General features: G+C 44.0%; 1 protein-coding gene and 1 long non-coding RNA gene across 4 annotated transcripts; one reads left to right on the top strand and one right to left on the bottom strand.

The window, feature by feature from the left end:
- Positions 1-12,870: 12,870 nt before the first annotated feature.
- LOC131092386 (uncharacterized) lies at positions 12,871-15,843 on the bottom strand. Of its 2 annotated transcripts, XR_009115490.1 has the most exons (4): positions 15,176-15,843; positions 14,732-15,057; positions 14,274-14,391; positions 12,871-13,128 (listed from the first exon to the last, which is right to left on the bottom strand). It is a non-coding gene; the product is annotated as an uncharacterized LOC131092386 (long non-coding RNA). The 2 variants fall into 2 exon arrangements; XR_009115489.1 differs by having other exon boundaries at positions 14,274-15,057.
- Positions 15,844-39,159: 23,316 nt separating this feature from the next.
- On the top strand, positions 39,160-60,000 carry CSNK1D (casein kinase 1 delta). Of its 2 annotated transcripts, XM_058038646.1 has the most exons (10): positions 39,297-39,460; positions 42,340-42,450; positions 44,095-44,243; positions 44,722-44,950; positions 45,344-45,514; positions 46,951-47,099; positions 47,671-47,842; positions 48,143-48,282; positions 54,694-54,760; positions 56,593-60,000. In XM_058038646.1, the coding sequence occupies exons 1-9, from the start codon at positions 39,385-39,387 to the stop codon at positions 54,724-54,726; spliced, it is 1,230 nt and encodes a 409-aa protein (XP_057894629.1). In that variant the 5' UTR covers positions 39,297-39,384; the 3' UTR covers positions 54,727-54,760; positions 56,593-60,000. The 2 variants fall into 2 exon arrangements, with proteins under 2 accessions (XP_057894630.1, XP_057894629.1); XM_058038647.1 differs by lacking the exon at positions 54,694-54,760 and having other exon boundaries at positions 39,160-39,460.
- Positions 60,001-60,948: the final 948 nt, after the last annotated feature.

Raw genomic sequence — 60,948 nt, forward strand, 5'->3', positions numbered from 1 at the left:
ACCATCCAGGTGAGCACCTGATAACTGGATCCTCACCAGAGTTTGAACCCTTCAGGACACAGAAGGGTTTTCCCCAGAAATTTCACAAACTGAGTTTTGACAGAAGCACGCTCGCCGGATCCTCAGAAACGTCACCCATTCTCCAGGTGTCTGGAGAGAACTGCAAATGGCTCTCACGTAGTTGGAGCTGGTTCTATAAGGTCTCAGGGTGAATTTCACCAGATGCAACTGAATTGGGCAACTCCCAGTGAGACAGAAGGAACCCAAAGCTTGTTTTACCCAAACCTTGGGTAAGCACAGCTCCAGCAAATACTGAGGAAACAGACATAACAGGGTAAAAATAATAAAACTATTGCTTTTTCTTTAATCTTGCCTTTTTTTTTTTTATTCAGATGAGCAAAACAATGAAGGAGAAGGTGAAAAACTCACCATTACTGAACATTTCATCATCTGTAAGCTGAGCATCCTTAGCATAGAGGACTCTAGAGTTAAAATTCACTGATCCCTGGGAAATAAAACCAAATATATGACAAACAGTCAAACAGAAGGCGTAAAAATTTGTTTCCTCTACGGACTTTCAAGTACGTATCTTTGTATATATCCTACACATTACAACATACACTTTATACCATCTCCTAATATATAATAATTTACCTTTAAACTTTGATAGTATAGTGTGGAGAAATGGCTCCATGACAGAGGTCACGCAGACATTCGCTCGTTAGCCGACCAGGAGCTGGGAAAGTACCGAACACAGGTATTTTTGAGTTTTGCACCTGCAAGATAGCGTGTGCCTGGGCCTAGCTGGGTAGGATAACAAGTAGACAGAGAGACGTGGGAAATAGGGAATGTAGGCCCAAAGGAATGAGGAAGAGTTGATGGTATAGTTTAACCAATAGATCGCTTGGCTTACAGAATATTCATAAGCTTATTATGTGCTATATAAGTGTCTGATACTCTCTGCAATAAACATAGCTTGCTGATCTCATATTGAGTGTCCGAGTCTTCCCTCACCCAAGAGTACAGCATAAAATTATTAACTAAAATTGGTGATCTATTATTATTAAGTTGTGCTTAAAGTTATTTTTGCTGTCATGTTCAAAACAATTTTTTTTTTTTTACTGTAATGAATGAGCAATTGATTTCAAAGTCATCACAAGCCCATCAAAAAAACAAAGCTCTATTCACCGGGCAGGTCTGTGAGCTAGAGGGTAGTTAGGCTTGTACTTACCTCTTGCTCTTCATGAACCAATAAATCCTGTCAACAAAACCAGGATCTTTAGCCCACTCCTATTAAAGATTCTACAAGGATGATGGTTTGATTTGTGTTTAGAAGTTTAGATTTAAAATGGCCAGTCCAATGGATAAATAAAGACAGTTGAAGTAGTATTACTTTACTCTTATTATTATTATTGTTGGTATTAGTATTATCAGCTACTGGAAGAAACAAACCAGTAGTATCTATACTTAATTACTTCTATTTCCGGAAAACAATAAAGAAAAAGAACCAAACCAAAAAAAGTCACTTCCTACCTTTTGTATCTCAGGATGATGAATTTCTCTTGGGCACTTCTCCAATTTATCAAGACTCATAGCACTGAAAGGCAAACAAAACAGTGCTTTATAGAAGGCCAAGTGCACGTTTCAAGGCTGAACCACCAACTGATTGCAGTGACAGCAGTTACAACATGAATCAGTCCAAGGGCCTCTCTTAAATGGAATGGAATGTTTTGTGGAACTGCCATTTCTTTCCCAAAATACTAACTTCCAACACTTCCTAAACTTATTTTGCATTTTAAAAACAGAAATTAGTAAGACTCTGTGTGGACATCAGGTTTATTTCCTTCTAATGCACAGAGCTCTGTTCCATCATCCTTCACTTTGGCTCTACACAGAATCATGGTGAGCTTTTTAGGAGTGCTCAATAATCAATTCTATTTCTTTTCCTAGTTCTCTCTCTTCTTCAATAATTAAAGGCAAGTCAAATGAAAAATGACAAGTTCAGCATCAGAGTCACACTTTTCCCCTTTGTCTGCTCAAGAACAGGCTTTAAATCCACTTATTGCTGCCTTCAACGATTCAGACTTGCAAAACCATTCTTACATGTTTTACAGGTTTATCATAAAACCCACAGAACACAAGCTCTGAATTACAGGAAAAGGTACACAGGCAAATATCTAAACTGATTACTTATTTGAAAACACATACCTTAATTCAGATTTCACCCAGAATGTTTCTGTGGGACACTAAGGGAGACATATTTTGTGAGTACCCTGTAAACGAGAAAAAGCTAGCATAGATTACAGGACATACCCACTTTTTCTGCATATTCAAATAGAATTATTAATAAAAACAATTAAGTTTAAAAAGAAGGAAGATAACCAAGGTAATTTTACTCAGCTATATTTACTCCCGATTTAGAGAAAAAAAAAAAAGGCCCGGGTGCTGCAAAGAAAAAAAAAGTGAACCACAAACGCTTACAGTAGAATTTTAAAACAATCGCTTGGATAAAAGAATCTTATGGAACGTGAAGTAGAAAAAAAGTGAAACCACTATCAGACCTGCCTATTTTCTCACCAGTGTACAAGAAAATCCTAAAAGCAGTATGAAGTCACTGCCTAAAACCGGTCATGGGATGTAACCAAGAACAATTTAGACATTTGCTAATCTAGACAGAAACCTTTTCTGGATGCTAGTGTCAAATCACAAGTTTTGTCTCTCAGAAGCTCGACAATGCTGGAAAGCATTTTCCCCGGGGCTCGGGAGGGCAGGGGCGGAAGGGGGGGTGACTTTGCAGCTCGCACCTGTGCCATCCGAAGCACACAGCCCGGCCGCTCCCTGCGCTGGGCATTCTCCCGGCCATCTCTGGCTTTACCGCCCAGCGCCGCTCCATCCGCTGTCACGGCACAAAGAGCCACGAGCACTAACGCAGGCAGCAGCCCCGTCATGCCGGCGATACCGCAGCGCTCCCTGCTCGCAGCGCCCAACACGGGCGGAGCCGCCTCCGCCCGCAGCACCGGCAGCAGCCCGAGGGAGACGGCTGCAGCTCGGGGGCTCCTCCGGCGCCTCCGCCAGCCCGAGGGCGGCCGCCCCACCGGGACCGCGGGAGCGCCCGGCGCCGCTCGCCCGGGGCGGCTCCTGCAGCTCCCGGCCCGCGGCAGCAAAGCACCGCCTCGCCCTCCGCCATCGGCGGGCGGCAGCGCCCCCGCCCCCGGCACCGCTGAGGGAGGCCGAGGAACCGGGCGGACGCTCATTCCGCGCTGCTCAGCACCGGGCGGGCGGCCAGACGGAGGCTGCGCCCCTCCAGCGTCGCCGTCCCGCGCGGGAGAGGCGCCGGCAGCTGCCCGCGCACAGCCCCGCGCCGCCGCCTGGCACGCCAGCCACTCATGTGCCGCGTCGGCCGTTGCGTCACACGCCGCGCCAGCAGCAGGGCCTGCCGGGAGTTGTAGTCTCGGGCTGGCAGCCACGGCTCCGTCCCCCGCCACCGGCAGCTGCAGTCCCTCCTGGGCATCAAACGGGTCCTTCGCCCCAGGGCGGGGAAGCACCTGAGGCAGCACCGCTCCTCCCGGATGCCCTCTCTTTTTCCCTCCAACTCTTTTTACTTTTTTCACTCTGTTTTTCACCACTTCCCTTCCCTCTTCCTCTCCTGCTTCCATTCCTTTCCTTTCCCTTTCCTTCCCTTCGCCTTTCTTGTATTTCTAATCTTGGTTTACCTTTCCACCTTTAGAATAAAAAAGCAGCAGTAGAAACTTTCAGGCTACCCGGGAGTAAAAAAAAAAAAATCCAAAACGAAAATGATTTAAAGAAAACTATTTATTCCCTGGGAGCCTGAAATTTTCTACTGCTGCACGTGACACAGAGCTTTTATTCCTTCTTATAGATTGTTGATATTTTATATATATTTATAGTTTATATTGATGCATTATATTAATAACTATATTTAATATGCACCTTATTCAAAAATATACGGGAATTATTTTTTAAATTATTTACCATATCTACTGCTACAACTTATTTTTCCTTATATTTCTAAATTTTATATAAATCTTTAATGTGTTTATGATATATTTCTATACTTATATTTCTACCTTTATATTATTTGTATTTGTAATTTTTACACTAAAACCCCTGCTTTGGCAAAAAAAACCCAAAACCATCCATTATTTTAAACTACCTAATTTTTTTTATATTTATATTTATCATAATATACAACAAATGATAGATATAAATAGATAGGTATATCACATCCGTATTTATATCTATTTTATATCCATTTCCTCTAATATTTTTCATAAAATATATGCAGTATTACGTGTATTATATATTGTATCAATTTATGTTATTTTACATTTACAATTTATTATTAATTTTTTATAGATCTCCATATAGTTGCAATACATTTATATATTTGTATTTTTTTGGGTTGTATTTACATTTATATTCTCTATTCATATATCTATAAACATACACAATACTCTATTAAAATTAGAGTAACTTATTGTAACATATAATGACTTATGTTACATGTTAAATTTTAAAAATTGACCGAATATATAAAAATAAAATTGGCTCATTCCCATTGCTACACATCTATTTCTTTCGTTACAATATAGTTAGAGTCATAATTGCATATTTAAAATCCAATTCCTAAATGAAATGACAGAACAAACAGCATCAAATTCCCCCCAATATCTTCCAAAAACATCAAGATACCTCCAACACCCAAACAAGTGTCAGCGAAAAAACAAAGAACACTCTTTTCAATAACAATTCTCATCACGACAGAAAAATGGAACCAAAATAAAAGAAAATCCTCTAGAAACACACACAGCAAATTACAAAAAGTACTAAAAAAATGTCAAACCAATCTACTAAACTCAAGCCAGTGCCACTCACCCTGAACGACGTTACTAAAAACAAACAAAAAAAAAAACCAAAATTCTACTTCTACACTAACTCAAAGAATAAACAATCCTCTGTAAAAATAACTTTAAAACCTGAACTAATTAACAAAATGGGAAAACATCTCAACCACTAAAAACTAAGAAATTACCTACCCAAATAAATAAATACCTTAAAAACCCACCATATAAATACCCATGTTCCCAAAAAAAACCCTGATAAACAATACTCAAATACATTAAAAGACAACAACAACAACAAAAAAGGAAAATAAAGAAACCAACAACAAGAATAATACCAAAAACCAGATAAATCTGCAACAAAAAAATTATTCCCCACTGAATAAACCCATAGTGCCTCAAGCTATCAAAATAAAAATACCACCTAGAAACAAACACAAAGACTAAAGACAAACGTAACCATAAACAATGTCCCCCAAATTACCCGTAACCATAAAACATACACTACAATCAAACAAACCAAACAAATAAAAGCCCTGGAAGACGATAAACACACATGCAATTATCGAGATTAAAAACCCGCTGCTATGAACGACAGGACGCTTCCCCAAGCCGCCCAAAACAAACACTACACACTCACGCTAATAAAAGCCACCGCAACAGAATTAAAATGCAAACCGCTGCTTCGCACTACGACCCGTAAAAACCATTGTGCGCCCTTCTAAACATAACACCCCGCCAAAAAAATATATATCCGACTACAAAACCCAATCCGAAACGAACCTTTATCATCCCTACCGGCACCGAGAACCGTGCCGCTCAGGAAGAACCCCATATCCCTTAGCGGACAGCCGCTGCAAACCGAACCCAGCGATGCCATCAACGCCTCCAAAGCGCCTCCGAGCCACGGCACCGCCGAACTTGGAGCGGCCGAACCCCGCGCTCGCTGCCGGCCCCGGACGGAGCGCGGCTCCCGGCAGGAAAGCGGCTCCTGCGGCGGCTGCTCCGGCACGCGGGGCCGGCGCCGTCCCGGGGAGCCCCGCCCGCTGCCCCTGCCCGGCGGGGCCGGCACCGGGCCCGGGACTACCGGCGGCGCCCGAGCCCCGCGCCCGGAGCGGACGGAGCGGCCGGCACCGCCCGGGCCGGCGCAGCAGCGCCCGCGCCGCCTCTGCCGCCCTTGGCCGGCCCGGCCCGGCTCCGCTCGGCTCCGCACGGCTCGCACCGGCGCGGCTCCGCCACTGCCGCCCTCGGCCGGCCCGGCCGCGCCGAATCCCCCGTGCGCCCCGGCAGCTGCCCGGGCCGTGCCAGCAGCGCTCCCGAGCGGGAACGTTCCGGGCCGGGCCGCGGGCACGGGCAGCGCCCTCCAATGCAGCGGCACAGCCCCATTGCAGCCCTGCAAACGCTGCCGGAGCTGCGGCTTCCCGCAAGCCAGCCCCGAAACCGCAGACGGGGCGCACCTCACTTCAACAAGGGCAAAGAAATGCCTTCTCCCCTCCAATTTCACCCCCTAGGAGAGCAGAAAAGAAGGGGCGCTCCCCAAATGAAAGCCTTCGACTGATGGGAAAGGGCGATTTCGACCTCCATGCAAACCCTTGAAAAGGAGGGACACCAGGGCTGCCCCCTCCATTTAAACCCGAGGGTGGTGCAAATGGGGTGGCTGCCTTCAAATCAAACCCATAATACCACAAGAATACTTTTCCCATTCCCCTTAGAATAGAACGCAGGGATTCCCTGTCACCCCCGGGATACCCCTAACAGCCTGGAAAAGGCAGCTTTTCCTGCAATCAACACCCTTAAAACCACAAGTCAAGAGGGATCCCCTCAGGTCAAACGCAGACAATAAAAGAAGAGGAGCTGCTTCCTTCTCCTTAATCCCTTTTGTCCTCACAAGCTCCATTTTTGTTCCTGGGGACCCGGGGAGGGACTGGCAAGATGAAATTGCAAAGGGGAAGGAGAAAATTCCCCGCTCCAAACCCACACGGGCTCACCTGTTCGGCTGCTGCTCCCGGGCACAAAGATTCGTCCCTCGGCGCCTCCTTTAAGCGATGCTCCACGTACCCAAGCGCGGATCCAGGTGTCCCCCCGACCCTGTGGGAAGCTCCCGCAGTCCTTCCATGAGACAGCGCCGGGAGCGCCCCATAAACCCCTCCACTCAGCAGCTCCATGCAAAAGGGAGCTGAGGCAAAGCCTCCCCCTAAAACAGCCTCGCCCCGGCAGGAGCCGGCCCCTCATCATCCTCACACTCACACCTGGGCTGCTCCAAGCCCTCATCATCCTCACAGCTCACACCTGGTGCTGATCTGAGCCCTCATCATCCTCACACTCACACCTGGGCTGCTCCGAGCCCCCATCACCGTCACACTCACACCTGGGGTGCTCCGAGCCCCCATCATATATTTTTCATATTTATAGTCGCATGTATATTTAGAATTTATATTACTGTATAATAAAAATTATATTATATATTGCATCTCTTCATGTTACTTACATAGGTTTCTATTTCTATTCATTTTTTGGTATTATATCTTTATATCTCTATATATTTATTATATATTTCTGTATGTCGATTTACATTTCTATAGTGCTTATATTATTTAAAATAAAACCTCTGCCTCTAACGAAATAAAAAGCAAAGACAACCCTTTCTTTAAAACACATTTAAAATTTTAAAAATAATTTTGTTTGTCATAATTTTATTCACATCTATATTTGTAATTTTCATTTGTTATCTTTATAGATATTATATATATTGGAGAGAATACCTTTTTATATAATAATAGATATATTCTTTTGACACAATAGATTTCTTTTACTTATATTTATATGTATTAAATATTTATTGATATTGACATATATATATGATATATTTGGGTTTCTAGTTTTATATTTTTTATGAAATCTCCAGCCTATACCCCAATAAAAGCCAAACTATCCCCAATTTATTTAAACTATATTTAAACATAAATCGTGTCACAGCTGCATTGCACAGCAGTGCCCCAAGCTAATCTGACACTTGTTCATCTCCTGGACCTGAATCTGAACCCGCTCACCTTGATCGCACCTGGCAGAACCATTTTCGTACCTTTTTCTGGCATGTCTTGTTTTTGTTTTTTTTTGTCTTGAGTTTTTGTGGCCTTTATTGCCTCTCTTTCTTGCCTTGTTTTTTGGGGCTTTTACTCCCTTTTTCCTTGATTTTTTTCTGGCACTTCTTGGGGTTTTTTCTTCGTTTCTTCTTGCCCATCTTGTTGGGTTTTTTTGGTTTTTCCTTGCCCCCCTTGGGGTTTTTTTTTCAGGTGTTTTGTTTTTGTTTTTGTTTTTTTCCTTGGATTTTCTTGGCCTTCTTTTTTTTCTTTTCTGGATTTTTTCTTCCCCATCTTGGTTTTTAGTTCTGATTTTATTTCTTGCCCATTTTGGGGTTTTTCTCTGGTCTGTTTTCAGGGATTTTTCTTGCCCATCTTGGGTACTTTTCTGTTTTGTTTTGTTTTTTTTTTTTTTTTTTTCTCTGCCTTTCTTACGGTTTTTTCTGGTTTATTTTTTTTTCTGGGATTTTTCTCGCCCATCTTGGGGGTTTATTCTGGGCTTTTTCATGCCCATCTTGGGGTTTTCTTCTGCGTTTTTTTCTTGCCCATCTTGTTCTTGTTTTTCGTTTTTTTTTTCTTTTTTTTTTTTTTTTTTTTTTTTTGTCTTTATTTTGTTTTATTCCTGTTTTTATTTCTGTGGTATTTCTGGGATTTTTCTTGCTCATCTTGGATTTTTCGTGGAGGGGGGTTTCTCACCCATCCCGAGGTTTTTTTTTTTTTTTATGTGGGTTTGTTTTTTTGTTGGTGTTTTTTTTTTTTTTTTTTTGGTTGGTTTTTTTTTTTCCCGTAGGTTTCTCCTTGCCCTCCTGGTTTTTGGGTTTTTTGTCTGTCTTCCTTCCTTCCTTCCTGTCCTTCCTTCTTTCTTCCTTTCATTTCCTTTCCTTATTTTCTTTTTTTCTTTTTCTTTCTTTCTTTCCCTGCATTTCTAATCTTGGTTTTCCTTTCTAGCTTTAGAATAAAAAAGCAGCAGTAGTAACTTTCAGGCTACCTGGGAGTAAAAAAAACTCCAAAACGAAAATGATTTAAAGAAAACGATTTATTCCCTGGGAGCCTGAAATTTTCTACTGCTGCACATGACATAGAGCTTTTATTCCCTCTTATAGATAGTCGATATTTTATACTTTATACAGCGCCCCCTGCCGTCTGCACAGGCGCACTGCATGCAGAGCGCTGCGGCGTCGTTCGGTTCTGTTTAATGAAACTCGGCTGAATTCGGCTTGCTTCGGCTCTTGGTCTAAACTCGTTTCAGTTCGGCTCTTCGGCTAAACTCGGTCGTATTCGGCACGTTGTCTAAATGCGGCTCAAGTCGGCTACACTCGGCTATCGGTTCCAGTCGGCTATCATCGGCTCTTGGTGTAAACTCGGCTGTTTTCGGCCGCACTGGGCTCTTCGGTTCAAGTCGGCTGTTTTCGGCCGCAGTCGGCTCTTCGGGGAAACTCGGCTGTTCCCGGCCGCAGTCGGCTCTTCGGGGAAACTCGGCTGTTTTCGGCCACACTCGGCTCTTCGGGGAAACTCGGCTGTTTTCGCCCACACTCGGCTCTTCGGCTCTTCGGAACTATTCGGCCCGGCTAGGCTCCCTCAGGGCGGGAAAGCGGCCGTGAGAGGACCCCGGCACAGCGAGGCGTTTACCCAGATGCCTCTCACAAACCCGCCGAAATACGCCCGCCCGCGGCGCCCCTGAGCCCACAGCATGTCTCGGGTACACATGAAACGCCACAGAAAAATCCGTCGGGGCCGCCATGACGTCGGTATTCCGTGCAGGCAGTGCAGTTTCACCCACCCGGTCCTCCACTTCCCCGCCCTTTTCGCCGCCATGCTGAGAAGGTCAACCAAAACTCCGCGACATCGGCCACGCGCCACTCCCAAGGTGGCGGCCTCTCGGTGCAGGGCTGCAGTACCGCGCTCTGCCCACAAGGCGGCAGCACTGCCGCCCGCCCCAGCCGGGGGCGCAGCGCGCCTCGGGGCTGCGGCAGCGAAGGCGGCAAAAAAGAACAGGGGCGACCCCCGCCGAAAACTGCTCTGAAATAAATGCCCCAAAACCGGGAAGAGGGGAAAAAAACTTCTGCCTCTAGCCTAATAGGATAAAAGACAAAACAAAACAAAACAAAACACAACACAAAAAAAAAAAAAAAACCAAAAAAAAACAAAGAAAAAAAAAAAAAACAACAATTTCTTTAAAAAAATATTTAAATATTTTAAAAATATTTTTTCATATTGATATTCACATTTCTATTTACAATGTATATTGATGTACACTGTCCATTTACACATTTCTTTTTATAAATACATTTCTATTCGATATTGCATATATCCCTACAACTTAAATTTATTTGTATATTTTTATAAATATTTTTACATAGTAAGTATATATTTCTGTTACGATTTTTACTTCTGTAACACTTGGATTATTTAAAATAAAACCTTTGCCTCCATCCACATTAAAGCCAAAAAGAACCACTTTCTTCAAAACTCTATTTAAATATTTTTTTAAATTCTATTTTTCAGGTTCATATTCACATTTACATTTAAAATGTATACTTATGTATACTGTTATTTGTATTCTTCATTACATCTCTTCCTATTATTTGTATTTATTTATATTTTGTGTTTATATATATATTTATATCTTGATTGTATATCTCAATATTTAGAAATATATAACAATAATATCTACATTCATATTATTTAAAATAAAAACCCTGCCTCTAACACAAGAAGAATAAAAAAAAACCCAACCCTTTGTTTTAAACAATATTTAAATAGATTTTATCCTCATGTTCAATTTTTATATTCATATTTGTATTTATAATGTATATTAATGTCTATTGCTTACTTATACATTTATCTTTACCAATGTCAAGTTATAAATAAATTTATATTCTATATTACATCCGATGCGAGTAGGTATTTATATTTTTTATTTATTTTTATTCATATTTTTTATATTGATTTAATATTTCTGCGTCAAGATTTTTACTTCTGGAACACTTATTCAAAATAAAAACCCTGCCTCTACTTAAATAAAAGCCAAAACATTCCCTTTCTCTTAAACTATATTTACATATTTTTATATTCATATTCCCATTTATAATTTATATTGCCATATAATGTTATTTATATTCTATACTACAACTCTTCATATTACTTACATATATTTATATTTAAATTTATAGTCATAGTTTAGCAATTTCTCTTTATATATTTACTATATATTTCTATCTTAAGATCCACATTTCTATATTACTTATATTATTTAAAATAAAACTCCTGCCTCTAACCAAATAAAAACCAAGGACACCCCTTTATTTGAACCAGATTTAAAATTTAGGAAGTAAATTTATTTTTCAAAATTATAATGATATTTATATGGATATTTTTATTTATTTTATTCATAGATATTATATATATTAGAGAGAATATCTTCTAATATAATCATAGATATATATTTTCCGTATTATATATATTTTTACTTCTATTTATTTAAATTAAATATGTATAGATATTTGTATTTCTATACATATTTGTATATCTGAATTTATATTTTTTTTCTATCCTTTATTTAAAATTCCCAGCCTATAACCTAAAAAAAAAACCCCAATTTACTTTAACTCTATTTAAATATTTTTATATCTACAATCTATATTTATTTATCTTTGTGTATATATATATATAAAATAGACTATCATTTATCTATATGATAATATGTTACAATTATATACTATGTATTTTAGTTTTATGTATGTATCTGTTATCTATATTTATGTTTACCACTCTAATGTTATATTTATTTTTAAATGTATATTTATTTCTGTTTTCATCTCTATATTAAACCATGTCAGTTCATTAACCCGACACACCAGAGCCACAACAATACTGTACCTTTGTCAGCACCGGCACGCAGCACACGCCCATCCCATCGCAGCACAGCAAAACAAAACCTATTTCTATTACTAACGGAACAAACATCCCACAACGTCATTGAACCCTAATAAAAACTCAAATAAACCTAACTGTAAATAAATTTTAAATCCCACTATAAAGTGGCCCAAAACCTCCGCACATGCTCATCATAAACTTCCTCCTAAAATGATATCTCAAAAACCCCAAAAAACTCAAACACACCTTGAAAATGACACAACTGCTAATATAAAGTAACACCCAATAAAAATTAAATCAAACCAACTCACTAGACTCAAAACTGCACAACTGACCCTAAACATTACTAAAAAAAGTCCCCAAAGCTCTACCTTTATGCTAATGCACAAATAATAACCTATGATCTATCAAAGTTATTTGAAAAAATTAAAAAAAATAATTAAAACCATGAAAATAAAAAACCTAAACTATTAAAATACTAAAAAATATCACTACCTAAATTAAAAAACATATTGCCTATAAAAACCCACCATATAAATGCTCCTGTCCCAAAAAATAAAAATAAAAAAAACTATCCAACCAGAAAGAAATCAGAACTTAGGAACACCAAAACCATAATGTCCAAAAGGTCACACCACATCCCTTATCATACACCAACTACAAACAAGATAAAACAATACAATGAATTCTTAAAAACCACCTTAAAACCACTACACTGAAAAACATTTCAAAAATTAAAAACTGCATCTAACAAAAGCCATCTAATAAATTCACACCCAAAACTCCAGCAGCCCAGCTGGCCCTACCAAAGCTCTAGGTTTATACATACAGTAAACAAAACCAAAATCCCAGTAATACCCATCAGAAATCTATGAAAGAACCCTACTGAAATTAATCCTGCCTCAAATACAAACCAACCCATCCAGAAAGTCAGCTTCACTCAAAAAACAATTTACACAGAGTTAATAATACCAAGAAATAAAAAAACACACCATATACCACCAATGCATATCATAGTGAAGGAAAAAAAAAACACACTACATTTTTTCCTTTTTGTTTTTTAAACTAACTTCTTTTATTAGCTAGAACAAAAGCTTTTGCCAGGACTGTAGCAACAACAACAACTTCTTTTTCTTCTTCTCCTTCTGAAATGTCCCTTCTCACTCCCAAATTCCTTTCAACTCCTGAGTTTACATCCAAGCAAAAAGCAAAATTCGTGCACTCGTGCGTTCGCTGCTCCTGTCAGATTCTCTCTTTCCCTCCGCATCTTCTTACACTTTCAGTCCTCACGCTGTCCCGCCGTGATGAGTCTGACAGAAGAATTGGCACATGTTAACAGAGCATTTCCCTCCCTCCCTGTGCTTTCCTCAGCGCATTTCAATCCATCCCAGGCCTGCAGTGATGCACGCTCACCCCAAAGCTCACAGCAAGCATGCAGCAGCTCAGGCTCACTCGGCTCCAGGGCCCAGAGCCTGCAGGCCCTGCAGCTGCCACACGGATGGACCTGGTTCCCTCCCCGGGTGCCCAGAGGGAAACCTGAGGGCAGGCGTCCACCCCGAGGGGGCACCCGCAGCCCCGGGCAGGCATGGAGTCGCCGGCTGCTCTCTGGGGACGACACCCTCCCTGCAGGCCACACTGCCTCGTCCTCTCCCTCCCTGGGGGACAGGCACCTCCAGGGTCTGTGACCAGCCCCCTTCCGTCAGCATCCAGGGGCTCTCTCAGAGCCAGAGGGCTCAATTCGTGGTGAGTACCGATGGCACACAAATGGCAGCCCGAGGAAATCGTGTTCTGGGCTCTAAGTGCTTGGGACAGGGTCTGATTTTTTGTTTTGTACTTGTATGATGATTAGTACAACAGGGCTCTGATGGATGACATGGCAACACAGAATTAAAAACTCCTCGACAGGATTACATCGACTTCTAGGAAAAGACAAAAGCTTAGGACCCTTCTGAAATCTACTTTTAATCCAAAGCACGGGGATTGTCAGCATGCTGCACCTTCCAGCTTTTCAAAGCAGCTTCCCTCTGAAGACCAGGAAACATTGATTTCTACAGAAACAATGGGCAACCCCCAGGCTAATCTCAGCACTACTGTTTAATAGGGGACCTGCCAGCGTGCCAGTCCAGCTTCAAGTGTGCTTTACTTCAGTCTAACATCCCCACACAATTCTTCTCACATCTTCCAACCCTGAAATCTTATTTTCCCCTAAAGCTTCTCTTCATTAGCAATTTCCAAGTAACATGGTATTTTTACAACATTCAAAAATGTCATGCTGGACTGTGCTAGAGAGTAATCTGCAAATATAAGCTTAGCAAAGTTTGAATTGACTTGTCCAGAGAAAAAACCTACAAGTGAACACCTACACCTGCCTACAAAGAGCTAACAAGCCCCTGGCAGCTGCCAGCATCAAAGCACAGCGGATGTCTCTAATACAGGGTAAGGATAACAATATCACCTTCTGTTCTCTCCAGCTTCTTTTCCCTGCAGTCATATTTTGCTTCTTATGATTTTTTTAGTCTCTGTATCTTCTTGGACAGCACCGAGCCCGACGACAAGGATACGAGAGTCTTTCCCTGCCGGACAGAGAGAACCAGGAAAACAGTTAAAATAAGAACAGGGCAGTTTGAAATTCGTACTTGCAACGAGAAGCAGCACCTAACCAACAGAACAAAAGTAAACAAAGCATGATACCTCCCTGGGGACAGAAGACTTATAAACTCTCCAGGATTCACAATTCTAGCGACCAACCCCTTCAGGACAGCAGCCAAGTGTCCCATGGGGTGGTGCTGCACCAAAGAACCATCTGAGAGGTTCCAAAGAGTGAAATGCACAATATTTTGCAAAGACAAAAAATCCTGCAAAATAACAAAAATACAATAGATGTAAACTACAGGGCAAGAGTACAAGTGTTACCTTTGGCAGCTGGAACCATCCAGGTGAGCACCTGATAACTGGATCCTCACCAGAGTTTGAACCCTTCAGGACACAGAAGGGTTTTCCCCAGAAATTTCACAGACTGAGTTTTGACAGAAGCACGCTCGCCGGATCCTCAGAAACGTCGCCCATTCTCCAGGCGTCTGGAGAGAACTGCAAATGGCTCTCACGTAGTTGGAGCTGGTTCTGTAAGGTCTCAGGGTGAATTTCACCAGATGCAACTGAATTGGGCAACTCCCAGTGAGACAGAGGGAACCCAAAGCTTGTTTTACCCAAACCTTGGGTAAGCACAGCTCCAGCAAATACTGAGGAAACAGACATAACAGGGTAAAAATAATAAAACTATTGCTTTTTCTTTAATCTTGCCTTTTTTTTTTTTTATTCAGATGAGCAAAACAATGAAGGAGAAGGTGAAAAACTCACCATTACTGAACATTTCATCATCTGTAAGCTGAGCATCCTTAGCATAGAGGACTCTAGAGTTAAAATTCACTGATCCCTGGGAAATAAAACCAAATATATGACAAACAGTCAAACAGAAGGCGTAAAAATTTGTTTCCTCTACGGACTTTCAAGTACGTATCTTTGTATATATCCTACACATTACAACATACACTTTACACCATCTCCTAATATATAATAATTTACCTTTAAACTTTGATAGTATAGTGTGGAGAAATGGCTCCATGACAGAGGTCACGCAGACATTCGCTCGTTAGCCGACCAGGAGCTGGGAAAGTACCGAACACAGGTATTTTTGAGTTTTGCACCTGCAAGATAGCGTGTGCCTGGGCCTAGCTGGGTAGGATAACAAGTAGACAGAGAGACGTGGGAAATAGGGAATGTAGGCCCAAAGGAATGAGGAAGAGTTGATGGTATAGTTTAACCAATAGATCGCTTGGCTTACAGAATATTCATAAGCTTATTATGTGCTGTATAAGTGTCTGATACTCTCTGCAATAAACATAGCTTGCTGATCTCATATTGGGTGTCCGAGTCTTCCCTCACCCAAGAGTACAGCATAAAATTATTAACTAAAATTGGTGATCTATTATTATTAAGTTGTGCTTAAAGTTATTTTTGCTGTCATGTTCAAACAATTTTTTTTTTTTTTACTGTAATGAATGAGCAATTGATCTCAAAGTCATCACAAGCCCATCAAAAAAACAAAGCTCTATTCACTGGGCAGGTCTGTGAGCTAGAGGGTAGTTAGGCTTGTACTTACCTCTTGCTCTTCATGAACCAATAAATCCTGTCAACAAAACCAGGATCTTTAGCCCACTCCTATTAAAGATTCTACAAGGATGATGGTTTGATTTGTGTTTAGAAGTTTAGATTTAAAATGGCCAGTTCAATGGATAAATAAAGACAGTTGAAGTAGTATTACTTTACTCTTATTATTATTATTATTGGTATTAGTATTATCAGCTACTGGAAGAAACAAACCAGTAGTATCTATACTTAATTACTTCTATTTCCAGAAAACAATAAAGAAAAAGAACCAAACCAAAAAAAGTCACTTCCTACCTTTTGTATCTCAGGATGATGAATTTCTCTTGGGCACTTCTCCAATTTATCAAGACTCATAGCACTGAAAGGCAAACAAAACAGTGCTTTATAGAAGGCCAAGTGCACGTTTCAAGGCTGAACCACCAACTGATTGCAGTGACAGCAGTTACAACATGAATCAGTCCAAGGGCCTCTCTTAAATGGAATGGAATGTTTTGTGGAACTGCCATTTCTTTCCCAAAATACTAACTTCCAACACTTCCTAAACTTATTTTGCATTTTAAAAACAGAAATTAGTAAGACTCTGTGTGGACATCAGGTTTATTTCCTTCTAATGCACAGAGCTCTGTTCCATCATCCTTCACTTTGGCTCTACACAGAATCATGGTGAGCTTTTTAGGAGTGCTCAATAATCAATTCTATTTCTTTTCCTAGTTCTCTCTCTTCTTCAATAATTAAAGGCAAGTCAAATGAAAAATGACAAGTTCAGCATCAGAGTCACACTTTTCCCCTTTGTCTGCTCAAGAACAGGCTTTAAATCCACTTATTGCTGCCTTCAACGATTCAGACTTGCAAAACCATTCTTACATGTTTTACAGGTTTATCATAAAACCCACAGAACACAAGCTCTGAATTACAGGAAAAGGTACACAGGCAAATATCTAAACTGATTACTTATTTGAAAACACATACCTTAATTCAGATTTCACCCAGAATGTTTCTGTGGGACACTAAGGGAGACATATTTTGTGAGTACCCTGTAAACGAGAAAAAGCTAGCATAGATTACAGGACATACCCACTTTTTCTGCATATTCAAATAGAATTATTAATAAAAACAATTAAGTTTAAAAAGAAGGAAGATAACCAAGGTAATTTTACTCAGCTATATTTACTCCCGATTTAGAGAAAAAAAAAAAAGGCCCGGGTGCTGCAAAGAAAAAAAAAGTGAACCACAAACGCTTACAGTAGAATTTTAAAACAATCGCTTGGATAAAAGAATCTTATGGAACGTGAAGTAGAAAAAAAGTGAAACCACTATCAGACCTGCCTATTTTCTCACCAGTGTACAAGAAAATCCTAAAAGCAGTATGAAGTCACTGCCTAAAACCGGTCATGGGATGTAACCAAGAACAATTTAGACATTTGCTAATCTAGACAGAAACCTTTTCTGGATGCTAGTGTCAAATCACAAGTTTTGTCTCTCAGAAGCTCGACAATGCTGGAAAGCATTTTCCCCGGGGCTCGGGAGGGCAGGGGCGGAAGGGGGGGTGACTTTGCAGCTCGCACCTGTGCCATCCGAAGCACACAGCCCGGCCGCTCCCTGCGCTGGGCATTCTCCCGGCCATCTCTGGCTTTACCGCCCAGCGCCGCTCCATCCGCTGTCACGGCACAAAGAGCCACGAGCACTAACGCAGGCAGCAGCCCCGTCATGCCGGCGATACCGCAGCGCTCCCTGCTCGCAGCGCCCAACACGGGCGGAGCCGCCTCCGCCCGCAGCACCGGCAGCAGCCCGAGGGAGACGGCTGCAGCTCGGGGGCTCCTCCGGCGCCTCCGCCAGCCCGAGGGCGGCCGCCCCACCGGGACCGCGGGAGCGCCCGGCGCCGCTCGCCCGGGGCGGCTCCTGCAGCTCCCGGCCCGCGGCAGCAAAGCACCGCCTCGCCCTCCGCCATCGGCGGGCGGCAGCGCCCCCGCCCCCGGCACCGCTGAGGGAGGCCGAGGAACCGGGCGGACGCTCATTCCGCGCTGCTCAGCACCGGGCGGGCGGCCAGACGGAGGCTGCGCCCCTCCAGCGTCGCCGTCCCGCGCGGGAGAGGCGCCGGCAGCTGCCCGCGCACAGCCCCGCGCCGCCGCCTGGCACGCCAGCCACTCATGTGCCGCGTCGGCCGTTGCGTCACACGCCGCGCCAGCAGCAGGGCCTGCCGGGAGTTGTAGTCTCGGGCTGACAGCCACAGCTCCGTCCCCGGGGAGCCACCGGCAGCTGCAGTCCCTCCTGGGCATCAAACGGGTCCTTCGCCCCACGGCGGGGAAGCACCTGAGGCAGCACCGCTCCTCCCCAATGCCCGCTCTTTTTCCCTCCAACTCTTTTTACTTTTTTCACTCGGTTTTTTTTTTCACCACTTCCCTTCCTTCTTGCTCTCCTGCTTCCTTTCCTTTCCTTTCCTTTCCTTTCCTTTCCTTTCCTTTCCTTTCCTTTCCTTTCCTTTCCTTTCCTTTCCTTTCCTTTCCTTTCCTTTCCTTTCCTTTCCTTTCCTTTCCTTTCCTTTCCTGTCCTTTCCTTTCCTTTCCTTTCCTTTCCTTTCCTTTCCTTTCCTTTCCTTTCCCCTTCCCCTTCCCCTTCCCCTTCCCCTTCCCCTTCCCCTTCCCCTTTCTTGTATTTCTAATCTTGGTTTACCTTTCCACCTTTAGAATAAAAAAGCAGCAGTTCTGTGTCACGTACAGCAGTAGAAACTTTCAGGCTACCCGGGAGTAAAAAAAAAAACTCCAAAACGAAAATGATTTAAAGAAAACTATTTATTCCCTGGGAGCCTGAAATTTTCTACTGCTGCACGTGACACAGAGCTTTTATTCCTTCTTATAGATAGTTGATATTTTATATAAATTTATAGTTTATATTGATGCATTATATTAATAACTATATATATTATGCACCTTGTTCAAAAAATATACGGGAATTATTTTTAAAATTATTTACCATATCTACTGCTACAACTTATTTTTCCTTATATTTCTAATTTTTATATAAATCTTTAATGTGTTTATGATATATTTCTATGCTTGTATTTCTACCTTTATATTATTTGTATTTGTAATTTTTACACGAAAACCCCTGCTTTGGCAAAGAAAAAACAAAACCATCCATTATTTTAAACTACCTAAATTTTTTTTATATTTATATTTATCATAATATACAACACATGATAGATATAGATAGATAGATACATATATCACATCCATATTTATATCTATTTTATATCCATTTCCTATAATATATTTAATAAAATATATGCAGTATTACGTGTATTATATACTTTACAATTCATGTTATTTTACATTTACAATTTATTATTAATTTTTTATATATCTGCATATAGTTGCAATACATTTATATATTTGTATTTTTGTTTGGGTTGTATTTACATTTATATTCTCTATTCATATATCTATAAACATACACAATACTCTATTAAAATTAGAGTAACTTATTGTAACATATAATGACTTATGTTACATGTTAAATTTCAAAAATTGACCGAATATATAAAAATAAAATTGGCCCATTCCCATTGCTACACATCTATTTCTTTTGTTTCAATATAGTTAGAGTCATAATTGCATATTTAAAATCCAATTCCTAAATGAAATGACAGAACAAACAGCATCAAATTCCCCCCAATATCTTCCAAAAACATCAAGAGACCTCCAACACCCAAACAAGTGTCAGCGAAAAAACAAAGAACACTCTTTTCAATAACAATTCTCATCACGACAGAAAAATGGAACCAAAATAAAAGAAAATCCTCTAGAAACACACACAGCAAATTACAAAAAGTACTAAAAAAATGTCAAACCAATCTACTAAACTCAAGCCAGTGCCACTCACCCTGAACGACGTTACTAAAAACAAACAAAAAAAAAAACCAAAATTCTACTTCTACACTAACTCAAAGAATAAACAATCCTCTGTAAAAATAACTTTAAAACCTGAACTAATTAACAAAATGGGAAAACATCTCAACCACTAAAAACTAAGAAATTACCTACCCAAATAAATAAATACCTTAAAAACCCACCATATAAATACCCATGTTCCCAAAAAAAACCCTGATAAACAATACTCAAATACATTAAAAGACAACAACAACAACAAAAAAGGAAAATAAAGAAACCAACAACAAGAATAATACCAAAAACCAGATAAATCTGCAACAAAAAAATTATTCCCCACTGAATAAACCCATAGTGCCTCAAGCTATCAAAATAAAAATACCACCTAGAAACAAACACAAAGACTAAAGACAAACGTAACCATAAACAATGTCCCCCAAATTACCCGTAACCATAAAACATACACTACAATCAAACAAACCAAACAAATAAAAGCCCTGGAAGACGATAAACACACATGCAATTATCGAGATTAAAAACCCGCTGCTATGAACGACAGGACGCTTCCCCAAGCCGCCCAAAACAAACACTACACACTCACGCTAATAAAAGCCACCGCAACAGAATTAAAATGCAAACCGCTGCTTCGCACTACGACCCGTAAAAACCATTGTGCGCCCTTCTAAACATAACACCCCGCCAAAAAAATATATATCCGACTACAAAACCCAATCCGAAATGAACCTTTATCATCCCTACCGGCACCGAGAACCGTGCCGCTCAGGAAGAACCCCATATCCCTTAGCGGACAGCCGATGCAAACCGAACCCAGCGATGCCATCAACGCCTCCAAAGCGCCTCCGAGCCACGGCACCGCCGAACGTGGAGCGGCCGAACCCCGCGCTCGCTGCCGGCCCCGGAAGGAGCGCGGCTCCCGGCAGGAAAGCGGCTCCTGCGGCGGCTGCTCCGGCACGCGGGGCCGGCGCCGTCCCGGGGAGCCCCGCCCGCTGCCCCTGCCCGGCGGGGCCGGCACCGGGCCCGGGGCTACCGGCGGCGCCCGAGCCCCGCGCCTGGAGCGGACGGAGCGGCCGGCACCGCCCGGGCCGGCGCAGCAGCGCCCGCGCCGCCTCTGCCACCCTTGGTCGGCCCGGCCCGGCTCCGCTCGGCTCGCACTGGCGCGGCTCCGCCACTGCCGCCCTCGGCCGGCCCGGCCGCGCCGAATTCCCCGTGCGCCCCGGCAGCTGCCCGGGCCGTGCCAGCAGCGCTCCTGAGCGGGAACGTTCCGTACCGGGAACGTTCCGGGCCAGGCCGCGGCCACGAGGAGCGCCCTCCAATGCAGCGGCACAGCCCCATTGCAGCCCTGCAAACGCTGCCAGAGCTGCGGCTTCCCCCTACCCAACCCCGAAACTGATGCCACAGGCGGGGCTCACCTCACTTCAACAAGGGCAAAGAAATGCCTTCTCCCCTCCAATTTCACCCCCTAGGAGAGCAGAAAAGAAGGGGCGCTCCCCAAATGAAAGCCTTCGACTGATGGGAAAGGGCGATTTTGACCTCCATGCAAACCCTTGAAAAGGAGGGACACCAGGGCTGCCCCCTCCATTTAAACCCGAGGGTGGTGCAAATGGGGTGGCTGCCTTCAAATCAAACCCATAATACCACAAGAATACTTTTCCCATTCCCCTTAGAATAGAACGCAGGGATTCCCTGTCACCCCCGGGATACCCCTAACAGCCTGGAAAAGGCAGCTTTTCCTGCAATCAACACCCTTAAAACCACAAGTCAAGAGGGATCCCCTCAGGTCAAACGCAGACAATAAAAGAAGAGGAGCTGCTTCCTTCTCCGTAATTCCTTTTGTGCTCATCAGCTCCATTTTTGTTCCTGGGGATCCGGGGAGGGACTGGCAAGATGAAATTGGAAAGGGGAAAGGCAAAATTCCCCGCCCCAAACCCATACAGGCTCACCTGTTCGGCTGCTGCTCCTGGGCACAAAGATTCGTCCCTCGGCACCTCCTTTAAGCGATGCTCCACGTACCCAAGCACAGATCCAGGCGTTCTCCCCGACCCTGTGAGAAGCTCTCGCAGTCCTTCCATGAGACAGCGCCGGGAGCGGCCCATAAACCCCTCCACTCAGCAGCTCCATGCAAAAGGGAGCTGAGGCAAAGCCTCCCCCTAAAACAGCCTCGCCCCGGCAGGAGCCGGCCCCTCATCATCCTCACACTCACACCTGGGCTGCTCCGAGACCCCGCCATCCTCACACTCACACCTGGGCTGCTCCGAGCCCCCATCATCATCAAACTCACACCTGGGCTGCTCCGAGCCCCCATCATCCCCACACTCACACCTGGTGCTGCTCTGACAACCCCATCAAATGCCTTTGCCATTTTCATTCAAATTGCCAGCCCCGCGGTCCACTTCCCAGCCCCACGGAGATTTCAGCCGCACCCCAAGAGGTGCCATCACAGGCGCAGGCAATATTCTAGCATCGACGGGGTTTTCAGGCGCGAGCTCGCCGCCCCCTTTCCCCACTCCACACATCCTGTTCTACTATTAGCGGCAATACCCAGCCCCTGCATCCATGTCACAGGCCTACAGTGACCTCGGCGCAAGAACAATACACTGCCTTTACCAGCCCTAAGGTTGCTGTCATGTGTTAAGCTGCAATGCCAGTCCCACAGTGATTAAGACCAGGCCCAGTGATTTCAGCTCTTGACCCACAAGCTTTATTTTACTGCCAGCTCTCTTCTTCCAGCTCCAGCTCTGTGTTTCTCCAGCTTCAAATGGCAGCATCTGGCTCTTGGCTCCAGCTGGGCAACAATTCAGCTCTGGCACGAGCCTCTGGAAGCCCACCCCACCATCCATATGCTAGCCCTGCAGTGATTTTAGCTCCCACCGAGCAGTCCCCAGCCACTTTGCACACCCCTGCATAAGTCGTCCTGGATGCCCACGGCCCCGTTCACAGGTCTAGTGCCTTTGCCATTTTCATTCAAATTGCCAGCCCCGCGGTCCACTTCCCAGCCCCACGGAGATTTCAGCCGCACCCCAAGAGGTGCCATCACAGGCGCAGGCAATATTCTAGCATCGACGGGGTTTTCAGGCGCGAGCTTGCCGCCCCCTTTCCCCACTCCACACATCCTGTTCTACTATTAGCGGCAATACCCAGCCCCTGCATCCATGTCACAGGCCTACAGTGACCTCGGCGCAAGAACAATACACTGCCTTTACCAGCCCTAAGGTTGCTGTCATGTGTTAAGCTGCAATGCCAGTCCCACAGTGATTAAGACCAGGCCCAGTGATTTCAGCTCTTGACCCACAAGCTTTATTTTACTGCCAGCTCTCTTCTTCCAGCTCCAGCTCTGTGTTTCTCCAGCTTCAAATGGCAGCATCTGGCTCTTGGCTCCAGCTGGGCAACAATTCAGCTCTGGCACGAGCCCCTGGAAGCCCACCCCACCATCCATATGCTAGCCCTGCAGTGATTTTAGCTCCCACCGAGCAGTCCCCAGCCACTTTGCACACCCCTGCATAAGTCGTCCTGGATGCCCACGGCCCCGTTCACAGGTCTAGTGCCTTTGCCATTTTCATTCAAATTGCCAGCCCCGCGGTCCACTTCCCAGCCCCACGGAGATTTCAGCCGCACCCCAAGAGGTGCCATCACAGGCGCAGGCAATATTCTAGCATCGACGGGGTTTTCAGGCGCGAGCTTGCCGCCCCCTTTCCCCACTCCACACATCCTGTTCTACTATTAGCGGCAATACCCAGCCCCTGCATCCATGTCACAGGCCTACAGTGACCTCGGCGCAAGAACAATACACTGCCTTTACCAGCCCTAAGGTTGCTGTCATGTGTTAAGCTGCAATGCCAGTCCCACAGTGATTAAGACCAGGCCCAGTGATTTCAGCTCTTGACCCACAAGCTTTATTTTACTGCCAGCTCTCTTCTTCCAGCTCCAGCTCTGTGTTTCTCCAGCTTCAAATGGCAGCATCTGGCTCTTGGCTCCAGCTGGGCAACAATTCAGCTCTGGCACGAGCCCCTGGAAGCCCACCCCACCATCCATATGCTAGCCCTGCAGTGATTTTAGCTCCCACCGAGCAGTCCCCAGCCACTTTGCACACCCCTGCATAAGTCGTCCTGGATGCCCACGGCCCCGTTCACAGGTCTAGTGCCTTTGCCATTTTCATTCAAATTGCCAGCCCCGCGGTCCACTTCCCAGCCCCACGGAGATTTCAGCCGCACCCCAAGAGGTGCCATCACAGGCGCAGGCAATATTCTAGCATCGACGGGGTTTTCAGGCGCGAGCTCGCCGCCCCCTTTCCCCAATCCACACATCCTGTTCTACTATTAGCGGCAATACCCAGCCCCTGCATCCATGTCACAGGCCTACAGTGACCTCGGCGCAAGAACAATACACTGCCTTTACCAGCCCTAAGGTTGCTGTCATGTGTTAAGCTGCAATGCCAGTCCCACAGTGATTAAGACCAGGCCCAGTGATTTCAGCTCTTGACCCACAAGCTTTATTTTACTGCCAGCTCTCTTCTTCCAGCTCCAGCTCTGTGTTTCTCCAGCTTCAAATGGCAGCATCTGGCTCTTGGCTCCAGCTGGGCAACAATTCAGCTCTGGCACGAGCCTCTGGAAGCCCACCCCACCATCCATATGCTAGCCCTGCAGTGATTTTAGCTCCCACCGAGCAGTCCCCAGCCACTTTGCACACCCCTGCATAAGTCGTCCTGGATGCCCACGGCCCCGTTCACAGGTCTAGTGCCTTTGCCATTTTCATTCAAATTGCCAGCCCCGCGGTCCACTTCCCAGCCCCACGGAGATTTCAGCCGCACCCCAAGAGGTGCCATCACAGGCGCAGGCAATATTCTAGCATCGACGGGGTTTTCAGGCGCGAGCTTGCCGCCCCCTTTCCCCACTCCACACATCCTGTTCTACTATTAGCGGCAATACCCAGCCCCTGCATCCATGTCACAGGCCTACAGTGACCTCGGCGCAAGAACAATACACTGCCTTTACCAGCCCTAAGGTTGCTGTCATGTGTTAAGCTGCAATGCCAGTCCCACAGTGATTAAGACCAGGCCCAGTGATTTCAGCTCTTGACCCACAAGCTTTATTTTACTGCCAGCTCTCTTCTTCCAGCTCCAGCTCTGTGTTTCTCCAGCTTCAAATGGCAGCATCTGGCTCTTGGCTCCAGCTGGGCAACAATTCAGCTCTGGCACGAGCCTCTGGAAGCCCACCCCACCATCCATATGCTAGCCCTGCAGTGATTTTAGCTCCCACCGAGCAGTCCCCAGCCACTTTGCACACCCCTGCATAAGTCGTCCTGGATGCCCACGGCCCCGTTCACAGGTCTAGTGCCTTTGCCATTTTCATTCAAATTGCCAGCCCCGCGGTCCACTTCCCAGCCCCACGGAGATTTCAGCCGCACCCCAAGAGGTGCCATCACAGGCGCAGGCAATATTCTAGCATCGACGGGGTTTTCAGGCGCGAGCTTGCCGCCCCCTTTCCCCACTCCACACATCCTGTTCTACTATTAGCGGCAATACCCAGCCCCTGCATCCATGTCACAGGCCTACAGTGACCTCGGCGCAAGAACAATACACTGCCTTTACCAGCCCTAAGGTTGCTGTCATGTGTTAAGCTGCAATGCCAGTCCCACAGTGATTAAGACCAGGCCCAGTGATTTCAGCTCTTGACCCACAAGCTTTATTTTACTGCCAGCTCTCTTCTTCCAGCTCCAGCTCTGTGTTTCTCCAGCTTCAAATGGCAGCATCTGGCTCTTGGCTCCAGCTGGGCAACAATTCAGCTCTGGCACGAGCCCCTGGAAGCCCACCCCACCATCCATATGCTAGCCCTGCAGTGATTTTAGCTCCCACCGAGCAGTCCCCAGCCACTTTGCACACCCCTGCATAAGTCGTCCTGGATGCCCACGGCCCCGTTCACAGGTCTAGTGCCTTTGCCATTTTCATTCAAATTGCCAGCCCCGCGGTCCACTTCCCAGCCCCACGGAGATTTCAGCCGCACCCCAAGAGGTGCCATCACAGGCGCAGGCAATATTCTAGCATCGACGGGGTTTTCAGGCGCGAGCTTGCCGCCCCCTTTCCCCACTCCACACATCCTGTTCTACTATTAGCGGCAATACCCAGCCCCTGCATCCATGTCACAGGCCTACAGTGACCTCGGCGCAAGAACAATACACTGCCTTTACCAGCCCTAAGGTTGCTGTCATGTGTTAAGCTGCAATGCCAGTCCCACAGTGATTAAGACCAGGCCCAGTGATTTCAGCTCTTGACCCACAAGCTTTATTTTACTGCCAGCTCTCTTCTTCCAGCTCCAGCTCTGTGTTTCTCCAGCTTCAAATGGCAGCATCTGGCTCTTGGCTCCAGCTGGGCAACAATTCAGCTCTGGCACGAGCCTCTGGAAGCCCACCCCACCATCCATATGCTAGCCCTGCAGTGATTTTAGCTCCCACCGAGCAGTCCCCAGCCACTTTGCACACCCCTGCATAAGTCGTCCTGGATGCCCACGGCCCCGTTCACAGGTCTAGTGCCTTTGCCATTTTCATTCAAATTGCCAGCCCCGCGGTCCACTTCCCAGCCCCACGGAGATTTCAGCCGCACCCCAAGAGGTGCCATCACAGGCGCAGGCAATATTCTAGCATCGACGGGGTTTTCAGGCGCGAGCTTGCCGCCCCCTTTCCCCACTCCACACATCCTGTTCTACTATTAGCGGCAATACCCAGCCCCTGCATCCATGTCACAGGCCTACAGTGACCTCGGCGCAAGAACAATACACTGCCTTTACCAGCCCTAAGGTTGCTGTCATGTGTTAAGCTGCAATGCCAGTCCCACAGTGATTAAGACCAGGCCCAGTGATTTCAGCTCTTGACCCACAAGCTTTATTTTACTGCCAGCTCTCTTCTTCCAGCTCCAGCTCTGTGTTTCTCCAGCTTCAAATGGCAGCATCTGGCTCTTGGCTCCAGCTGGGCAACAATTCAGCTCTGGCACGAGCCTCTGGAAGCCCACCCCACCATCCATATGCTAGCCCTGCAGTGATTTTAGCTCCCACCGAGCAGTCCCCAGCCACTTTGCACACCCCTGCATAAGTCGTCCTGGATGCCCACGGCCCCGTTCACAGGTCTAGTGCCTTTGCCATTTTCATTCAAATTGCCAGCCCCGCGGTCCACTTCCCAGCCCCACGGAGATTTCAGCCGCACCCCAAGAGGTGCCATCACAGGCGCAGGCAATATTCTAGCATCGACGGGGTTTTCAGGCGCGAGCTCGCCGCCCCCTTTCCCCAATCCACACATCCTGTTCTACTATTAGCGGCAATACCCAGCCCCTGCATCCATGTCACAGGCCTACAGTGACCTCGGCGCAAGAACAATACACTGCCTTTACCAGCCCTAAGGTTGCTGTCATGTGTTAAGCTGCAATGCCAGTCCCACAGTGATTAAGACCAGGCCCAGTGATTTCAGCTCTTGACCCACAAGCTTTATTTTACTGCCAGCTCTCTTCTTCCAGCTCCAGCTCTGTGTTTCTCCAGCTTCAAATGGCAGCATCTGGCTCTTGGCTCCAGCTGGGCAACAATTCAGCTCTGGCACGAGCCTCTGGAAGCCCACCCCACCATCCATATGCTAGCCCTGCAGTGATTTTAGCTCCCACCGAGCAGTCCCCAGCCACTTTGCACACCCCTGCATAAGTCGTCCTGGATGCCCACGGCCCCGTTCACAGGTCTAGTGCCTTTGCCATTTTCATTCAAATTGCCAGCCCCGCGGTCCACTTCCCAGCCCCACGGAGATTTCAGCCGCACCCCAAGAGGTGCCATCACAGGCGCAGGCAATATTCTAGCATCGACGGGGTTTTCAGGCGCGAGCTTGCCGCCCCCTTTCCCCACTCCACACATCCTGTTCTACTATTAGCGGCAATACCCAGCCCCTGCATCCATGTCACAGGCCTACAGTGACCTCGGCGCAAGAACAATACACTGCCTTTACCAGCCCTAAGGTTGCTGTCATGTGTTAAGCTGCAATGCCAGTCCCACAGTGATTAAGACCAGGCCCAGTGATTTCAGCTCTTGACCCACAAGCTTTATTTTACTGCCAGCTCTCTTCTTCCAGCTCCAGCTCTGTGTTTCTCCAGCTTCAAATGGCAGCATCTGGCTCTTGGCTCCAGCTGGGCAACAATTCAGCTCTGGCACGAGCCCCTGGAAGCCCACCCCACCATCCATATGCTAGCCCTGCAGTGATTTTAGCTCCCACCGAGCAGTCCCCAGCCACTTTGCACACCCCTGCATAAGTCGTCCTGGATGCCCACGGCCCCGTTCACAGGTCTAGTGCCTTTGCCATTTTCATTCAAATTGCCAGCCCCGCGGTCCACTTCCCAGCCCCACGGAGATTTCAGCCGCACCCCAAGAGGTGCCATCACAGGCGCAGGCAATATTCTAGCATCGACGGGGTTTTCAGGCGCGAGCTTGCCGCCCCCTTTCCCCACTCCACACATCCTGTTCTACTATTAGCGGCAATACCCAGCCCCTGCCTCCATGTCACAGGCCTACAGTGACCTCGGCGCAAGAACAATACACTGCCTTTACCAGCCCTAAGGTTGCTGTCATGTGTTAAGCTGCAATGCCAGTCCCACAGTGATTAAGACCAGGCCCAGTGATTTCAGCTCTTGACCCACAAGCTTTATTTTACTGCCAGCTCTCTTCTTCCAGCTCCAGCTCTGTGTTTCTCCAGCTTCAAATGGCAGCATCTGGCTCTTGGCTCCAGCTGGGCAACAATTCAGCTCTGGCACGAGCCTCTGGAAGCCCACCCCACCATCCATATGCTAGCCCTGCAGTGATTTTAGCTCCCACCGAGCAGTCCCCAGCCACTTTGCACACCCCTGCATAAGTCGTCCTGGATGCCCACGGCCCCGTTCACAGGTCTAGTGCCTTTGCCATTTTCATTCAAATTGCCAGCCCCGCGGTCCACTTCCCAGCCCCACGGAGATTTCAGCCGCACCCCAAGAGGTGCCATCACAGGCGCAGGCAATATTCTAGCATCGACGGGGTTTTCAGGCGCGAGCTTGCCGCCCCCTTTCCCCACTCCACACATCCTGTTCTACTATTAGCGGCAATACCCAGCCCCTGCATCCATGTCACAGGCCTACAGTGACCTCGGCGCAAGAACAATACACTGCCTTTACCAGCCCTAAGGTTGCTGTCATGTGTTAAGCTGCAATGCCAGTCCCACAGTGATTAAGACCAGGCCCAGTGATTTCAGCTCTTGACCCACAAGCTTTATTTTACTGCCAGCTCTCTTCTTCCAGCTCCAGCTCTGTGTTTCTCCAGCTTCAAATGGCAGCATCTGGCTCTTGGCTCCAGCTGGGCAACAATTCAGCTCTGGCACGAGCCTCTGGAAGCCCACCCCACCATCCATATGCTAGCCCTGCAGTGATTTTAGCTCCCACCGAGCAGTCCCCAGCCACTTTGCACACCCCTGCATAAGTCGTCCTGGATGCCCACGGCCCCGTTCACAGGTCTAGTGCCTTTGCCATTTTCATTCAAATTGCCAGCCCCGCGGTCCACTTCCCAGCCCCACGGAGATTTCAGCCGCACCCCAAGAGGTGCCATCACAGGCGCAGGCAATATTCTAGCATCGACGGGGTTTTCAGGCGCGAGCTTGCCGCCCCCTTTCCCCACTCCACACATCCTGTTCTACTATTAGCGGCAATACCCAGCCCCTGCATCCATGTCACAGGCCTACAGTGACCTCGGCGCAAGAACAATACACTGCCTTTACCAGCCCTAAGGTTGCTGTCATGTGTTAAGCTGCAATGCCAGTCCCACAGTGATTAAGACCAGGCCCAGTGATTTCAGCTCTTGACCCACAAGCTTTATTTTACTGCCAGCTCTCTTCTTCCAGCTCCAGCTCTGTGTTTCTCCAGCTTCAAATGGCAGCATCTGGCTCTTGGCTCCAGCTGGGCAACAATTCAGCTCTGGCACGAGCCCCTGGAAGCCCACCCCACCATCCATATGCTAGCCCTGCAGTGATTTTAGCTCCCACCGAGCAGTCCCCAGCCACTTTGCACACCCCTGCATAAGTCGTCCTGGATGCCCACGGCCCCGTTCACAGGTCTAGTGCCTTTGCCATTTTCATTCAAATTGCCAGCCCCGCGGTCCACTTCCCAGCCCCACGGAGATTTCAGCCGCACCCCAAGAGGTGCCATCACAGGCGCAGGCAATATTCTAACATCGACGGGGTTTTCAGGCGCGAGCTTGCCGCCCCCTTTCCCCACTCCACACATCCTGTTCTACTATTAGCGGCAATACCCAGCCCCTGCATCCATGTCACAGGCCTACAGTGACCTCGGCGCAAGAACAATACACTGCCTTTACCAGCCCTAAGGTTGCTGTCATGTGTTAAGCTGCAATGCCAGTCCCACAGTGATTAAGACCAGGCCCAGTGATTTCAGCTCTTGACCCACAAGCTTTATTTTATCTTCTTTGTGCCAGCCCTATAGTTCCCGTGTTGTGTGCAGACCCGATCCCAGTCCCACAATGATAAGACCAGACCCAGTGATTCCAGCCCTTTCAGTTCTTGACCCACAAGCTTTATTTTACTGCCAGCTCTCTTCTTCCAGCTCTGTATCCCATTCCACGTTTAGTCCTGAGATCCACAGTGTGTATCCCTTGTAGCAATGACTGTTTCTGCAGCACTGCAGTCCCCACCCCGTCCCCAGTGATTTCAACTCCAGTCCCACAAGCTTTATTTAACTGCCAGCTCTTCTCTTGCACTTCCTGCTCAACATCTTCACAGTAGTGCCACACGATACTACTTGTGCTTCTCAGGACAGGATCTTTGTTTTAGCTCTAGTTCTTGAGCTCAGATCACAGCCCTCACAGCAATTTCAATTCCAACCATGCAGTTCACCTCCCCACTCCACAATCCCTATCCCAGCCCCACAGAGGTTTTACATCAAACCCTACCATATTTCTGTCTCCTCCAGCTCTGCTGCCTCAGCTCCAGCTCCTCAGCTTCCTACTGGCTGCAGCTAAAAGCTGCTCATGCTTCTCACTGCACCTTGGGGCTGTTGATAAGGCCACAAATCAGTTACTGCCATCATTACAATTTCAGTATCTCTAGAAGCTGTCCCATCCACCCACCCAGCCCTAAGTGGCAACCTTAAGTGGCATCCCAACTCTGGGGACACTGGAGGCCTGAAGCTCAACATCCACCCTCCCCCTCACTCTGGCTCTCAGCCCAGCACCTGCACAAAGGCCCCCTCACCTCCCCTCAGGCAGCTGCAGGGGCTGGGAATAGCCACTGGACTCCTGCCCCCCCATCCCAAAAGGCACTCTTGGGCTGGTTCTTGGGCCCTAGAACCCTCTGAGCCCCCACACCCTTTAGCCCCTCGTTGGTACCACAGGGCAGGGGCTGGGAACCCCCAGGCATAACCTGCAGGCCCTGTGCTGCAGCTCCATGCCTTCCTCCCATGGCATTTATCTAGCCTCAGCATTTCCACCACTCCACATTGTTTTGGGCCTGACTCATGCCAAAATCATTATTCCACACCCTGGGGTTTCATGTCCCCACTGCTCTCACAACTGGTGTTTCAGCCCCAGTCCCACAACCCTTACCGAATTAACATGAGATATCTAGTAAAGAAAACAAATCAAACCAAAAAGATGTATTAAAACGGGCAATACTAAAATAACACAATTAAGAAAAAAAACATTACAAGTAAAAAGAAAATAAAGTAATAAAAATACAAAAAGCAAGCTTTATTCCTCGTATTCTGAACATTTCTTTAAATCCAGAAACCGCAAAGCAGCTACTTCCCAGCCCCCAGTGACAGCAGACGGTGCCCCCCCACCCCCCCCCCCCCCTACCGCGCCACTCCAGGCCCCACACCAGCCGCCGGCTACCCGAGCCACGCAGGGCGCGGCAGAAAGAACTGGACACGGCCGGCCCCAGATACTGCCGCAGGCGTCGCGCCCGTGCTCACCGGCGCTCCCTGGATCAGCTGCCGCGGGGGTCCCATCCTGGCGCAGCGCCGCTCCTCGGACCGCGCATCCGCAGCTCCCGTCGCTCCCAGCTTCACCGCCCAACTGACGCCGCTGCCTCTCCAACGCCCGCTATTTATGCCCCACGGGCGGACAGCCAGCCAATCACAACCCGAGGCAGCGCCTGCCGGCTCCACCAATCCCAGCCCGCCAATTCCCGCCGCGCTCGGATCCGCGACTCCCCGCGGTCCCCTCAAGCGCTGCTCCCGCCGCCGCCATTGCTGTGGCCGCGTCCGCCCGCTCCCCGCCGCTGCCCGCTTCCCTGGACCAGAACCTGATCCCGACCAGGACCTGAACTGGAAGCTCCCGGCCGCCCTTCCCGTCCGCAACAGCGCCTGCCGAGGCAGCGGCAGCGGGGACGCTGCTCCGCCGGCTCCCAAAGCGGCGGTGGCGGGAGCGGCGCCTCAGGCGTACGGGCGAGCGGGGCCAGTCTGAGGCGGCGAGCCGCGACTGAGCGGGCTGAGATTGGCGGGACCGCTTCCGGTTTGAAAGGGCGGCTGTGATTGGACAGGGCGGACGGAGAAAGGCGGGCCGTGATTGGCAGGCTTAGGAGCCGTCAGGCTGAGGCCCGTGGGAGCGTGGGGCGGAGCTCGGGCTGCCCGAAGGGCTCGCAGCCGGCGGCGGCGGCGGCGGCGGCCGCGGCCGCGCTCGCCAAACCCCCGTCCCCTTCTCCGGCCTTCTCTCGTGCCCAGGTCCCGGCGAAAAGACTCCCGCAGAGCCCCTACCGGAGAGCCCCATCGGCACTCGGGGCAGGAGGCGGAGAGGAGTGTAGCCCGGGAGGGGTTCCGTGTCGTCTTTGCGACAGCAGGGCGGACTAGGGAGCGGCGGCGATTTGGTGAGGAGAGGGCTCGGGAGCGGGGAGGGCGTGCAGCGCCCGCTGCGGGCTCTGGGTGCCTCTTCTACCGCAGTGCTTCCGCTTCTGCGGGGACTTGGCCTGCCCCGACTGGCCGAGATCAGCACCCTGGCCAAAGTTAAGTGCCCGCGTCCCCCTGCCCGCCCTCCGCCTGCTGCGGGCCCGCTGCTCACCCTCGTCGTCGGATGTTATAGATGATAAAACAATACTGGCTTTCACATTCATAGATTAGCTTTTTGCATTACAAGTATTTTGATGTGGTAAAACTTATTCTTACTTTGAACTGCTTTGTATAGTGTAATATGCCAGTTTATGTATGCACTGCATATTTCATATGAATTGTAGCCTGATAAATATATCGTAGGCTTTAGCAAAATGTTGAAATAGAAACTAAAGTACTTCTATGTAACTAACTCAGAAAATGGTGTAAAGCAATTATTCTGTTTCTTATAACTGCAGACTGCCCCTACCAAGTGATAATAGTGACACAAAAAGAGCTTAAGCATCCAGGAAGCATTTATCGACTCTTACCAGTGTTATCAGGGAGTGTGAAGCAACAGGATAAAACTACAGGAAGAAATAAAATGTGTAGACCTCATTTACAGAACGTTCTGCAGACAAGTCAGAGGTTAAAACCAAACAAGAGAGTTCCTGGAACATCAAAAAGTCAAAGGAATGTTTGAATAATGTGTAAGTTAATGAATATGCATGTAACCTCAGCAATGTAACAGTATATAGTGAACATGTTTTTAAGCTACCTCTGTGCTCTTTGGCTGTGTGCTAAAAGCATCCCAGTGCTGGATTATTTTGTCCTTTTATCCTTTAATATAAACTTTTAAAAATTTTAAAGAATGAACTCTGTTTATCACATCAGTGAAGCTTAAGCTGATCTGCATCCAGGTGTTTTGGGACCTGCTGGGGCAGGCCATCGAGGTAAGTGTGGGGCTACTGCAGTGGAGGCCAAGTATTTCAACACAATAGCATAATCAGCAACGTTAATTAATTTTGTGTTCTTCATGCAAGCCTCAGCCTTAAGAACTCTACCAGCCTCTAATAATACGCATAGTGTTACTAGTATTAATATTTAGGTAAGGATTGTTAGTGTTAACACTGGTACTAAGTATGTTAGCTGGTATTTACTGTGAAGCTCTGCTCTCCCACAGTATGACAAGGTCCTGAAGCTGTCCTCAGGTGCAGAGTTAGGTGAGCACTGCTGTCCTTACCACGATCCCCCGATGGAGCCACGCTCCAGAGACGGGCAGCAATGAATCTGCAGATGCCTTCCCAAGGTGACAGAGCTTGCCCTCCTTCCCATCTGCAGTCAGGGGATGTGAAGGCAACCATTGCTGTCCTCGGCTTCATCATCTCCAGTGCAGCCAAGCACAGTATAGACAATGAGTCTCTGTCAAGTGAGCTGCAGCAGCTGGGACTGCCCAAAGGCAGGGGAAGCCCTCAGGGTGGCACCATCAGCCAGACCTGCTGGGATGTTGCTTACAGTTCCCAGCCCTGCCTTCTTCACACCCAGATGGAGGGCAGGCTGCCTGCTGTGCTGTCCTCCATCACCTCCCTTCTGTACCATCAGTCCCTGGGGGCTCCTCAGGTGCTTTGGTGAGGTTTGGCAGCTGCAGGTCTGGTGTGAGCAGAGGGATTCTTCTCTTGTCTCCCCTCATAAGCAAAGCATGCCAGCCAGCTGTGCTGTTTTACATGTCACTGACCCACAAAATTGCAGGAGACTGAGGACTCGTAACAGGTGCAGGACAGGTTCAAAAGGAACTTGGGACAAAACCTCTGTCTTTGTCAGTCCAAAGGGACAGCAGAGCTCACATCTGCTCACAATAATCCTCTGGAGAGCGGAGCAATGTTTGTATGGAAAGATGACTGGGGGTAAAATCAGTGGAAACCGAGTTACATTTGTATCCTAACAGGAGCTATAATGGGACAGAAATTTTAGGGTAAAATACAGGTGCTGTTCCCAGGATGGAGCTGGGTTGGCATGCTCCACGATGATTCCCCATGCAACTATAAGGACCTGCTAAGGGGGGTGGAGTGGAGTGGGGCACCACAACCAGGCTCTGCCAAAATCTTTGCAGGGGCAGCAACTCCATGGTAATTTGAAGCTTATTAACTGCATAACAAGGGCTATTTGGCATATGTAGGAACACTTTCCAACCTAGCATCTGAAGACCAATTTAGAGGAGGCGCCTCTAAGTCAAAAGCCAGCCAGACCTTATGTTCTTAGCACCATTCATTTAGAAGAAATCCTGTTACATTTGCAAATTTAAGAGGTGACACCCCCATTCAGACCATGGCTCCTGGGTGCGAACAATAGCTCTTTTCAACAGCAAGGAAATCTGCATGCCCTAGTGTCTCAAGGTCACTTCACCTGAGAGTCCAGAGACCCAAATCCAGCCAGAGTCCTAGCTCCCAGAAAACTTCTGCTATAAGAAATCCTTCAAAGTGTGCAATTCTAGGAGTGGAAACCCTACAGGAAACATGAGGCTTCAGGCTGCAAATGGGATCTCTTTTCCACACAATGGAAAACTCAGCAAGCCCTTCTGGCAAGACCAGTTCACAGGAGGCCCACAATTCTCAAGGGCCAGGCTTGAGAGATCCGACTCCATGGAAGCTTTAATCTGAGAAAAATCCTGTGATGTTGGTACTTTTAAAAGGCAGAATGGCACATTTAGACCCTGGCTGATGCTTTGGAGAGCAATTCTTTCACACAGTAAATAATGATTTCATTCCAATGTCTGTAGGTCACTTTGGAATCCTATGACATTTGTGATTCAAGAAATTGAACCCAAAATTTCAACAGCTGATATGCAGATGCAAAAGACTGCTGTTTTCCTGAGATAAGAAATACTCCAAACCTAACATTCTGAAGGAGTTCAGAATACACACCCAGGACTGCCATACCCCCCAAAGCGCTACCTCCTGGCAGATTGTCTCTATGGTAAACCCTGTCACACTAGAAATGTTAGGAAGCAGAATCCAAACTACAGCACAAGCACCTGTAAGGAAAAGGTACCTCTGTTCATGAGATAGAATAACTTCCACTCTAATGTTTCAGAGTAAGTTGACATGAGGACCTGTGGGAGGCCAAGGCCACCTACACCTCTACTTCCTAGAACCGCTGGTGTCAGAGGAATACTGCGATGTTTGCAGTTTTACAACTGGAAGGAAAACTGGCACTGGGTTAGGGGGCGGCAGTACCGCTCTCTGACTACAAGGCGGCAGCAGTGCCGCCGAGCTCAGGCCGGGACTACGACGAACATTGGGGGCAGGCAGAGAACTGAGGCAAAAGCTGCCAGAGAACCCTTCCTATTCCCTGCTGCTGTTCTTATACTTTCAGGGCACTTGATTGGTTCATTCCTAGATAAAACTTATGTCTTTATTTTCAAAACTGTTACCCATCTCTAGTCAGAGTTTCCTACATTCCTGTATACAAATGAGTGGATAGAGAGAGGGTTTCTTTCCAAATGAATTTAGAGATAAATTCCTTTTCTTTGCCAATACCTATAAAAATGAAAACCTTGACAGGTTTTAGTATTCTACACCCACCCCTCCCTGTGAAATTTCTGGCAGTTTTGGGTCCCTCTGGGAGACGTCATCCAGCATGTCATGTTGGACTGTTCTAGAGAGTAATTTTCAAGTATAAGCTTAGCAAAGTTTGAATTGACTTGTCCAGAGAAAAAACCTACAAGTGAACACCTACACCTCCCTAAACAGACCAAGCAAGCCCCTGGCAGCTACCAGCATCAAAGCACAGTGGATGTTTCTAATACAGGATAAGGATAACAATATCACCTTTTGTTCTCTCCAGTTTGTTTTCTCTGCAGCCATATTTCTCGGTCAGCTACAATAAAGAAAACCAAACCATAAGTACAAGTTCAGAGTTATGTGGGCCAAATCCCAACAAGGCAGCTACTTGCCCTCTCCTGAGTGTGCCTGGCTCCTTCATGCTCCAGCTCCATCCTGATTCCAAGGCTGTGGCCTTCATTAGGAGTTGCACCTGGGTTAGAGAAAGGCAAAGTTAAATGGCATTCCTGTGAGTGCAGTGGATGACCTTGTGTGCTCTAAGACATGGCAATGCCTCTGCTAGGCTTCTGAACAGCCTTGTGTGCGGGGGCCCTCAAATAAACAAATAAACACCCTTTCTCACCCTGCTGCCTGCAAACCTCCCCCTGCCCACAATAACTCCTATCTGGATACCTGCTCACCCTCCCTCTCTTAGACACAATTCTCAACTTACCTGAAGCCTTAATCTCAAACATCATCCTTGACACTGGGCCGATCCCTCTTGTGACATGATGAATCTGCTGAAAAAAGCGTTGTACTTGACACAACCAGGAATCTCTGGAAGCTGCGCTCCTCCTAAAAAAAAGTACAAAACAAAACAAGAACAAAACCAGAAATTACAAATGCACTTTTCCACCCCTAAACACAAAACCCAAAATCATGACTCTAAATACTCCCTGTATTCCATGCTGTTTACTTCACAGAATCTTCCAAGCCTCTGTTGCTTTAGATGCCCAGAAACACCTGCTGAAAAGAAGCTGAGATGAGCTGAAAGAGCCTCTTCACTGAAATGAGAGGAGAGCTCTCACCCCAGCACATCCCAGAGAGGGAATGAAGCCCCTCAGCCAAGGCTGGGGTTAATGTACCCCTGATTGTGCCCGCCTCTCGTTCCCATGGCACCCGGGAAAAGGGAGGGGGCAAATCCCACTGGGTATAAAAGCCCTCAGAGCAGCTGTAGCTGTTTGGATCCTCTGTCTTGAATTCAAGGGGAGTAAAGGGCTTGTTATAGAAGAAAACTCTTCAGAAAAATAACAGCACTTTCTTTTTTGCAACAGCTACTTGGAGCAAAAGGGCAGAAAACTGGTAAGAAATAAAACTTTCTGTTTAGGCAGCATAACTAGATAAATTGGGTAATTTGCTGTTAACTTACGTAATTATTCCTTAGTGGCTACTAAGTAGTACTTCCCATGTGACTAAGCTGGATGGAGAAGAATACTACTGATATGAATAGTCTAAGTCTCCTTGGGACCTCTAATTCAGGCTATCTACATTATAAAGAAAAATAAGAAAAAAAAACCTCCTGGGCAGTGTAAGGGTTAAGTACATGCTAGGCTCACCCTCCTCTGAGATACCTGGTCCAAAAGCACAGAAAGAATTGCTCAGAAATAAATATTTAAATCCTTAAAATGCTAAAAAAGACAGAGCTTCCTTCAAGTGAACCCCTAAAAATGAGAGAACAGGGCAATTACCCCCACTGAAACTGATAAAATGGCAAATGAACTGCTTCTGCCCTTTAATTTAATCTCCAAAAATATTGTAAAAAGAATTTCTCCTCAATTTAAATCACTCCAGCAATTAAAAAAGATGCATTTTTCCCCCAATCAAAACCCTTAACATGGAGTGACAGCTGGAGAGGGTTTGCAGGATGTGCTTGGGACTCACAAAGTAGCCTAATGTTGCGGTGGTAGCAGCTTGGGTCTGGGAGGCATCCTGTGTAATGCAGAATTTCCAGCATGCAGCAAGCTGCTCTGGGCCACAGGCCCCTGAACCCCAGTGCCAGCCCCTTCTCCAGTAAGCAAAACTCAGCAGGTTAGGTTCCTGATGGCAGATTTTAGGAGGTGCTTGGCACTGTCAAAGCAGCTCGAATTGGCTCTGGGACCAGCTTGGGTCTGGGAGGCGTGTTTTGCAATGTAGGGGGCCTACATGGACTAATGGGTCCAGGACTCATCACAGCTCCCACTAACAGTTGCTGTGGGAATTTGACAGTTCAGATGTGTCTTTGTCTCTCTCTCCCTCTCTTACTCTGTACTTCCAGTGGCTCAGCTGTCAGTCACTTAAGACATTAACGTCTTACAACTTTTACAGTATGAGGCTTCACAAATACACAGCCTCACACGTGCAGACACTACATGGTTACGTATACAGGCCCTGCAGTGCTCAGCGGTGGTCTGCTTAGAGAAATTCTTCCTCACCCGGAGAGAGAGACAGGAGATCCCAACACTCCTCTCCAGCAAGAATGACATGGTTTTCCCCTGAAATTTGTCACTTCTCAGACTTTGTCCCTGCACCCACCCACCTCCTTCCGCCTTCCCGGTCAAACGGGCACTCCTCGGAACGCAGTGCTGCCGAAGTCTCCACTGCGGTGACTGACGGCATCGTGGACGACGACGCCATACGCACCGGGAAGACTGTGGGCTTCATTCGCCGCCCAGCATGTGGCTGGGACGCGCGATAAGACGGGGCAGGCACTCCCGCCGAGCCGAGCACCAAGAGACCGGCGGGCGGGGGAGCTGGGACGGCATCCGCGCCCCGCCCGCCGCGTGCCCGTCGCTGCGGCAGCGCGCCCCGCCCCCGTCGCTAGGGAAGTGAGGTCAGCAGTATGGTGGCTGGGGGCCGGAGGGGCTGAGGCGCCGGTCGTGTCGGGAATCCGTGTCCATCTTGCACGGGAGGTGCGGCGACGGGCTTGATTCTCTCGCTAGTGTCGAGCGGCGAGACCAAAGCCGCGATGGCATCCGAAACCGTAGGACTGTGAGGCATCAGAACGAGAGCCAGCAGACCGGGCAGAGCAACAGAACCGGGTCGCGGACGAGCCGAGCTGCCGCCATGGAGCTGAGGGTTGGGAACCGGTACCGGCTGGGCCGGAAGATCGGGAGTGGCTCCTTCGGGGATATCTACCTGGGTAAGGAGGATGGCTCGCTGTAGATTTAGCTGGCCGTTTTCTGGCTGTGTGGAGAACATCGAGGGCCTAGCCAGGTCGGGCCAAGTACCTGGGCTAGGGACACAGCAGCAGTAATTTAATATTTCGTTGACATCATGTCCTAATTTGGATGGTGCGGAAATCGGGAATTCTGGTTTACTCGGCTGCCTCTTCTCATTGTTGTCTAGTGACCTTGGGCACCGTTCGAGTCTGTAAAATGGGCATAAGGGTAAAAATCGCTTCCTCTCAAAACAAGGAATGAAAAAACCCAAAATCGCATAAACCCTGAAAACGCCACAACCCATCGCATTCGAAAAAACGTTTCGGGAAGGAAACATACCACGGTTAAATATCGCTGCAGTGGACTAGGAAAAATTGTTGTCAGAAGGATGTTTCCTTCTCCTGTGAGGCCTAAAAAAATTACACAAGTACAAGTGAATAGATTGCAGTAAAAAAAAACTTTAAATCCTGGTAGTTTGGCTAATCCTGTTCCTGACCGTTACTAATCGTGATCGCTGTGCAATTGTAAAATATAAAGGATTGGAATTGTCTTTGCCAATCCATTATTATAGCCCTCTAACATAGCCTACTGCTACTGTTTATGACAAGCACAGGTAGCGGGTGCAAAACATTTTGAAAGCGGATAATACTCTGCATATTTCGCAAACTCTCAAGCCATGTGAAGTGGATTAAATCGAAAGAAATATGAGCATTACGTCCCGCCTGGTAGACACAAGTGTTCTGCTTTTGAAAATGGTGTTAACCTAGAAAAGCAAATCAGGGAAGGGGGAGTTTGCAAGGGTTAAGTTTCATCGACTGCATATTTGTGGAAGATAAAAATAATGTCACTTGCTAGCTTATGTGGTACGCTTGCAGTGCATGCAGTATGACAGGTGGGGGTTGTTTTTCCGTACATCTTGCAGTGCACAGCTGGCATTCCAACATAATTCGTTACCTACAGCTGCTTGTTTACAGCAAATGAAATACTGGTTATCCATAAGACAGATCATATGCTTGATGAAAAATACGCATATTTAACTGAAGGCATGTGGTGGTCTAGAGTCAGAGAATGTGATTCTTCCTCTCTGCAATGCATGTGTAGAAGATTGAAGATGTGACCATAGAAGATTGTGGTAAAGCTAGTGCAAAAATCCTTGTTAGCTTCCACTGGGAATTTGGGGGACAATTAAGACAGCAGTTAAAATCTGAAAAGTCTTAAATGATTTGAGAAATTTAAACTTGACTATTGCTCAGATAAATCAGATTGTATTACAGTATTAATATCAAGTGCAAGGGAAATAAACGTTTATGTGTGACTTTTATCTCTATGAATGCAGCTTACACCAGCGAAGTTGCACAGAAAGTAATAGTTCCCTGTATGCTAGTGTATATATTAATGCCATACTGAATTCTATGCAATAAATCCTCTGGGTTTTACGGGTTTTTTTTATGTCTATATAATTGTCATGGATTTAGTCTCAGGGCTTATTGGAAATGTCATCCCATTTACATGAAGCATGGCTCAGGCATGGAACTAGCCTGGAAGTACATTAATGGAAGATCCTGGTGGCCTTTATTTTTCCAGGGAAAATTACTGTCTTTCAAGAACTGAAGCCTTTTGTAGAGTCCCATTTGCTTTGCTATCCATTATGTGGTAGAACAGATGTTTGAACACTGTGGTTTTTTGTGAAAACGAAATGTGGTCAGTTTTTTATAAAACTCCATTTACTGCTCCGTTGCTCAGACTGTACAGGAGACACCAGTGTCTTAAAATAATTTCTAAAGTTATTTCAGAAGTCAATATTTATATTTAAGTAGACGTGCTTTCTGATAGGCCTCAGTGAATTTGTGGATTATTTCAGTGTACATTCCCAGCTCAGTTTTATGCTTTGAAGATGAAGATTTGACTATTTTTGCCTGTTTCCAGTCCCCAGGTTTTGTCTTAAATGCAGATAACAGGGGTGTTGAATACATGTGAGACTAGAGAGGAACCTCTAGTTAGGCTTTTGAAAGTGGGGATCAGATCGAACTATAGGTGGTGTACTTCACATAATCCTGAACCATGAGATAAAGCAGAAAAGGGCCAAATTCCTGAAGTAGAGAGACTCGGAGATAATGTCCGTGAAGTGTCACATGTTTCCTTTTGCTATTTCCTTTTTTTCTTATAGCTTGTAAGTTGCTTGGCTGTGACAGTGTGTATTTTCTTGACTGTTTCTATTTAAGAATGTCAGTTTCTCCCTACATACTTTGAAAGTGAACAGGTAAGCCTTTTTTGATTCTTAAAACAAGAATTTAATAAGATTTAAAAGAAAGCTTTTGCAGACTGCATATTCTTTAGTCTAGATAAGCTGCCTTCCAGCCAAGTAAAATGAGGTGTCAGGGTACAGCTGGACTATGTTGAGATCTAGGGAAATTGTAGCCTCTATTTCCAAGACATAAGAGGAGGTGATTTGAATTCTTAGTACTTCTTCCATTGGCGGGTCAATTTGCCACGTTCATAAAGATTAATTCTGACCGTTTTTACCACAAACTGAAAGTGGAAAGACATTCCTGAGAAGATACACTTGATTTAGTTTTGTTATTTTTCTGGGGGTTTTTTTGTTTGTTTGTTTTTTTTTTCCAATGGGATAGCAGCAATTTTGGATTCTCATTATACAATAGTTTTCTCTTGTAATCCTAGTCTGTTGGAGAGTGTCTGTAAAGTTTCAGAAGAATTTTTAGGTAATCGTGGCTGAAAGTACTTAATCTCTGTACGTTTGCCATTGAGGAGTAGTTTGTTGATGCTCATTTTGTTTCAGTCTTGGCAAAGGAAATGCATCTTAAAAATATTTTGACCAATGTTTTAATTCTTCTGGTTTTAGGAACTGATATTGCTGCCGGAGAGGAGGTTGCAATAAAGTTGGAATGTGTGAAAACCAAACATCCTCAGCTTCACATCGAGAGTAAAATCTACAAAATGATGCAGGGTGGAGGCAAGCAAACTATTTTCCTTCTTCAGAGATTTTACTGCTTTTACACCTTTGATCTGTCTGCCACCTGACAGTTAATGTTTGGGATCTCTTTTGAGAAATAAGGAGAAGGTGGGAAAGGCAGCAGGGTAGATAAAGAGCAGCATTTTAGTTCTGCAAGGGTTGTAGAGGAACAGTTCTAAATCCATGGCTATCACGCTTCATGATAACCAGTAAGATCCTCCAAAGTTTCTCATGGTTCCCAAAATATTAAAGTGGGAGGACCTTGTGCAATGTGAAACAAAGTTTCATCCCAGAACAGTGCTTTATTTCTGATTCTCATGGATCAGTGAAAGATGGTAACCGCTACTTTGGACCATTTCACCTGACTTGCTTATTATGGTAGCACAATTCTAAACTTTTAGCAATCAGGTTATTTTTTGTTGTACATGTTAGTATTATTTTTGTCTGTGTTACAAATATTTCCTTGCTGGGAGAGTTCAAAGACAAAATGGCACTGGTAGTGGAGAATTGGAATGCAGCAACTTCTTAGCTACTGTGTGTTGCTTTGCTACAGTAACTTGCTCATATATTTTGAAATTCTGGAAATGTAGCATTCCTGTGCAGTACTGGGACCTAAACCCGGTGTAGTTCAGTTTTGTTTGTTTTATAGTCCCTTGAATTCTTCCCAAATGAGGATGTGCTTTGCATGAAGAGTGCATTCCATGCTGTATCTCAAGTACATGCCAAGTAGGGTAATAAGACTTCTAGAAATTGATAATAATATGTATTTGCATTTAGTTACTTTTTAATTCCCTCGTCATTCGGTTGCCACCTGTATGTAACCGAAATAGCCTTCATAGAATATCATGCTTCCTGTAAATTCAGCGAATTACGGCATTTCACACCAAAATGCATAGAATTAACTCTGAGTAAGTCAGAGTTAATCTGAATAAGGCTACCTACATGCTGGTTTATTTCAAAATATTTGAGCATTTCTACTTTTTTTTTTTTTTTTTGTGAAATAAGGTTCCTGACTTCCTCCATAAATTTGGGCTAATTATCACACTGTAAAACTGAATGAATAATGCATCTCATGAACAATGCTACTTTGGTAGAGATTCACCAAACAGCAAATACCATGAAACTGAAGGAAAGACAAGAATATGAAGGAAGGGCAGAAATTCATTGCAAATTTTGATGGAGACAGATATTTCATGGTGATTTTGTAGGCTTTGAAACTAAGTTAATTTCTAAGGCTTTCCTCGTAGTGGGTTGTCAGGGTTTTATTTTCAAACTCCTGATTTGTGCCTTATTGCATCCTAGAGACTACATGAATATTACTCTTGGTAAAATGCTTAGAGTTCAAATCCAACAAAGATGCTCAATACTTTAAGGTTACAAGATAAGCATGAAGACTAGAAGGTTTCTGGGGAAAAGAAAAAAGGCTATTTTTAGACCTCTGTTGCTAGAATTTTGTATAGATTCTGCTAGAAGTTGTCCCACATTTAATTTGGAATGTCTGAACGTAAAATATTAAGCTTTGCTGTAAATGGAAACATTCATGGTAATGACACTCAGAATTAATATTAAGAGCCTTGAAGATTTGTGTGCATCAATTATATAAATCAAAATGTTATACTGAATAAATGATTTATTTTTTCCTAGTGGGTATTCCCACAATTAAGTGGTGTGGAGCTGAAGGGGACTACAATGTTATGGTGATGGAGTTGTTGGGACCGAGTCTTGAAGATCTCTTCAATTTTTGTTCAAGGAAATTTAGTCTCAAGACAGTCCTATTACTTGCTGACCAAATGGTAGGAAATGACTTTGTTACCTTGGGAGTGAAATATGTTGGGATATTGAATTTTTTTGATCATATTCATTTTATTTCTAAAATTTAGAGCTGAATAGGCTGTATTAATAGAGAAAAAAATCAAAAGTAGCTCTGTTTTTGTAAATCCAAACTATCCCATGAAAAGTGATTACCAGTTCTTTAAAAACTGAAACTGCACTGTTTGCAAACCGGGTGTTGCACTGCTTAAAGACTAAGAAATTTCCCCTAGAAAGTTTTTGGAAACAGATTGTCCTGGTTTTGTAAAATACACACGGGCAAAGAGCTGGAAAGGTTTGTCTGTTGTCTTCTAAATTGTTCTTTTTAATTCCCTTACATTTTACAATAGAAAGGGGAGTGGCCTCTTTCATTATTTAGACACCATTTCTAGTGTTTTTGTCAGAAAAAGATGTGTGCTTAGTCTCTTGACAATGGTGGTTTTTTTGTGGTTCTGTATTTAGATTAGTCGAATTGAATATATTCACTCTAAGAACTTCATCCACCGAGATGTGAAGCCAGATAACTTCTTAATGGGCCTGGGGAAGAAAGGCAATCTTGTCTACATAATAGACTTTGGACTAGCAAAGAAGTATCGGGATGCTCGAACTCATCAACATATTCCATATCGTGAAAATAAAAACTTAACGGGAACTGCCCGTTATGCATCCATCAACACTCATCTTGGAATTGGTGAGCTGGGGAAGGCAATAAATAGAAGCTTCAAGAGTGTCGATGCATGTAATCTTAGTGCAAGTCGATGTTGCTTTGTGGAGGCATAGGAGACAGTCCCTATTTTTGACACTAAGACTACAGCATGCATGGCCTTGTATATCTTTATTAAGTGGGATTCAGTCTATATTAGTCTGTTCAGTCTGAGTTTGTAATGCTTGGGAATTAGCACTTTTTAAAAATAACTGTAAGGATAAAAGGCTTTTCTTTTACTGAATGAGTTGGTCATGGGCATAGTAACACTCAGCTCTCTCTTGTTTTTGTAAGGGTTTTTATAACAATCTTGTTGCACAGACTTTTGTTTTGCCAGTAGAAAATGAAACCTAATGAGTTCACTTTTTTATGCTGTTGTAGAGCAATCTCGCAGAGATGACTTGGAGTCCTTGGGCTATGTACTGATGTATTTTAACCTGGGCTCCCTCCCCTGGCAGGGACTGAAAGCAGCAACAAAGAGGCAGAAATACGAACGTATCAGTGAAAAGAAAATGTCTACACCCATTGAGGTTTTGTGTAAAGGATATCCTTGTAAGTTACTCTTCTGTGACACTAGGACTATGTGTTCATTTTTTAGTGGTACATCTCCTTTCCTTATGTTAAATTCTACTACTCTTTTTCACCATCTGTCTCTCTCCTTCTCCTCTTCCCCTTACTTATCTCCCCATGATTTTACCACATGTGTGGTAAAAATACTATGCTGAAGACAGATCTTTTGTGTTCATAGAGCATTTCTAGGGATCCCTTGTCTCAACTGTTAAGTGCCCTCAGGAGGAAGGGTAGCATGGTACCCTGATTTGTGATGTAATTTTTGTGCGCCTGTTGGCTGGATAATTGGCAACAGACAAATAGCATTTTAACAAACTGCCTTTTTCTCTGTCTGTGTGGGTACTGTTTCTTGGATGAATTGGATTGTGTAGTCAGATGCATCTCTTATCTACTTTAGTTGTTTTGCTTGGGAATTATCATCCCAGGTTCATCTGGTTTTGCCTGCTGATGGATTAGAATTTGTGAGAAGCATAAGAAACACTGCTGTATCCTAGCATCATGCCTCAGAGCAGTTCTGTTTCTCAGTTTGTTATTTAGACCTCAACAACAATAAGCCATTTTTGAGTATTGTAAAATGATACTTCAGTTTGTTTTAAAACATAGTTACACTGGCTGTCATCAGAGACTATTTTAATTTCACAAAGAGTTCTGTCTCTTCACCCTCTTGTTACAATGACAAGAACTATAGTTTTTGTTTGGGTTGTGTGAAAATGCATCATTATGTGTTTCAAGTGTTGCTTCATGCATGTTCCTTTACATTCATGAATTACATGTTTTCTCTGGGGTTTACAGGCAGGGAAGACTAATCAGATTCTCTTGTGCCGTTAGTTAGAATTTCTTTCTTAATATAAATTGTTCTGTTATTTCATTTGGGAAAACCTAAAGTCAAAAGCTATTATTTTGATACTGCTGCTTTTCTCTGGTGCACTGAATTCACTACAGTATTCTTTTTTTTTTCCTTTGTAATATTTTGCTTGCCCTTTAAAAAGAAGTGTTCAGACTATTGTAAATTAAAAATGTGGGGTGACTTACCTGGGAGACAAAGCAGACATGAATCTCTGTGTCTTAACAAAGAAAATGCTGTTCCATGTCCCACAATAAATTGTGTTCAATATGTTCCAAGCAAAGTTTTGAAACTTTTCTCCCCCACCCACCAGCTGTTGGTTAAAGAACTGTGTTATTGGGTCCTCTGTGCTGTCGAAAAAATGAGATCTTTGCCCGCTCTGTGATAGAAAAATAATTTCTTTTTCAGGATTGACATGATAGTGTTTCCTGTAGTGAATTTCCAGTATTAAATCATTATTCTTTTTCTTGTGTTAAGAAGAGTCCCTGCTTTTCAGGTTTAGATGTTTTTGACACAGAATTACAAAAAGCCAATGTGAAGCTGTAGATAAAAACCAGGTTTCCTTTAATTACAGCCGAATTTGCCACATACTTGAATTTCTGCCGTTCTTTGCGTTTTGATGACAAGCCGGACTATTCCTATTTAAGGCAATTATTCAGAAACCTTTTTCATCGGCAAGGATTCTCCTATGACTATGTATTTGACTGGAACATGCTGAAGTTTGTGAGTAGCTCACACAGCTTTCTAAAACTTGGAATTTTTAATTGTTCTGGTTGGGTTCTGTTACTGCATTGTTAGTTTTGAGTACCTTAATTGATACTGTAAGATTGTCTTCCATATTTCCTCTTGGCAACTCTACTGTATAGACAGAAAGATCAGGAAATGAGGAGAAAGGCAGGAGATACAGGATCCATTTTATAAGGCTTGGATGACAACTAAATTACAGTTACAAAGCTTTTAATGTGGAAGGCTTCTTAGATCTTTTAGGGCAGTCACCAGGCTAGGTTGTGGAATTACTACTTTCTCCCACTTTGATCTTTATCAAAGGTCGTTTGCAACATTTGAGGAGGTGTCCAGCTGCCGTAACAGTACACGTGTACATTAACATTTTGAAGACTGTCCGAGCAGCTGTATGAACACAATTTACGGCAGTTCTCAAGAAATTTTACCAAAGCAGCTGGTGCCTTCTCAAACTTCAGTTCACACATTGTCCAGTACTTCTTTTTCAGTACTTTTATAAACATACAGTTGTAAAGAGTAATCCCCAAAGTTGTTCACTACTCTTGGCCCCTAGGGTGCAAGCAGAGCAGCTGAAGATGCTGAACGTGAAAGACGGGAACGAGAGGAAAGATTAAGACATACACGAAATCCAGCTGTACGTGGATTACCCTCTACTGCTTCTGGCAGGATAAGAGGAACACAAGATGTAGCTCCTCCTACTCCCCTTACCCCAACTTCACATGCTGGTGAGTAAGCAAGTAGCTGGGTAAGTGCTTTCTTGTAGACTAATTGGCAGTTTGTGTCTGGGCAGAGTTTGGCCTTTTGGTTTGGTTTTTTCTCCCTTGATTTTTAGTAGATTGAAGGTATTTACATATGCTCCTTCCCTGGCAATTGATACTTGTATTTCTATGAAATGTTGAACAGCCTTGATTCCTCGTTTGGTTATGTGGAATTTTTGTGTGCAAACAGTAAGAGTGTAATTTTTACAGTGACTGTGTTAACATGGCATTTCTCATTATGAGAATCTCATACCGTTTTTCTCACAGCCAACACCTCTCCTCGGCCAGTATCCGGTATGGAACGGGAAAGGAAAGTGAGTATGAGATTGCATCGTGGTGCCCCAGTCAATATCTCCTCGTCTGATTTAACAGGCCGACAAGATACCTCTCGCATGTCAACTTCGCAGGTAAAAAAAAAATAAATCTGTGTATTGGAAAAAATGAGGGTGATTTGATAAAGTTAATTTGCCAAAAGAACTTATCAGGTAATTGATGTAATTTCATACTGTTTTTGCAGGTGATGTTCATTCATGTAAATGCTTGACATTTAGCCTGAATAATGTGGGCGTAAAGAAATTTTTATTTTTACCTTGAGAGCAATGAGAGGATGCAAAATTCTAGAGGTGCAGCATTTTAACCTACTGCTATGGGATGTAGCTCCTTGACTCATAGAGTTTCTTATACCTGTTATAAGTGAAGAAGCAGAGTAAGAGACCGTAGTGAATCTTGTTTCTGGATCAGCAGAGCACACAATATTGATGCAGAAAAGGCAAGAAGCATTTGGTGAAGAATAGAAGGTGCAATAGTGAATTAAGAGCACTGCACTACAACACCACGGTTGTAGTGCAGTGTTCTTAATTCAGAGCCCATAAGAGGCCACATATATGGATGCTGGATATGTTGCAGAAGGCTCATTTGAAGAGAATGGCAGGAGGATAATAATGATTCATAGTCGCATTGAAATCATCCTTGCTGCTCACAGTGACTTAGCAAAGAAATTCTAAGAATGTTTCTTTTTAGGGCTAACAGTGTTAAATGTGTTTCTATCCTTCCTCAGCATATTGACAGTCTTGTCCCAAACAGTGTGTGGCTTGACTTTGTACAATTTACTTTCAGTCTTACTTACAAAATGGAAATCAGCCAATCTGTAGACATTCTGCAACATTTCTGGGAAAGCAGTATGTTAGGGGGACTATTGCAGTGACCTAGGGGTTTTTCCATCATGCCTCACTACTGTGCAGGAGCTCCAAGTGCATCATTTTTGCCAGGGACTTGTTCCTTGTTGACAGAGCACATTGAAAAAAATTAACTTGGTTCCTTTTAGCTTCATCATTTAATTGGCAGAGTTAATTACTTTTGGATAGTACATGTTCTTACGTATGAAATCTTACTGCTTGAAAGAACAGTTTTTTAGATGGAGGCCGGGTGGATATGGATATTCAGACTGGACATCCCAATCTAACGAAGACTGAGAGTGAAGTGGGTTGGAGAAACAATTCCATTGTGATAAAAGCCAAGTGGCATTTGGGGTGGCGGGGAGTTTGAGCTGAATGATTTGTTTCACCATGTAGCTGGACAGATACTTATGCTTGCACAAGGGATGAACAGGAACAGAAATGACTGGGCAAGAATAGAGTGTAGGTGAGGTTTTCTGTACTGGCTTTGGTACAAGTTTCACCATCTTGTACTGTTCACTGAACTGCTATTCTTGCCACCAGAAATTCTCACGTTTAAATATTTTTAAATAGTTTGAAAACAAAGGGGAGAATTGTGCATAGTTATGGATCGTGTAAATTTCATAAATACCTGTTAGAAGAATGTAAAGAAGGTGCAACCAGACTGTTTGCAGCAATATCCAGTGAATGGACTATGGAGAGCGGGCACAAATTGAAATACAGGAAATTCCGTTTAAACATACAGAGAAACTTTTTTTTTACTATGAAGGTGGGCAAGGAATGTAACAGGTTGCCCAAAGAAGTTGTGGGGTCTCCCTTTTCCAAATTACTTGGAGCCCAACTGGACATTGTCCTGAGTGTCTTGCTCTAGTTGACTGTGCTTTGGGCAGTGGGATTGGGCTACGTGATTTCCAGGAGTCCTTTTTGACCTTGAATATTATGTGAGGCTGTGATGCAGACTTCTCCCTGAACATTTACTTTAATATAAAGATGGTTTTGTGGCAAAATGTATATGCCAGATCTTTGGCAGTCTGAGCAAATCTCAGATGCTTTGTCTCTGTTAACAGTCACATAAATGAGTTATAGCAGTAACAGACAGAAGTGTAGCAATGCCCCTTGATTGTTTTAGGTGCAAGTACATCTTTAATGTTTTTGCTACGTTTGTGACGCGTCGCTCATTGTGCAGGTGACACTATTGTAAACATTTCAAAATACGAGTAATACAGTTGGTCTTGTAGATCCATTTTGGTTCTGCCTGGCCTGTAGAATGTGAACATTGTGAGAGCAGTGAGCGGTTTTCTGAGTGGTCTTTGGGCTGTTTTCTGAGTGGTCTTTAAACATCCAGATGTGTAATTTGTGATATGGGCCCATAGTACCATCTGGCTTAATGGCACATTCCATACCTGCTCTTTTTAACACTCTGCTCCAAGTACAGGACTGCTTGGTTGACTTCTTTACAGTCTCAAAAGCGGCCTAGTCAGTATCTTCTCTTGAGTTTGTTAGAACTAATAATTCATTGACTGCTGTATTCATTTAGTTCTTAAGACAGTGAACCACTGCTGGTATCTACTCATGGTGAACAAATAACGGTGTGTAACTAGTATAATTTGAACAGATTCCCATGGGCCTGTTGCATTTGGAGGGAAAGAGAGATTTGCAGGGGAAATGAGCTGGATTGGAAGGGACCTTAAAGATCACCTCATTCCAACCTCCCTGCCATGGGCAGAGAACCTTCCAATAGGCCAGGTTACTCAGAACCCCATTCAGCCTGGCCTTGAACATTTCCTGAGATGGGGAGTCCACAACCTATCTAGGCAACCTGGTCTAATGCCTCACTGCCCTTATAGTAAAGAATTTCTTCCTAATAAATAAATCTACCCTCCTTCAGGTTAAGGCCGTTCACCCTTGTCTTGCCACTATGTGCACTTTTACATGCCATGAGAATAGCCCCTCTTTAGCCTTCTTGCAAGCCCCCTTTGGGTACTGCAAGGCTACTCTCAGTTCTCCCCAAAGTCTTCATCTTCTCTTCTCCAGACTAAGCAGCCCCAACTCTCTCCGCCTGTCTTTGTAGGAGAGGTGCTCCAGCACTGTTGTCAACTTGTGGCTCTTCTCTGGACTCATTCTAACATTGTCAGCTTTGTTCTTGTGTTGGGGGCCCCAGAACTGGACACAGTACTCCACGTGGGTCTCACAAGAGCAGAATAGAGGGTAAAAATCCCCTCTCTCAAGTTGCTGGTCACTTTTCTTTTGATGCAGCCCAGGACATAGTTGGCTTTCTGGGCTGCAGGTGCACATTGCTGAGTCATGTTGAGCTTCTAATCTATGAACACACCCAAGTTTTTCTCCCCAGAGCTAATTACGATCCATCCATTCTTCACCCAGCCTGTACTTATGCTTGAGGCTGACCTGATCCACATGCTGGACCTTGCAGTTGACCTTGTTGAACTGCATGCAGCTCCCAAAGACCCACTTCTCAAGCTTGTTAAGGTCTCTTTGGATGGCATCCTTTTCCCTACAGCCGGTTGACTGCACCACACAGCTTGTTGTTGTCAGCACATTTGGTGAGGGTACGCTTGTTTCCACTGTCCATGTTGCTGACAAAGATTTTGAACCGCGCTGGTCCCAATACTGAGGGACAAACACCACTCATCGCTGTTTTCCACTTGGACATTGAGCTCACTGACCACAATTCTTTGAGTGCAACCATCCAGCCAGTTCCTTATCCACCAAGTGGTCCATGTGTCAAATCTGTGTCTCTGCAGTTTAGAGACAGGGATGTCATGCAACACAGCATCCAGTGCTCTGAACAAGTTCGGCTGGGTGATACATGTGGCTCTTCTCTCATCCACCACTGCTTAGCCACACTGTAAAAAGTCCCCAAATTTGTTGGAGTCAATTCAGCTTTTGTGAAGCTATGTTGTCTAACACCAGTCACCTCCTTATTTTCCATGTGCTTTAACATAGTTTCCAAGAAGATCTGTTACATGACTTTGCCAGGCACTGAGGTGTGACATATTTCCCTTTATAAAACTGGGGGTTATGGTTTCCCCTTTCCAGTCAGAGGGAACTACACTGGACTGCCATGACATCTCAAATATGATGGATAGTGGTGTAGCCATTTACTCGGCCTGATCTCTCAGAACCTGTGGATGGACATGTGTCATCAGGTCCCACAGACTTGTGCATTTTCAGGTTCTTTAAACAGTCCCAAAGCCAGTCATCTTCCGCAGTGGATGGTTTTCATTTTCCCAATCCCTGCCTTCATCTTCTGCAACTTGAGTGGTGTGGCTGAAACACTTTACTTAGACTATAGCTTATAACACTACTGCTTGAGCTTGCTAGAGAAAATTCACTTTTCATTTTCCCAGTTGTCACTCTCTTGCAGGCAGGATGGTGCAAGTTGTAGGCGTTGATAGCTTATGCTCTTTACAGTTTTCATAATACTAAAGTAGCTCTTCTGTAATCAGAATTTATCCTTTGATGTTAGCCAGGTCAGTAGTTATAGCCATGAGTTTTCCATTATCTGTATACCTTGTTCTTAGGAAAACCTCAAGTATTTGAGACATTAGTTTTGTTATTTCATTTACTTTATGCTTTGGTTTGGTAATGCAACAGTGCATCTGTAATCTCCACCTCTATTTATCTAAAGGACAGGTTGCTGCTTGTTAAATTCTGGACAATGAAATGTACAGATGTTATTCAGACAAGGAAAGCTACTAGCCTCTAAGTAGAGTTCTTAAAGATGACTACTCCACGTGTTTATCTTTCTTTTTTCCAAACTGAATTCTGATCAAATAAGACTGAAACTGAAAAACTAAGGCTGTGAATGCAAATAATAGGAACCAGAGTTCTCTTAGGAAAAGGAGGCATTCTCAGAGAAATTTGATAATAGGAACTGCAGTTCTATTACGAAAACTAGGCATTCTCAGAGAAATTTAATGCTCATGGAAAAATGGTAATTGCTAAGCATAGCAAAATAGATGTCATTGCCGGCATCCAAGATAGTGTCTGCATAGCACCTAAGTCATTCTTCTCAAAAAAGACATGCAGTTTCTAACACTAAGTAACAAGCATTTATTGAAGTACTGCTGTGTGTTATGAAGTGGTTCGTGAAATTTAAGTGTTTCTAATGAAACTATGTAAATTCTATGGCACATGTAATTCAGTACTTTTCTGGATTCTATGAAGTGAATGCAACAGCAGAAAACCTGCAAGTTGTGAGTTCACAGTGATAAACATCAGTGGGAGCTGAGTGGTCGAGCACAGTCCATTCAAATGTGTATTCCTGAAGTACTCCAAATTCTGGTTAGGATGAAGAAGTGGAGGCTGTTTTCCTGTATGGGGGAGCTGTATCTGTGGTAAGTAATGACTAAGGAGGCAGATGTAATGTTGGAGAAGTTAGTGTGGTTTCCGTAATGAAAAGGCACAATTTCCTCCTATGTATGATACAGTAATGAACAGAGGTGGACATGTTATTTTGTGTCATTAGTTAGATGGATTGGGAGAACAGATTGTACAGTGTAAGAGTTTCAAATCTACTTCTTTCAGTTTGTACTGAAAGCTAAGAAAGTGTCATGAGGGAGTTGGTGTGGTGTTTGAGACCAAATGATTTTAACAGGAATTAATGTTTAAGGAGAAAATATGTGAAGAACCTATCACATAAAATTAAAACCACTCACAAGTAAAGAAAGGCAAAATAGAGGTCTAAGTGAAAGTAGTTACCTACTGAAACAACTTCTAAAATAAGTAGATCATCTCTCCTCCTTTGCATAGAGACTCGATTCATTTCTAAGTGGTGTGTTCAAGTTTAAAGCAAACCTAAATTTCAGCTCTGTGTGCAGTGTGTTAGACAGAAAATCATACCAACTGTTAAAAGATTCATCTGCTCCTGAACACTGAGTTGTTCCCTAAGTCTCCTTTACACAAAGTTTTTAAACATTAAGAGGTGTAATAAAGGAGGTAGTAAATGAGGTAATGAGTATTCTGGTAAAAACTACTTTGAATCAGTTCTGCTCGTCCACGTGCACAGACTGAATCCTGAAAGCATGATCATCTCAAGAGTCTAGTTATGGGTGAGTAGTCTTCATTTCCTTCAACGAAAGGTTCAGTCTGACTGCTCATGGTTACACAGTAAGTTGTTTAATATTTTTTTTCTTGAATGTAACATGTTCAGCACCCAACAGTCAAAGCTGTGGCAAATTCCAATTGGTAATAGAGGTATTCTCTGTAGTTGAAAGGAAAGATTGAAGTGCTGCACAAAGAAATATTTGATTATGGCTCTTTGATAGAAGAAGGTTTTAAAAGACTGTAGCCAACACTGGCATTGAATAACTTAAGTGTTGTGCCATACTTCAAGTGCTTCTTCATTTTTCATTTCTGTATCCACAAATCTTTCTCCACCCATCTTAATAGGCATCATACTCTGTGTTGTTCTTCTGACCCTGTCAGCTTCCTTTGAGGATTAATGATTTGTTTCTTTTACGCACCTCTTAATATGATGGAAATGTCTTATAGAAGTCTGAAATCAGAGCTTCTCAAAAGATAGAGTTGCTACTGCAAGTTCAGGTTGGATTTTTATTAAGACATCTTTATATATTGGGGCAGTAGAACTGTTAAAAATTGCTGTCTTTTCCCCTACCTCAGAATAGCATTCCTTTCGAACACCATGGCAAGTAGCTGCTCGTCTCCTTTCGTTGGAAGGCAGCACTGGGTGAGTGCTTCTCATTCGACACCAAAACATTGTATGGGATGGGGAAAAAACTCTTTGGAAACATCCGACTTTGCTTCTTCTACTCATGTGATCTCATATTGTATCTGTGCCTTCTGGTCAGATGCTTGATGAAGCACTGATTTTTCTCTAACTTAAAAGCAAATGTCTTTCCAAAAGCTGAGTTACTACTGCTGTTCCACTTGGACTTTTAAGCAGAGTTGACAATAATGTGACTTTAAAAGGTCCCTAAAATTGTTCAAGTATCAACAATAAAGTAAAATAACCAAGTCAAAATATTAGCTGTATGAGAATTACGTGTCTTTCCAAGGATATTGATGCAGCAGTATGTCATCCATTAAAAAACAGATCTGCTTCAGAATCATAAAAGCAAAATTACCTGTATGAAGACTCAATTGACAGTATTGCTCAAATGAGGCTCTGTCTTGTCTTTTCATTAATGGAATGTTCTACTACAGCCATGTCCATTTTTCACTGTTTTATATTCTTCTCCATGCCTTATGAACTCTCATTTTAAAAAACTCAGATCTGTTCAGATCTATATTTAAAACAAACGTTCACATACTAACAGGAATAGTTGACCATGAGCATCTCAGAGGTAGGCAGACTTGAATTTAGATATTACCAAGTCCTTTCCACTGTTCAGTGCAGTAGAAGTCTCTGCCTTTCTGTGTGCAGCTTTTGGCTTTTTAGTCTGTTCTGCTTTTGGCAATAATAGGTTTCATATGAGAAATAACAGCTTTCAGTTGGAATCTGAACCTTAGTGGCTGAGGGATACTTTTCTTAAGTATTTCAAGAGCTTCTTTGATTTGCTATATATTAAAAAAAAAGCTGTGAGATTTTTCTGTTCCTTAATAAATTGTTGTGTAACTCTTGTCTGCTGTCTCACTTTCTCTATAAAGCTTAAGCTTGCATTAATCCTGTATCTCTAGTTGGTGAAGAGTCCTGCTATTTCTCTTCTGTTTTCTCCTTCTGCTTTGTGTGCTTGGCTGACTCTGCACAACCTGCTTCTCAAACATTGTATATCATTAAAAAGATCCAACTGTAAATGACAGCTTAGCACTTTAAAGACCAGTTATCAGATCTTAGTAAAAAAATAGATGTTACAAAAAATGCAAAAAAGTAAACCTAAAGCTTTGCATTGAAAAGCCTGTATGCAGGAAACATGCACATTCGGGTCTAGTCTGGTATGTGGCTACATTGGTTGGCCTATACTGTATGCCTTAGTATTTGTAGTTGTTCACAACTGAAACGAATACTGAATACCGATCCAGCTACTTAGATGTTTCTTGCTTCTTAAATTGCGGAGATGTATAGTTTTTCACTTTCACGGTGAAAGTGGTAAGAAATAATGCTACGCTTACTTCAGTAGGTCAAGCTATGGAAATACAAGAGGTATCTTTTAACACAGTGTCCCATGGACAGAGAAAAGCTATTGAAAATAATGAATTTATTTTTTACCTTCTTAATATTTTTAAAAAATTAATTATCCATTGAGTCTATTAATGTGCGTTGATAGTGTTTTGATCTGGTTGGTTCGTTCTTCTGCACATGTTTATGCTCTGTCTAATTTTCTTCAAAACATGCCCTCTGACTGGAAAGGTGAATTTTCCATGTTAACTTCTAATAAAAGAGGAAAATGGTAGGGAACTTTGTGTAGCTATAGGTGGATGTGAAACATTATATTCCTCACTGAATTTTAAATTCACACACTTATATTTTGGCAGTTGATAGTTTAGAAGTACATTGCAAGACACTTGTATGTTAAGTGGAAGGATATGTGCTGATGTTGTCTTGTTTTTTGGCTTTGGTAGATTCCTGCTCGGGTTACTACCAGTGTTCTCCAGTCTGCTGTGCACCGGTGAAAATTATTTTGCCATGGAGGGCAGATAATGCATGGCTGATCTCCCATGTTACCAATGGCTTTACTAGCAAATATACCCTAAACTAGAGCGGAAATTGGAGTTCTCCATGTGACCTAAAAAGCTCTTGGAGGAACATGCAGAGACTCCAGCAGCTGCCATTACAGGACGCTTTTGCCAGAAACCCAATGACCTTAAGAGAACCCTGTGGTAACAGGGCTGGAAAAGAAAGATGGTTTACAGAGTTCACCGCCTGTTACTGGATGGCCATTTCAGTTTTCCCTCCACAGGCGGCAGACTTTACTCCCTTTTTATTATTCTACTGTAACTATAAATCTTTTACTTGGTTTAAGAAAGTTTTTTGTATCATTTTGCTAAAATTATTGGCTTACTTCTCTGTAAAGAACTCTTGCTTTTGTCTGATTTAAAAATGTAGAGTATAAACAAACCTGAACTAAAGATAATGACTTGAAATTTCTTGTTTAAAAGATTAGTCTGCCAGGGAACATGTAAATGAATCAAAACCATCTGCTGTTATTTAAATTGTTTACTTTCACGTATTGTCCCATTCTGAGTTGGTTTTTTCATGAAGATTTTAAAACTGTTAGAAGTTTATTTTACTGTTTGCTGTCTTCATTCACACTGGACATTTAACTTTCTGTGTAGCACAAATGAATTTTTTAATACTCATTGTGTTTCATAGAAGAGGATAACTAAATACCCTGCAGGAGAGTCTTAAGTATAGTAGAGATTGTAATGATGAATTTCTTTTTTTGTAAAGAACATTAAGAACAAAGTAAAAGACTGACACTTGAGGGATTTAGAATTAGAAAGCTTGTTCTGTCTTTCTGCTTAGTTTGGGTGAATGGATACTTTCAAACATTGTTTTTACTCAGAAAATTTTGTTTCTTCTCTGCTGAGGCTGATTAGCTTGGAGACTGTTACAAGTGCAAAATAGACATTGCTGCTGAATCTTCAGAGAATTTGCATGTTTCATTCAGTATCCACATGTTTATAAATAAATACAGTGATTTAGGCCTTCTGTTACATGCCAAGACTCAAAAAAGGAATTCTTATACCAAAAAAAAAACAAAAACTAAACACCCTCACAAACATAGTAACCTATTCTTGCCATAAAATCTTGAGAATTTTTACAATTCAGATGCATATCATATTTAATTCTTAAGTATATTTAACCTGAGAATGCCCAGAGTAATTTAGCTAGGCATGAATGACTAAACATGCTCAGGTTGTTGCAGGTATTGTTGGCTCCTGTTGGTTATGAAATATGGGAAATTCTTCATACTGTCTGTTACTGTAAATGGTCTTGTAAAAGTACGTGTTCTGTCCTTACGGTACTTGGAACAGTACCAGAACTCTTTATGACTGAAATTATGGGAAGTTCTGTGCTGGAAGGTATGTACAGAGATTTTGTTTGAACAGTTAGGTATTTTGAGAAATGGAGACAATTTTTAAAGGTATATTGGTCTGTAGATTTTTATGAAGAGTAGTTTTTATTTTTTGGGTGTTTACAAATTCTTTTTTGCCCCTCTCAAAAGTCCCCGTAACAAGAATTATCATTCTTCTTTGGATGCTTTCATAACATTAGCTATTTGCTTGTGTGTACTCTGGGTCAGACTGGGGAAATGTGTGTTTGGGGAGAGTATAGTGGAAAAGTGCAAGAATTTGATTGATTGGTAAGTTTGCATAAGAGAGTTATTTCCTCAGTTACGATAGACTTCGGTATTTTAGGCATGTGCACTACCATTTGAGCAGTTTTACACTTCACTGTGCTTTTCTTGTAAATACCTGTGGTTAATAGTGTAGTGTTTGAGGGACTGAAAAAAACAGCCTTTTTATTTCCTATGTATCTGGACCATTAGATTGCTGTACTATACTTAAAAGTTGACTGCAGATTTCTAGAATTGTACTCACTTGTGGGCAGTTTTTGTCCTCATAATAGCTAAATTCCATCATGCAGAAAATAGTTGGACTGTCTGTATAAACCTGTGTACAAACCAGTATCTCAAAGCACTTCATTTGTACTACCACTGTATTTGTGTAACTTAACAGTTGTGTAAATACATTCATAATAACTTCTGTTCTTCTTGGTGTAACTTACTGACTTGCAATGAATCTTCACCATTTACCTGATGCAACTCTTTTCTTTTTTCTCTTTTCTTCCTTTTTTTCTTCTCTTTTCTCATTTCTCTCTTCTTTTTTCTTTTTTTCAAGGGATTTCTGTACTTGCAAAGAATATTGTCAGTTGCAAACATTTGAAGATACTGTCTTGGTAGCAAAACTTTCAGTGAAAGAGTTTGGTAGTTATGATCCTGGGGTGTACAGGAAGAAAGAGAAAGCATTAATTACTTTGCTCACAGAAAGCATACCTTTTTGCCAATTTAAAGGTAAATGTTCTTGTTTGGATACTTCTTTTTTTTCCAGAAGTTTTTAATTTTGTACAAAAGCTTTTGCGTATCAAGTAATGCAGGGTATTGATAAGAAAGTCTAGTAGGGGAATTGAGATTAGATCAGTTATGGTAGCTAAGATAAAGGCAAGAAAAATAGTGAGCTGTACTCACAGTGGTGCCCTGTATAATAAAATTCCAGATTTTGCTATGTGATTCTCAAAAGTCTATTATAACGTGAGGGTAGGCGCACCTTCAGGAACCCTCTGTATTTTCTTATTTTCAGACCTTTAGAAGTTGGAAGGATATTTTAATTTCTTCTCATGGTTTTCACTTAAAATTGTGTATATGCTTTTATATGGAAAATACCACCTGTGCCGCTGTTTTACATAATCTTGAGTGGTTACAGAGTCCTTGAGTTTTTGTGGTACAAGTACTTTAAAAAAAAAAAAGAAAATAAATCCTCTGCTTTAAGAGAGCTATTAAGAGAAAACATTTGAGTCCATGTATTCCATGTTAGCTTCATGAAAATATTCAAAGTACTCTTTGGAGGAAGGCATGTTGATGAAGTCATAGTTTCCAGTAGGAAAAATGTTATGAGCATAACTACTTATCTTTGTTTCCTCATGTCCCAGACCCTTGAGTATAGCATTGGCTAGAGGAGCATACATGTTGATTTCAAAAATATTTAGTTTCTCTTTTAAAATAATTAAGTAAAAAGGTGTTGATTTTGTTCTTTGACTTTTGCTTTACAAGAGGTGCACTTTGTGTACAAAATACCAAATTAAAACAAACAATGCTACTGTTTTTTTAATTGTGCTGGGCCATCTGTTCAGAAATCAAAATTTAAGCTTTGAGATTGTGAGCAAGTGTAATCCATCATGAACTTAATCCTACAGCAGCTTCTAAAATTCACTGGATGAGTTAGGTCAATAATAAAAAGGTTTTACTGTGAAAGAATGCGGTATTTTGTTATTAAAAACAGTATGTTTCCCTTTGATTCATTCAAGTGACAGGTATTGATTTTACATGCATATGTGTAGATTTAAGTGACTGTCTGAACCTGAATTGGTATAGACTATGTGTATTGTTCAATACTTTTGTGCAAGGAGAGTGCTCAGAGGCCTGGTCTTCAGTAAGAATCTGTTTCACAGCCAAATCATACCGACCTTTTCAGCAGATATTTGCACAGTATTAACACTTTACAACTTCTTAGATGTTGGTGGGTTTTTTTCCTTGCTTAATATTATTAAGACTAGTATGGTTTGGTTCTTCTGTCAAAACCATTATATGCTTCAGGCAGAGGGATAGTAGAAAATGAGCGGAGAACTGTACATACAGAATCTACAAAAATATGCCTAAAATGTTCTTTGTTAATCACATTTTGGGCAGTTCTTGATTCAAAATGCTTAAGGTATAGGTCTGAGATATATATGTATGCCTAATGGACAAAGAGAAATATGAAAAAGGGGAAAATGTCGCAGATCATCTTAAATTATTAAGCCCTAGTCTACAGTGTCTTTACCGTGACCAATCCAGGATGTTTGGGATGGGATGTGGAACAAGAATTCATTTGGTACATTATACACTAAAAAGAAAATACTTAGTCCTGAGCACTACAAGAAAAAAAAAATTGTTCAGTTACGGTCCTCAGCTTGGTTCGGACCTGCAAGCGTTGCAGGCACTAAGGCAGGACACAGCTTCTGGTATTTCCCTTAATTCTTAAGGAAAGGATAAACCAGGGTAATTTGAGGTCATGCACGGGTCTTTTTCTTAGATGACCCCAAAGAGCAAATGTTTCTCTGCTCTCACGGCCAAAAAAATTGTATTTTGTTTGTCTGACACGTCATCAATCGATCTTAAGGCACGTTTTTCAACAAGACTCAGAAGGTCTTTTGCT

Source organism: Melospiza georgiana, chromosome 21, assembly GCF_028018845.1.
Source record: "Melospiza georgiana isolate bMelGeo1 chromosome 21, bMelGeo1.pri, whole genome shotgun sequence".
Taxonomy (NCBI): Eukaryota; Metazoa; Chordata; class Aves; order Passeriformes; family Passerellidae; genus Melospiza; species Melospiza georgiana.

Bases quoted from the DNA above. Each gene is read 5' to 3' on its own strand.
- CSNK1D (XM_058038647.1), top strand. From the start codon at position 39,385: ATGGAGCTGAGGGTTGGGAACCGGTACCGGCTGGGCCGGAAGATCGGG. The intron at 39,461-42,339 runs GTAAGGAGGATG...TTCTGGTTTTAG, and splicing joins CTTCGGGGATATCTACCTGG to GAACTGATATTGCTGCCGGA. The intron at 45,515-46,950 runs GTAAGTTACTCT...CTTTAATTACAG, and splicing joins TTTGTGTAAAGGATATCCTT to CCGAATTTGCCACATACTTG.